The sequence below is a fragment of the Vulpes lagopus genome, chromosome 6, assembly GCF_018345385.1.
Source record: "Vulpes lagopus strain Blue_001 chromosome 6, ASM1834538v1, whole genome shotgun sequence".
Classification (NCBI taxonomy): Eukaryota; Metazoa; Chordata; class Mammalia; order Carnivora; family Canidae; genus Vulpes; species Vulpes lagopus.
In genome coordinates, this window is record NC_054829.1 from 14913372 (window position 1) to 14985460 (window position 72089).

The window sequence follows — 72089 nt, forward strand, 5'->3', positions numbered from 1 at the left end:
AGTTATGTCACTGATAATTTGGGACCGTACTGTAACCTACAACCACATTTTGGTATAATTAGAAGGATTTGTGAAGAAATTTTCTCTGATTGCCATTTGTCTCTGTCACAGTTGAGGCTGGTTAGTGAGATGACAGAAAAGAAAATGGAGGGAAGGCAGGAAGGCAGGCAGGAAAGAAAGAAAGAAAGAAAGAAAGAAAGAAAGAAAGAAAGAAAAAGAAAGAAAGAAAGAAAGAAAGAAAGAAAGAAAGAAAGAAAGAAAGAAAGAAAGAAAGAAAGAAAGAAAGAAAGAAAGAAAGAAAGAAAGAAAGAAAGAAAGAAAGAAAGAAAGAGAAAGAAAGAAAGAAAGAAAGAAAGAAAGAAAGAAAGAAAGAAAGAAAGAAAGAAAGAAAGAAAGAAAGAAAGAAAGAAGAAAGAAGAAGAAAGAGGAAGGAAGGAAGAAAGAAAGAAGAAAAGGAACAATTTAGTTTATGAACTGCTTTAAAAATAAAATTGTAGCTCGTGTTGCTTAAGTGTAAGCAAAATTGTTATTTTTAGGTACATATGACCTAATACATGGGGTATATGGTCGTTCTTGCTGTAAGTTATAGTTTCTGGCAACTAACCAAGCTTTGTGTGAACACCTCTTGGCCATTAACTAATTTATAATTCTGGTAAAGCTAGTTAACCTCTTGAATTTTCAGTTTCTTTTTCTGTAAAATGTGAGATTTAATAATACACAACTCCAGAAGTTGTTATATGAAATAATTTGGAAAATATATGTGTGTAACTTAGCTAGTTTTTCCTGCAAACAGTACCCTCAATAAATGAAAACTATTACCATTGTTTTTTCAAAGGGTATGGACTCATTCTGGCTTTATCAATCCTTTCTTTGTTGTCATTGTTAATTGTTTTGTTTTGTTTTGTTTTAAACAAGGAATTACTTCCCTGCTTTTGGGAATAGACCTGTGTTTATGTATACAAATTGCCAAAAACCACTGTCTGACTCTTTCCACTTGATTTCTTCTTAACTAGACACTCCATCTCCTCTTTAGCTTGTCTATTGCTTTTAAGCTAGGTTTACTTGATCAAATGCTTCTAACTTAATGTGAGTTTAAAAATGAAACTCAAGCCAGCTGTACTGATTTGGAGTCTATGAAGCACAATTATTTTTAGGAGACTGTAGAGGTTAACATCATTATTTTGATTATGAATCACATAGAGAACACTTTATTTTTGCAAAAAGCTTTGGCATCATTTCATAATTTAAAGTCAAAAGTGACTCAGTGGGGGATGTGTCGCCCATTACAGATGAGAAAGAAAAGCCAAAGGGAGTTAAACAATTGCAGAGCAAGTTCATCATTAACCAAAGTATTTGGGCATGAGTTTCCTAAGGACTGTGTTCATGCAAGACTGAGTCAACCAAGGAAGTGAAAATTCATACAACTGTATATCATTAGTTTGGCTGTCTCTCTTTTTTACCCCTAATAAACATTTTAGGAAGCGATTTAATTATCAGAAATAATCCATTTTCATGATGGGTACAATAGTAACTTCCTTAACAGTTCATAGATACAGCAAATTAAAGAAACTAGGTCATATTGATTTAAATAATATTTCAAATTACTTAAGCCTTGTTTCAACGTAATGCTCTTCAGCCATTATTCAACCATTGCTACCCTGAATTCACTTTGGAACTATAGCTTTCTCTCTTCCTTCCTTGTCTGCCTATTACTACTGTCAATTGACCATAGTAAGATCAGTCCTATATAATAAATTGTGAAATCTCAGGTTATTATCTTGTTTTATGATGCCCTATTGGCTTAAGTCATACTTTCAGAAGAGAATGGGCCTCATAAAATTTAAAGGCTGAATTTTTTAAGGGCCTATTCAATGGTTGCACATATGCAAATTTGAGATGAATGAGAAAAATTTCCAAATAGATCAAGTATCTTCTTTATGGAAATATATATATGTATATTCTCTGAGAAAGCTTTACTTATGAAATATATATATATATACATGAGAATATATATATTCTCAGAGAATGAGAATTAGTTATTTCCTATTAATCTAGCCTGAGCAAAGGTATACATTTTATTCATGAAATGGTATCAGCTGATTCAAAGTCAGATGAGAGATAATAAGCTTCCTCAGAGATACTTACTTCATTATTTACAAACAAGAGAAAACCAAATTATGGCAGAAAGAGTAATAGTCTTAAAGACTTAGATGTTGGTTTCAGAATAGGTTTGATCCAGGAGTCCAAATGGTATATCATTAGGTTTTGTATTCTATCTTTTTTCTCTTCACATGGTGACTCTAGAAGATTCAGGCTCAAATGATCTTGGGTCAAGCCCATAAAAGGAGAGAGAGGGAAATTCTCCTACTTCAGTCATTTAAACATAAAGCCTTAGGCCTCATTTCTGTATTCTTTGTTAACTTTTGGACTGAACTGAATCACATATCCATCCCTGATCTCGGTAAATGGACTGGCAAATTGGCTTTGAGTTCAATCACATGTATCCAGTGGAGCTGGGGTAAGTTAGCCCCACAAAAACCAAAAACCATATAGAAAGGAAGATAAGAGGTGTTCTCCCAAAGGAAATTCAACTAATGCTAAGCCATAGAAACCACAAATGCCTATTCAAATGAGTAACAAGACAGCTATTCGTATTAACATTCATGACTTTGCCTACTTTATATAACATTTTATAAAGAAATTATGCAATCATGATTCTGTTTTGTTTACTGACTTAATTTATTTCAATACATTGAATTCCAGAAAAAAAAATATCTGAGACTGAAACATAGATCCTTCTCTGAGTAAAATTTCTATTTAAACTTCCATTTACTTCTCAGAGAAAATGGCTCCAACTAATTTTTCCTGGAACACACAGCCCGTAAAATAGTTCAACTGAAAGAATCTATTCCAGAAGACAGCTGATTCCACCATCTAATTGCCTCCTTAAATGTTTTATTTTTTTCTCTGGATTTTTACTGTTCCTATAATGCTTCTCAGGATTATACATTATACAATATCTAAGAGACCATTTCTAATCCACTGAAACTTAATTCAAGGCAGCCAAATTAAATCATCCAGTGATTTAGTAATTTCCCAAGAAGACCTTCAGACCCCAAATTAAAAGGAGTCAACTTCAGTGCTTAATTGTTTTTACAGATTTTTTTTCTTCATTGATTTTAATTAAGGTTTCCCTTGTCTTGTGAGCTTAGAAGACTTTCATTATCTATTGAAATAACTTTATTTGAGGCCTGATGGGCCAACAAGTCACACAGACCTAATAGTTTTGCAGGGGCAAGTTACTCTGAAATATTGGGAAATAAGACTCCACCTTCCCCTGTCAGTGACAGTTGAAAGTGCGTATTGATTGCTATTAAATGTGTGTTGAGTACCGAAGAAAAAGTGGCAATTCTAGGGAATATGGAATGTAAGAGCCAAAAACTGTGGGTACAACCTTGGGAAGCAAATCAGCTTGAGGCAGCTGACCTTAAGTCTCCCTGTAAGAACTCTTAATTCTTTAAATGAGATAACTCATTTTCCATTGACTGATGGAGGAGCTACAACCTTCATAATTATCCTTCCCAACTGCAACAGAAACAGTATAGATCATCTTCTTCCTTCAGGGGCTGACACAGGCTAAAGATATTTTCAATACAGTCTTCTGTTTGAAAGTGAAGGATTTGGGGATGCCTAGGTGGTTCAGTTGGTTAAAACTTTGGTTCTTGCCATGATCCTGGGGTCCTGGGATTGAGCCCCACATTGGGCTCCCTGCTCAGCGGGGAGTCTGCTTCTCCCTCTCTCTCTGCCATTCCCCTTGCTCATGCTCTCTCACTCACATAAACAAATAAACAAATAAGTAAATAAATAAATAATAAAATATTTGATAAAAAATTAAAAAATAAATAGAGGTGAAGGATTTGCAGTTAGACTGGAATTCACATCCCTGGTCTGCCACTTACTAGCATAGAGTTCTGGATAATTCTGTATCATCTCTAAATATCAGTGTTCACATCTGTGGAATGGGGATACCTAACTTAAAATTTTTGAGGATTAAATATGTATAGGCAATGCTTAAAGATGTATAAGCCTTATTGTATAATATGTGTAATGATATAATTTTGTACAAAATAATAGAGAGAAGGTAACTAGTTCTTTTTGCAGAGTGAGCAATCAGAAAAGCAGTGCCAAGATGAGGGTAAGGTAAATAGGGCCTCCTTTAGGACACACAATTTAAAAGAGGATCTAAAAAATGAATAACTAAGATAAATAATATTTTAATGCAATATTTAAAAGAATCTTAAAAATGAATGCAAATATCCATGATGAATAAAATATAAAAAGTGTTTAATAAAGATATGGTCTGGAGCGATATCCACATCATAGCCTATAAGACATATCTTATTTTTTCCTCCCTTCCACATTTAAAATTTAGCATCTGTCCACAAATAAACATATAACCTGAAGGTAACTAGTAAAGATTGGGGGAGGTGACCTCTACTTCAGATGCAAACAGCAATGCAAAAACTCCAAGGAACGTGAAGAATCAGGGAAACACGACATCACCGGAAGAATATGATAATCTTCCAATAACCAAACCCAAAGACACAGAGATCTGTGATTACCTGATGAAGAATTCAAAATAGCTATTTTGAAGAAAGTCAAGGAACTACAAGGTAACACAGATAGACAATGCAACATAGTCGGGAAAACAATACATCAAGGTCACGGTGATGTAACACAGAAATAGAAATCACAAAAAGAACTAAATGGAAATTCTGAAGCTGAAGATTTCAGTGAACGATATAAAAAAACACAGTAGCATTATCAATGGCAGGAGAGCCAGACAGAAGTCGGATTCAGTGAATTAGACAATAGGAACTTGGAAACAACCTAGTCAGAGGACAGCAAGGACCCAAAGAAGGAAAAAGAGAGAAAGGCAACACAGTTAATGGACTATCATCAGCCAAAGGACCAGTATAGGAATCACTGGATTTCCAGAGGAGGAGAGAGACACAAAGCTTATTTAAAAGGACTCATGATGGAGAAGTTCCCAAACCTGGGAAGAGTTGGGCCTCTAAGTTCATGAAGTTAATAGATCATCCTGTTCTTTCCATTCAAAACAATCTTCTTCAAGACATATTATAATGTCAACTGTCTCGTTCAGTCACATCAGACACATCCAAAAGCCATACTAAAATACTAATTCTCAGAATGCCTGCTTTTGATTTCACTGATATCCTGCCAATGGTCCTGGACAGACCACTGAACCTGCACTTGCAACCACTGTTGTATCTCTACAGATGTTTACTCTTCAATCCTGAGAAGTTCACTTCATGTCTGGAAAAAAATTATATTTTAGACTAAAAAAATGCATGCACAATTGACATTTCATGACAGTTGTAAATGCATAAGTATCTGTTTAAAGTGGCACTGCAGTTAAATAGGAAGAAGACTCCTTGAGCCACCATGTGAGGAGGGAAATTTTTAGGATACTCCAGTTATGAAAATGTAAGACACTCTTCAGTTGTCCAGCTGGTTCCGCTGGTGGAATTGAGATACATAGAAATATCATATAATGTGAGTTTAAGTGGTAGTTTAGTTTTATTCCTTTGTTCTGGAAGGTGTTATAAATTAAATCCTTAACTGCAGGGACTTGTCAGGTGACTTAGCTGAGCTGTACTTACCACTTCACATAGAATACTGACCAAATCCAATAGCATTTAACAGCTCATACTGAGATCATTTTCAAAAGCATAAATATGCACAGATAACCGCCCCCCCCCCCAGCATGTTGCAGCAGCTATGAAATACACAGAAGCCAGGGATTGTCTGAGACGTACAGAATCTATCCACCTCTGACAGTCAGGAGATCAATTTATTCAATCCATGACAATAAGCAAGTCCAAGATGAAAACTAGCCAAATGGTAGAGGCAAATGTCTGGGTCATTACACACACACCTGCTTTTTTTTTTTTTCTTTTTTTGAAGGTTTTGCTTTTTTATTTTTTAAGATTTTATTTTTATTTATTAACGAGAGACATACAAAGAGAGAGACAGAGGCAGAGACAGAGGCAGAGGGAGAAGCAGGCTCCATGCAGGGAGCCTGACGTGGGACTCGATCCCGGGATCCAGGATCACGTCCTGGGCCGAAGGAGCGCTAAACCGCTGAGCTTTTGCTTTTTCATCTATTTATTTCCATAGTGCCATCCTACTATTTTTCAGTAGGAATGCTGAAGTTTGGGACAGATTTTGTTTTTTTATTATTTTAAAGTCGGAATAAGAAAGAGGGAGCTTATACAAGTTTTCTATGATCCCAAAGAGAGTTGCTGGGTTACAATCAAAGTTTCCCCAGGCTGTGAATTCCACCTGCAAGAGATAGTTTGCAGTGAGCTTGAGAAACAAGTGAAAGCAGAGGGGACACATGAGGGACTTTTGCTCAAGCGTTTAGTTCACTGTAAGAGGCAATAGTCCAAGCACTGAGTGAAACTACTTGTGGTGAATATCATCTCGGGCTTCACAGTATTGGAGATTTTCTTGTCAAGGGTACTAGAAATGAACAAAACCAAGAAAACCAGCCTTAATTCTCTGTTTCAGGGTATCTATTATAGACACCCCTCATCTTATTGAGCTTCACTTCATCGTACTTTGTAGATATTGCATTATTTTACACATTGAAGATTTGGGGCAACCCTGCATTGAGCAAGTCTATTGGTGCCATGTTTCCAACACCATTTGCTCACTCCATGTCTCTATCCCATTTTGGTAATTCTTGTGATATTCCAAACTCTTTTTTCATCACCATTATTTTATCTGTCATGATTATCTGCAATCCATGATGATGACTTGCTGAAAGCTCAGGTGATTGTTAGCATTTTTTTTTTTAGCAATAAACTACTTTAAATAAAGTCATGTACACTTTTTTTTAAAAAATGTAATGTTATTGCATACATAATAGGCTACAGCACAGTATCAGTATAACTGTAGATGCACTGGGAAACCAAATACCCATTGACATGCTTTATTGCAATATTCGCTTTATTGTAGTAGCCTGGAACCAAACTCACAATATTTCTGAGGTGTGCCTGTATTAAATTTGCAATAGGATGATAATAATATAGTAAAAATAGTGTTAACTAGCAGGTGTTAGTACTTATTTTCTGAATACTGTGCTAAGAACATTACATGGATTAGGCCATGCGATCCTTGTGACAACTGTAGGATGTGAACAGGATAATTATCACCATTTGACAGATGAAGAAACTGAGTCTTTGAGAGATGAAACGATGTCAGCATAATTGCAAACAAATGGAACATGTGCTTTGAACTTCGATGGTTTGATGTGAAAATCCACACACTTAGCCACAGCTCTCCAAAGATTTCCAAGGCTATAAAATATGGCTTGAATTATGGTTTTGTACTCAATTTATCTCTGTTAAAAAAAAAAAAAAGTGTGCCTTAATGATTTGATGGCTTCTTCTCAAATTCTAACCTTTACTTTTACTTTACTTTTAATTTAATTCACCTTAAATTCACCTTATTAAACCAGGATAAAGCTGTAACTGTTAGAAGTATTGGAAATTCAGGGGTGGGACTGGGGAATTTAGATTGTGCCAGCATGTCCTGAATTCTAACACAGTATCCAGGAGACTGCCTGCAAAAATGTATTCCGCCCAGAATGGACTTTGAGGTAGAAACATACAAAACAAGGCAAAGGAAGGCAAACAAAACATTAAATTGGACTTGAGCCCTCAAACCTTACAAGGAATTCTTGTTGGCTTGCTTACAAGGTAGAAGGCATAAATAACCTCAAACTAATGTAAATGCAGATCTCAAGATTTAGCTAATTTCAGGTATTTTTGAATTAGCCAGTGGTTTCAGATGTGAATTGTAGGATGATTGCATAAGAATCACCAAGGGCTTTTTAAAACACAACTTTTAGGACTCAATCCTGGTGCGAAGTATAATTCAGAATTTAAGGTAAGGTGTTTTATTTATTATTTTCTTTTTTTAAGTTCCAGGTAATTTTGATCTCTAGCTAGTTTTGGCAACCTCTTCTTAGATCTTTTAATCAGCTACAAGGAGTCCAGCGCTGGCATAAATGGCCTAATCAACGTAGCAAGACTCCTAGTGGCTGAGGTGCCTTGTTCTTCCTTCCCGATATGGGCTAAGAGATGTGTAGTAGGAGCTAAGATATGTGTGAGTGTGCGCTTGTGTAAGAGAGAAATCCGCCAACCCCCTGACCCCTCTCAGAGGGTGACATCTATTTTAAGTCACACCTTATGCTAGAATCTATTAAGGACAACACTAATTAAAATGCAAGGGAAATAAAAATACCATAAGTGAGGAATCCATTAAGACCTCTGGGGCTTCAGAGGGGAGGATATGGAATTTTCATCTGAGAGAGAAAATAAATGTTTGAATGCAAAAGAGATATTTTGCACTGCAATTAGGAAAGGAATGAAAGCCAAATAAGAAACACATACTCATGAGCTTAGTTCACTGTAGGTGGCGATGCTCCTTTAAAGAAGCAGACTGTGCTTTAAGAGCGCCTGAGTTTCACCTTCAGACTTTTCCAGTACCAAGAATTAACTTGCTTCAAGAAGGAGGTATCCTGTAAATTGGGCTTCGGAAGATGGTATGAGTGAGAAAAAAAGGGAGTTTGTTTGAATTCTGTATTACAAATAAAGACTGTGGATAGTTAAATGTTTTATCCGGAAAATAGAATATAAGAATTTAAGCTTCCTAAGCATTTTACATTAATTCTGTGAATGTTGATATAAATCATGTTTAATGAGTTTTTTTTTTTAATTAGAAACATTGAAGGTGAAATCTGCTCTTTCATCCCTACTAAATATATGGAAGGCTTTGGAAAACACACAAGATGCCCCAGGATTAATCTACCTTCATTGTCTAAAAATTAACGATAGCTGTATTACTCACTATTATTATGCAAACTGACAAGGAAAACGATGGTTTCAGGCTTTTTTATTACTACATTCTAACGAAACACGATGCTTTTTTAAAATATGAAGTCATGCAAAGAAGAAACATTCATACCCGCATTTATACTTGAAGCAAAGGTGAACTTTAGAATTCCCTCTGCAAAGACCCCTCCCAGGAATCTCAGATCTTTTGTCTAGTTGGGTTCCAAATTCATGCTCTTCCATGGGCTTTGAATGAAAGGAGCACTGCTCTTCTAGGGGTCACTGCATTCCACTGCCTGGAGTCTGTAACAAGTTACCCTCACCTTACGTCCTAACGCTGACAGAAACCTCTAGATAGCCCAGATATTTCAGTCATTAACATGATTGTTTTTGCTTCCTGCTTCCCAAGGTAATTTGACTCTTTCAACATTTTCATTTCTATTTTATGAAGTCTCCCTTTCCAGCTTAATGTGCTCAGAAACTTTATCTCTATCATCTTCCCTTGCTTCATTTTATTCCATACTTGATTTTCTATTCTCTCCCTCGCTGATTTTTTAAAACCCACATTCGGCTAGCTAGAGATTAAATTTCACTTAGTCCATCCTCCCTCCCATCCTTCAAACACTTCACTTATAAATTAAACTGCTACCAGCCATGGGGAAATCATGTATCTTAACATTTTTTCCCCCTCAGATGGATGTGTTCTATGTGTAGGTTACTTAAATACTTTGTAAAATGCCCACCCAACTCACGTTCACCTATGAACACATTACTCAGGCCTTCTTTACAATACCACCCATAAGTACTCTAGCCTTAACAACTTCTCTTGCAGTGTTTAGATCTCAGGATTTAATGCATTTAGACTTTATGATGCCAACATTTATACCCTGCATATATATAACATTTTTAAAATTCAAACATATTACCATAATAAATTATGAGGCATGTAGTATTTTCCTCAATTTTCAGACACAACATCGAAGGCTTAGTTAACTGCCCCAGGTTATCAGGTTCCCAAGTGGAATATGCAACATGTAGACTTAGGTGTTCTAACTGTAAGTCCTGTATATTTGCTTTGATGACAGAAATGCTGTATCATGCATTCAGTGTCCTATTTTTGTTTTCTTTGATTTGAAATTCGCACCTAAATTCTCTGACAAGAATTAGCATGTTTTGTAATTATTCTAGAAAAGAAACCCCCACACATGTAGCACATTTTTTCATAACTACTTGCCAATGAATTAATTGGTTAATTAATATCATTATCATTTTATTTTACTTATATAATATAGACTCCGTTTTGTACCATTCTTCCAGCAGAATTGTACTTCTGTTTTCTTCTTTCATCTCAGAAGAAGAAAGCATTTACTTCTTTTCTCCCACATATAATGGGAAAGGTACATACCTTTTGTTCAGCTTAAAGTTCCGGCCTATGATTCACTTCTTCATGATAGGCCCCTAGCTGTTTTGAAAACCACTTAGGAAGCTTAGGCCAGTAGATGGCTCTCTAATTCTTGAATTATATATATATATATATATATATATATATATATATATATATATATATATATAAAAGAATGGAGCTAATACATTTGACTTCTGGGGAACAGATTTGATTTGATTGCACCAATGACAGGAATAAACTTCATGCAGTCTTGCTGAAATGGGACACTTTATGCTGTTTTGTCATGTAGCTTAAAATGGGAGAGCTATTCTTGACCTTCCTCATCCTTGACAAGCTCCAGAGGGCGTTGAAGGAATCAGCACTCACAAGAAAGACAATTTGTTCGACTCTGGAGAGAGCACTGACTTCATCAGTACAGAGCATCTTCTTCTTTAAGAATTTCAGTTACCAGGAGAACTGGAACTAATAAAAAATGGATATAGTTCTCTGTCAGGTGAGGCAAGTTGCTCATCACTGTGTGGCATCTGCTATAAATGCAGAAACCTAGTACCTATTTATTTTTACTAAGAGGGAAACAGAATATGGGGAATTTAGTAACACATGAAATATAGAAAAAAATACTATTCCAATTTATCCTTACCAGTGAGCATTATGCTGCCTGTGTTTTGAAAAAAATAAAAAATAAAATAAAAAAACAACTTTGGAAGCAGAGAACATGATACTTTTAAAGTATTGGCCAAATTCTATTCCTGCACTAAAAAGAAAGGAAGAAAAAATCGTGTTTATCAGCCTATGCGTGGATGTGTCTGTATAAACACGTTTGCATATGTGGACAGAGTTCTCTGCCTTTAAAGACATTTTTTCCTCCTCATTCAGAAATCACTACAGCCCTATTACATGCTGTAATTCAGCTGCTCTTCTTCAGAAGCCAAGTTTTAAAAAATCCCCTAAATAATCCTACCCCGTCAGAACTTCCTTCTGAGTTTTGAGACCTGGTTCATCTCAGTGTTGCTTCTTAAAAACAAGACAGGGAAAGCCCAAGATAGTATCCTCAGAAGAACCTGCGTCTACAGGTGAGGAATGCTGAGGCGCTGTTGGGTGGAGTGTGGAGTTCATGCATAGCTGTTGCTGTCACAGTAACTTCATGCCCTGTGGAAGGGCTCTAAACTCATCTGACTTGACTGAAAGTAGCATTATACATATTTGAGGTTTGGAGTGACACAGTCAACTAACCATTCCTACAGATCATTTCCGTGGCTAGGACATAGCGGCATTAGCCCACATAGCTCAGCGACCTCATAAGGGTCGCATATGATGTGAATGATCACAGTAAGCCATCCTCAATTACTTCCTGCAATTTGAGGTTCTCGAATGTGCCAGAGCCCCCTCGGATAAAGGGGCTTGATCTTACGCAGGGATAGATCCAGAACGTTAGTTAGGAAGATACCTCTTTGAAGCAAAGTGCATGCAGCCGGGCCTCTCCAGCCTGGAATTTAAAAAGCCCACATTTTGTATTTGGCTCCCTCAGCCACTCCCATTATGAGCACTGGGATAAGCCACTGGGTGCCTCAATTTGTCAGATTTCAAATCCATGAAATAGGAAGATGACTTCCTATTTCCTTATCTCAAATAAAATATTCCATGATGAACACCATAACATTTACAAAGACTTTAACTCTTTGGGGGGGAAAGATAAGTCTGTTTTTGTTCACATGTATAATTATTATTATTTTTTTATGATTGTCATCTAGATCACATGGAGCAAGGGATCAAGAGCTGATAAGCTTGACTTTTTCAGTCTTCTGATTATTTCTTCAGCAGGATATTTGATGAACACTGGGGGCCACATGGGTGCAGTAGGATTTCTTTATGTTTGACTGTCCTGGGCTCTCAAGGTGGATGAGGAATACTTCAAACAGGTAATAAAATGAATTATTCTTCTCTTGAACTTGGAGCGTATCTAGGGTAGGAAGGGACCCAAAAGGGGTGACAGGAACGACAGAGCGGGAAAAAATCTGGCATTTGGTCACAACTCAAAATGCGAAATGTAACAGCACTTTTATTTGGTTCCATAACTGAAAATTACCCCTCTTGTAGAGTAACGATCGCCTGTAGTGCTAAGAGAGCGTCACATAAGTTTTAGAGACACCTTTGTGCCTGTCCTGGAATTGAGGCACTAAAACTCAAAGCCCAGGAGAAGTGGACACAAAGTAGCCAATATTCCAAAGAGGAACATGCCCAGAGTGAAGGCCAGATGCCCCCCTCGGGGTTTGATAATAATAAACTCTGTGCCTTAACCCCTGCTTCAGCTCTGCCCTCGCTCCCCCAGCTTTATAAAGTTAAGAACACAAAGGATCTTCAGATCTGGGAGGCATTGAACTGCAGAGTGCTAGAGCTTTCCCTCTGATCCCTACAGAGAAAGGGATGCCAACCGCCCCGTATCTAGTGAGGGTGGCACCAAGAAAATTACTTATAAACCTGCAGGACTTCTGCAAGAGGAATGTTACCTCCTTCCCACAGTGGGTACCAGTTTAGGTAGTAACCGTGTTTATTCTTTCTGCACTTCCCTGATATGAGGGAAACAGATCTAGAAAGAGATACTCGAGCACAGAGATGGGCCACCAATAGAGCTGACTACACTTGGCACCTTTTGTTTTGGCACAAATGGCTGGGTACTCTGTGGAGTGCCACAGACACCATAGCAGAGAGCTCAGCATCCACCCTCTGGCTACCAACTCACCCACAGGGTTGGATGGCTGGTGAGCAGACCACATTACCAAGAGGCTGAGTGATCACACTGAAGGACACGGACTGAAGACTGGGTGGGGTTCGGGAAGCTCTGCCATAAGGAGTCTCACCCCAAATCTGGCTAAAGAGAACTCCTTCTTGGGCTTCCAGATAGAGCTGACATTATACAAGGACAGCTAGGCTGGAGGACTAAGTATTGAAGTCAACTAGAGGAGACTTTTTCATAGCTCAACAATGTAAGAAAACTGTTGAGACTGGCCCAAGAAATAGGAGATAGATAGAGAGAGAGAGGGAGAGAGAGAGAGAGAGGGAGAGAGAGAGAGAGAGAGAGAGAGAGAAGGGAAAAGAAGAAGGGAAAGTCTTTGTAACTCATTAGAGACAGTGGTAAAGAAAAATAAAAGCGTCCCATACCCTGTTCCCCAACCCCATTTTCAAGGCACATGGTAAATTGCTCTAGCGCTATGTGAGGAGCTAGCTATAGACATGACCCTTCAAAACACATGAGTCATGGGGACATTAACTCTTCCTTATTTGTTTTGATGTCCCAATGTCCTGTTCCTTGCTCTAAAGCCCAGTGTCTCATTAATGTACATGAGTGTTTTGTAGATATTTAACGTGATAAAATGACTGGCTTACATGATACCAACTAACATACTGATTTTATAACCTATTTTGCTTAAATATTATGTTTGCTTCTAGGCAACTCAAAAATTGAGACCAGATTTTTGCCAAACGAGTGACTGAACCATAGTGATGTCACTTGCTCATCTGATTCCTATTACAACATTCAGAGGTTTCACAGCTGAGCACTTCCCACCATCTTCCTCAGTTGTCATTTGAGTCCCAAATTTCTTTCTCTCTCTCTTTCTGTGGCAAACCAGTTGGAAAAGAATCAGGCCTCTGTGAAGGGGCGAGGTGGAGGGAGAGAAGGAAAGAGAAAGTGAGAATGCCAATTGCTATTAAATACATCAGAAACTGTCGAGAAAGGGAATTTTTACCGCAATGTGATTACATTTACCGCTGGAATGTCTTTAAAGGGTATATTTAAGAACATATTTTTGCTTCACATTCACATAAAAAAAAAAAAAATCTGGCCTGTCCTCTATCCCTATCAAGTGAGGAGAGGAAAGTGGGAGAAGATAATAAGAGAAGCTCTGAAATTAGTAGGTGACCAGTACTTTAAAAATGTCTGAGTGTCTTCCTCAGTTGGCCAACAGTGGACAATAAAATGACCACAAGGAGTATGTGCATTCGCAGAGGCTTTATAATGATGGCATATTTCTACTCAGCTTGTCGCTCCCACAAAGAAAATATACCAGCCCTCACACATGAATAATTTGATTAAACATGATCAGCCAAATGTTTTCTGCAAATAAGAGACATTTAATTCTCTCGGATGGAAACAGGGTTTATTTTACTTGTTCCCTCTTCAAAAAGAAAGAAAACAATAAAAAAAACCCACCTAGCGTATTATTCACGTACTTCAAATATGTTTTTGTTTATAGTATGCACATGTGCTATATATTATTTAAAACCCTCATCCTGGAAACCTAGCCCTCTGCATATAATTTTTGACAGTAATATTGGGTGAGAAACTAGTCATTTCCCATTTCAAATGTTATGGAAATTCTTGTAAGGAACACGCCTATTTGTGTAAATAAAACAAGATGCCATTCTCAGAAACTGACTCCTCTTTCTGGCTGAGGAAATTAACCACAGATTGGGGAGTTCCAAAGAGAAGAGTGGGCTAATGATAACTGATCCGACTTGTGTGCGCACTATGTGATCTGTGCAGACAGATTCAACTGGAAGACTGTGAAAATCAAGAATTTTGGATAATTTGCTAACACAAATAAATATGGATTTTTCAGATCCACGAGTCTCAAAATAAACACAGGGTTTTATTCAAGCATGACCAAACCTTCCACAGGGCACATCTGACTTATAGCATAGCTGTCATGCCCTTCTAGTATAAAATGGAAATAAGGATCCGTTCCCCTGCACCATGCATTCCTCCCCTGATTTGTCAAGCAATTTTCACTAACTACACCTCTGCATTCAGTATGAGGGTGGGCAGGAAATGGCACACAGTGTCAGCCAGAATGTCTTCTGCAAGTCTTTGTTTTAGCCCACGTTGTGACCAGAAGAACGGAGAACAGAGACAATTCTACAGATAGTTCAGCCAACCAAGACTCCCATCTGCTGACATTTGCGGTGATAAATACCACACAGAAGTGGGTGGCACGTAGAGAAGGAGCTTCGCAAATGCACACGTCTTAATTTCAAAATAAAAAATAAAATTCAATATAGCCTTGAATTTAATGTTTCCCCCCAAACATTCCTGTGGCTAAGAAGCAGTGTGGATTTGCTCACATTCATTTATCTGACCAATTAGGTCTGATCCTTAGGGTATTGAATTTTTAAGAACATGTATATTTCATATCTGACCCAATAAATTATTTTTCTTATGAATTTTCTTAAATGTTGCTAGGAAATATTTTCTTTTTCTTTTATTGTACCATGACCAAAATGTGTCTTCTCATCACATTATTTCTTCAAGGCTAAATCATCCAGAACAAAAAAAAAAAAATCCAGACAATTTCTGTAGAAAGGGAGAGGCACATATTATAACAGTTAATAGCTTGAATCCCAGAGCCAGGTATCTGCTGCATGAATTGACCATGGCTAAGTTTTTTAGCTTTGTTCTGCCTCAGTTTCCTCAACTGTAAAGTTGGATAATAGTTTATCTACTGTTAAGAAGGCTAAGGAAGTAGCTGCACCTGGGTGGCTCAGTGGATTAAGCATCTGCCTTTGGCTCAGGTCATGATCTTTGGGGTCCTGGGATTGAGCCCCAACCAAGCCAAGATCGAGCCCTAATTGAGCCATGATCGAGCCCAATATTTGGCTCCTTGCTCAGCAGGGAATCTGCTTCTCCCTTTCCATCTATACCTCCCCCCACCCTTGTGCTCCCTCTCTCTCTCTTGATCTGTCTCTCAAATAAATAAATAAAACCTTTTTTTAAAAAAAGGAGACTAAGAAAGTTAAGAAGAATAAATAATTCCTATCTGTGAAGATCGTGGAACAATATTTGGCACATAGTAAGTGCTATGAAAATATGTTGAATCATTAAATAATGTTCAGTAAATGCTTATTGAATAGCTAAGTTGTTTGCTTTTTCAATAAATACTATTTAAAATGTGAAAAAATAGTTGTAACATATTAATAATCATCAAAATAATAAATTAAATAATACATGAGTAAAAAATAATAATAATAAAATGTCAATACATTTTATCAGTACTTCACTGAATGAAGCATGATTAATTGACCACACATGTCAGTACAGGCCTCTCTGAGATGTCTGGCTGGCGGGGCGGTTATCCAAGAATCCAAATGATCACTACCACACGGGATGCTTACTTAGCATCTTTATTTCTATGGCACATTCCTATGCAGCTTGTTGCCTTTCATATATTCAGTAATTTGATTAAGCCTAATCTACCAAAACGTAATACTGCTATTTCCATAAATACTTTATTTTTAATTCTCTGAGACCAAAATGTCATTTTACTATGTTATGTCATTGGAAACACTGTTTGTAGGGAAAAGAGGCCCTAAAGGAATTGTTACTACTGTTGCTAATGGTAAGGGCGTTTATTCAGCCCAGAGTGAATTTTCATTGTAAAAAATTAAGATTCTCAACATACTGACCAAGCAAAAATTTCTCTCATCTACATATAGAGCATTTTTCAATATTGGATGATTCTCCTCATTTTTTTCCCCTGGTTTCCTCTGAAGTTATTCTGGCCTACAAATATACTAAGATGACTGTCACCAGTGTAAAGGATGTCCAATGCGAATAAAGCTATTTTATGTCATAAACAGAGCAAAGGTGAGAAGGAAGCCTTTCTGAGAAGCTTAAGGGAAGCCAACATAGGAAAATAGGTAAAATTAATCACATCGGCTTTTGGAGCATGGCATTTCGGGTTTGAATTCTAACATTACTAAATGAGAGCTTGGGCTCTGAGCTTTTATTCCCCCATCTGTAAAATAGCAATAAAAACACCCATCACACAGGAATTTTGAGGAGATTAAGAGCTGCTCCATGTAGGGACTGGCACACAAATAGACTTCTACTTTAGATAGCTGTTAAATTAATCAAGACATCCAATCACCAGTTATAAGCCCCTTGAGGACAAGTACCACATACTCCACCGAACATACTGAGCACTTGATAAAATCGTCATTGATTGGCAGGCAAGGCAAACATCTGCTTCCAAAAAGATTATAGAATAAATCAACGGGATATATAGGTGGTTCCTGAAACAGCTTGCCTGAGCAACACCAGCCATGCAGAGTAGAGCTGTTCAACTCTAGTCTTATTCACAGAGTGGGATCGTTTCCTTCATCAGGCTTTAATGTATGTGCTCTGGAAAGAACGTGATGCCTGCCAATTTGCAACAACACACACATTGTAATAGAATGATCAATATCTTTTATTTTTTTAAAGATTTGATTCATTTATTTGAGAGAGAGCGAGAGAGAAAGAACATGGGAGGGAGAAGGGGAAGCAGACTCCCTGCTGAGCAAGGAGCTCCATACGGGATTAGATCTTGGCACCCTGGGATCAGAACCGAGCAGAAGGCAGATGCTTAACTGACTGAGCACCCAGGCACCTCAATCAATATCTTTTAAACTCTTCCTTGAATGTATTATTATTCCCAGCATCAGCTCATAAAGCTTGCTTTAATATTCAAAGAATTTCCCAAGCTTCAGGTAGTCCAATAAATTCTTTTGTAAAAAAGATTTTACTTATTTATTTGAGAGAGAGAGAAAAAGAGAAAGAGAGATAGAGAGAGCATGGGGAGGAGCAGCAGAGAGAGAGGGAGAAGCAGGCTCCACACTGAGCAGGGAGCCCGATGCAGGGCTCAATCCCAGGACCTCAGGGATCATAACCTGAGCCAAAGGCAGACACTTAACTGACTGAGCCACCCAGGCACCCCAGTACAAGCAATTCTTATTAACAATAGAATTTGATTTTTTTCCATTCTCTAAAAAAATTTAATTCCGTATTGTGAAAGCCAGGACCGGGGACCAGAAACCTCAGATTCTTGGCTGATTTGGATTTGCACGAAGCTCAAATTTGTTGGGCAGAGTCCTGCTTTAATAGGTGCCTCCTATAGAGGAAAGTGTGTTTGTTTTATGTAAATGGAATACATTTGCTATTTTCTGTCCCTTCCATTTGCAGAGCTGGACATAACTTGAACATTATGTATATATTTCTAATTGGGAATTCCATTTTCGTTCTCTAACAAGCTGTTGTACAGAAAGTGAGTCATGGCAAGAAGGCTTTGCTCACCCTGCAGGAACAGTATTTAGAAATCTAAAAGGCTAAAGATGTGAAGTGGCCAATTAGGAGGGAAGTTCTTTCTCTCTCCCCCTTCATTAAAATTACCTGAAATAATGTTTATAAATCTTAGAGTACAACTAAATATGGGTATCAAATGTTGTCAGAGTTTTCTGTTTCTGGATATTTCTTGGGAAATTATACTGTTGAGTATAAAGCTGGAAATATGGACTCTGTGGCATTCAACTTTATTATACATTTTTTGGGTCTGGCTCTTAGAATTAAATCCATATTACTATTTATTTAATATTTTTAGATAAGTACATCTTAAAGTACTCTATTATATATATGTGTGTATATATATATATATATATATATATTTTTTTTTTTTTTTTTTTTACTGCTCTATGTATTCACTTTCCGAAAACCTTGCTTTGTTCAATGTATCAAAGCACAGGATGCTCATTGTTAGAATCTCTGTTCACTTTGCTATTTAAAAATGTTTCACAATAAAAACTGAGTTTAGATAAAATCATAAGTATTAATCCTAAACATTTAAACTGGAGATTAAGCATGAAGCCGTATCTCTGAGAACTATTTGAACAGTTTATTGATTAATAATTTGGTAAAAAATTTTGAAAAAAATTCAGATAAATCTTCCAAATTAAAAATAATTAACAATAAAAAATGGAGAATTTGATAAAGAATATAGGCAACAGGCCTGGACATCTCACCAGAGAAGCTGGATGGGTAACAAATGAGCCTATGGAAGGAGGCTCAACATCATATGTCAGTAGGGAAATGCAAATTGAAATAAGGAGATACCACTACATCATCCTCAGAATGTCCAAAATCCCAGAGCCTGACAACACAAAATGCTGATCAAGATGAAGAGAAAGAGGAACTCTCATTCACCGCTAGTGGGAATGCAAAATGATACAATCGCTTGGGAAGACAGTTTTCCTCCAGACAATGCAATATTATTATTATTATTATTATTATTATTATTATTATTATTAATCAGCCCTGAAAAAATGAGCTAGCAAACCACGAAAAGACATGGAGGAAACCATAAATGTATATTACTAAGTGAAAGACGTCAATCTGCAAAGGCTATATATTGTATAATTACAAGCATATGACATTCTGGAAAAAGCAAAAATATGGAGAGAGTAAGGAGATAAATGGTTGCCAAGAATTATGGGGAAGGAAAGGATGAATAGAGGGAGAATGGAGAGTTTTTAGGGCAATGAAACTATTCTGTATGATACTATAATGATGGGCCATGTCATTGTATGATTGTCAAAGCCTGTAAAGTGTACAACACCAAGAATGAATCTTAATGCAAACTACACACTTTGAGTGATTAAGAAGTGTCATTATGGCTTCTTCATTGTCTAAAAATAATCTACTTTTTAAAAATTACTGAAGCCCAATCAAATAATTTGTATAAGACAATGGACAGAATGAGAATCCTAAACATGATGCTGGATATTTGTGGATCTCAAAGCTCTTGCAAATAGGTATAATCAATTATATGTTTGCCTAATTTAAGTGATTTAAATATTCATTCAAATCCTGATTTATCCTTAAAATATTTATTTTTGCCTACCTGCAGAGAATCGAATAAGATACAGTGTCTACCCTCTAGGACCCTACAATACTGAAGAGAAACTGACCATTAAGTAACCAGAAAGTGTCACAAGTTTTATTTTAATTAGCAATAAGCTTGCCTCAGATAAACCTCATTGGCAACGATACTGCCACTGCGCAAAGCTACAAGTTTTATTTTAAATGCAAATATCCTTATGAACATGTAATAGACAATATGCATAAAGAATCTACCAGAATGAGGATTCAGGGAACTTTACCTGGAGGCTGTGACACAACTGACTTGTGACCAGTAAGAGGAAACAGCCACAGAAGGGAAATTTCAATGATCACCTCACTTCTGAATGGTATATACTCACAAATATACTCATGAATATGTATATTATATATATATAATATACATATTCATGCTCATCTTGATGGACAGACCTCCAGCTAGCAGATGCTCCTTCCTTATTTGGTTCCATCTACTCCTTTCCTGAAGCTGTGTGTGTGTGTGTGTGTGTGTGTGTGTGTGTGTATGTGGTTGTGTGTTTACATTTCCAGGACAATCCTTCACAGAGGCAATGAAGCACCCATTTTCCTTCATGCGTCCTTGAGGTGAGGAACTTTTGTAAATTCTACACTTTACAACCAGGCAAGAATTAGAGATCAAGTTTTGTCTCTTTCAGAAGTTTGAATTGGACTTACACAAAGGTATCTGGAGGCAACCAATCATATAGGTGCAGAGCATGCAAAGGATTCGAGTCGCTGGATCTAAATCACCTACAGATACTATATTTCTGGGACCAGGGGCTGGTCTAAACTTCATCGAGGCAGTCAGTGAATGATCTTCCAAAGTGGGGCAAAGGCCAGATGGTTGCTTAGTGCCTTCTTTGAACTCTGGAATGAGCACCTTTGAAACATCTAAGTCATCTTTCCAAATATCTGGCCTGAATTATTTCCACGGATATAATGGGGGTGGGAGTGGAGCCGTAATACGTGTCCTACTTGCCCAGGACACCATGTGGACCCAAACACTCTCTTTTCATTCCATAACGTCTAGTGCCCAGACATCTTTTAAAACATTCACATTTAGCTTATTGACATTTCCACTTCTCTCCTATCTCCTATTTTCCCCGAGACAAACTTCATTCGCTGATGCCAGAGTAACTAGGCTACGCACTGTTTCCTCATAGCAAACTTGATCCTTTATGAGTAATGTATAAAAGGAGAGCATTCTGGCTGATTTGATTTGATTTGATTCTTAGTTCTTTTGAAATATAGAAACATTCTTTCCTCTACTCCATTATTTTCAGCTTTTATGTGTGTAGCCACAAGTGTTTAGATTATAATATAAAATGGCAGATAAATATGCTATTATCCAAAGTTTTGCATAATGAGTTTAAGTATAATACATTCACTTTTGAAAATGTCCATACTTGGTATAAGTGTGTGAGGCTGCCAGCATATCTCCCCTCCCCTCTGGGGGAGAAGCTCTGCTTTGCCTCTCATCTCAGACACATAATTAGTTGGAGCAGGTATATTATAGCAGTCTCACAGCCTACATCACCAAAATCTTCTTTAAACATCATTTTAGCAAAGTAAACCCAGGAAATTCTGTTCACCTTACTTAAATGCTTGTAACTTTAGTATTTTTACAATTCTTTCAGGCTTAACACAGATGGGATTTTTCAAATGAAAACCAGATGAAAGTAAACAGCAATCTCACCATCAAAACCTTAAGGTAGGAAGATGCAGGCCTCGCTCTGTGCTGTAATAAGATCCGCTTTTGCCTTGGAAGTATGTTTCCAATAACCGTACAGTTACCTTTCATTAGAGACTAGAATCAGCATTTTATTTTCCCTTTTATAATTTGACATGGTAAAAGGAGAAGTGGGCTTTCAAATCTCTAATCCACGTCAACCTGAGATGAAAGTTTTTAGCACTCTGCCTCTGTGGGGGTATTTGGATTTGTAGTTCATTTTACAAATCCTGTTTAACATACAATTAAATAATAATGTAAATATGTGACATAATCTCCCCGGCTACAAACTTTCACTGACCCTGGTGATTTCCTCCCCCTGGGGCTTTCAATTTGATTTCTATTGCCCTACCTTACTGAAACATACACTCATGTCTTCTTCAGTTGCAATTTACTAAATAGCCCTTCAATGTGGGTATCCGCTTTAAAATTTATTTGCAACAATTCCTTCCACCATACAAAGAGCCCTTGATTAGAAAGGAGTCATCCTAATTCTGTTGCAAATTTATTTTGAATTTATTTTTATTTTTTAACTATAGTTATTTTTATTTTTAACCAGATCATCTAGTTGTAGCCTCCAAAACTGGTGCACGTTGAAATCATTTGAGAAGCTTTAAAAGCTTGAGAGCTCCTTCTGTAGATGATCCTGTTGATCCAGGACTGGGACGTGAATGTTGGAAGTCTTTAAAAATTTCATCTACTTTAAATGCAGCCTGGGTTAGGGGTCAGGGTCCTAAGTAGCACCCAGATTCTCTCTTCTTAAGGGGATTTGTCCTTGCAGGGGAAGTGTCGGGGTCCTTCTTCCATCTCCAGGAAAGTAAAGGAATTAGATAAGACTAGAAGGCATGTAAATTCTCTTGCAGATGCAAACCCAGATCCTGGGAGAAATCCTTAGTAGTACTAAGTGACCTTAGGACCATATCCTCATTCTAAGAGTGGGCAATTAAGCCAAAGATATACCTTCTCTGAAATTGCTCTGAGCATCTGTGCATTGCAGTTGTCTGACCTTTCATCAGCATTTAGTACAAACTCTTCTGGAATCAGAGGCCTGCATGTCTTGATCCTACCAGCCTTGCATATTGTGGGACAGAGCTGGCCGCCAACATAGCAACTCTTTACAGGCCACAATGTGGGCGTTTAACTGACTAGATGTCTACAGAATGGATCATCTCTCTGGGTGTTTAGATCTTTCTCCTTCACGGGATTCTTCCTTCCTTCTATATATGGAAAAATCAAGGACATAGGTCTGCATCGGCTAGCCAGGTATAACCAGAATGGGTGGTGCAGATTTTGTTTCATATCATTTCAGAAAATGTGCTCCCGAATTAGAAGTGCTGTTATACACCCCTGCATTTTCTTGAATGATTATTATTCCAGCCAGTGATCGTTTGCTCATATAATAGAAAAATAAAATACTATTCATAATAAGAATCATGTTTTATTCTTAATAAACTGACTATTTTTTATTACAAATAATAGGACAGTCTTTTTAACTAATAAAGGTGCTATTAATTTTTAAGAATGTTACATAGAAAAATCAGCTGTAGTGTATCTTTTATATTTTTCCATGATCCCAATAAAATAACATGCATCTAAATATTGCAAGTTATAATTCCCCTAAAACATCCTTAAAAAAGTAACCTAAAAAAATTTCATCTGGAACCCTTTGATAATCTATTTTCATAAAAGTCCTTGAAAAGAGCAATGAAATGATTTGCTGTATAGATTCAGAGGCAGGAAACTTGGGACTGTGTTTATTTGTGTTCCTTTTAATTACTCTGATACAAAAATGGAGCTATGAAGTTCAGGCAAGTTCTAGGCAAATAGCAAATATGATTAAAAGGCAAATTAGTCGACAGGAATAAAATATGGGAATATAATGTGTTTAATGTACCATGGCAAAGGACGGACTATAGAAGAGATTTGAAACCAGTGGAAAATATGTAAATAACCTAGAGGAAGAAATACAACTTTACCTTGAAAGGGTTTGTGGTGGAGATTGATAGTAAAAGTTACAATGGGGTAATATTCACACATAGAAAACATGTCAAGAAAAATCTATGACAGACAGAGAATGAAAAAATAAGTGAAATAAGAGGACATTTGGAAAAGTTACAGCCCCCTTTTACATTTCAGAAAGAAACATTCACAGAACATGTGTTTCTACCAAGGAGAAATGAGACTGAGGGAAAGGACATAAGATTTAGAATCACAGACCCAGTTTGAGTTCTTGATCTATTACCCAGTGTATGATGCAAAGCATATCACATTGCCATTAATAAAACTGCAATTATAATTTGCTCTTTCCATTGGTCATGGTAACAAATGCTATTACCCTATAAAGTGCTTTGCAAATTACAGAAATGCTTTCAAATACAGGTAGGACCTTACGACTCAAAGTGAGATTCCGGATTTTGACAAGATTGCCAAGTTGATCAGTACATGCAATCTGGAGATACACTGTTCAGAAAGGGGTGGAGATCATGGAATGGAAGACATCCCTAATCTTACGGTCAACTTTAATTTAGATCATTAATACTTGAGCAAAATGCCCTAAATCTCTGTATTCTCTTTCACCTAATATATAAAGCTATGAAAGGGAACAATTCTGGAGGTTCTCTGAAATGCTTTCAGGACATCTGTGTGTGATTTGTGTGTGAAGTAATCAATTGTGTGAGGGAAATTTCAAATGAACTATTACTGACAGGAGTTAACTTTTGCTAATGATCCATATTTCACTATATGTTTGTTTGGAGTATTTCTGCTATACTATTCTCATCATCCTGCCACCTGGCATGCTTCCTTGAAAGGAAAAGGTGGGATTGCGTATACCCTACAGCGTACTTACACCTGTCCCATAAAATGTGGGTTGTGGTAAGCATGGTGATCCCAAGTGTACTAAGAGAAAAAAATGGCTGAGCACTTCTGGAGTGGATTGTGTTTGAATCTCCCTTAAGCTCTGAAAACAAACAAACAAACAAAAACAAAATGCTCTAGTGAGTAGAAGAACTTTCAAACCATGTAGGAAAATTAAATATTTTGATTTCAACTCTTTTCTTCTTGAGTATCACTTTTTAAGATTCTCATCCTTTTTCCAGCTAGGTTCCTTTCAGTATGCAAAGAATATATGCTTTGTAGATCAACAGCAGTACTTTGTCTTTCACGGTGAGAGGTACTATCCATGTACCCTTGAGACATGAAGTGAGAAGGCCCTTACTAGTTAGCCTCATATATCCATTGACTTAGCTAAACACCAGAAATTTCATAGAGCCAACTAGATATGTGGCCTGTAGAGCCACACTCTCTAGGAGAGTGTACAAGCAGATGGCAATAGCCTGAGAGTAATTACAAAGACTGAGATAAGGAAATAAGAAAACCATGAAGGGTGCCCCAAAGAATACTGGGTAGTCTCACTGCAGGGTGCTATTTGACTCAACAACAGGCAGGTAGAAAACAGGGATTGACTATCTCTCATCAGGAAATGCCCCCTGGACCATGATGCCTCATCAATAAGGGTGACATGTTGAATTGAACTTTCTCTTGCTCAGTCCAATGTCCATCTCCTTCCTCACACGGCTCCATTTCTCATTTACAATATAGGCCCTGGTTTCCATGGGCTGCCCAGTACTGACCCAAGGGATCTGAATGTGGATTTTGATTTGGGTGTATTTTATTGATTTTTAGGTTTTCCACCTTATTCTGGACATCCCTAATCCAAGTCTGCTTTCATTCAGATTAGCTAGAACCTTCCAATAACTTAACAGCTAGGAATCCAACTATTTTAAACAATTTATTGAGGTGCAATTTGCATACTATAGAGTTTATCTGCTTAAAGTGCAGAATTCACAGATTGTTAGTAAATTTACCATTTTGCAGTTATCATCATAATCTAATTTTAGAACATTTTCATCATCCCCCAAAGCAGCCTTATACCCATTAGCAATCACTTCCCACCCCACCATCTCCCAGCCCTAGGCAACCACTAATGCACTTTCTGTCTCTATAGATTTGCTTATAATTTTTGATAAATGATTTAACTAGTCCAGAAAAAAAAAGTCTTTTTTTTCCCTCCAAATTGCTCACCACATGATCTCTAACATCTCAGTATGAAGCTATTTATTTTGTATTAGGGTCTGAAATGATAGCAATTAGAAATTTATTTTGTTGTATATGAATATTTTTCAAAGTCCAATTAACCATTCTCAAATCATTCAGACATATTACATTTTGTTTTCTGCTGTATTTCCTTCTATATTTTAGCAGTGAGAGGAGAGGCATAGTTATACCACCAGGAACTTGTGAGTTATCAATGACTTTATTTTCCCATCTCTGAATTTTTATTTAGTTCTGTGTACCTCTGAGACTTTCAGGAAACGAAGCATCAACCCTGAGCCTTCCACTGGCCAGGCTAATAGTCTCTTAGATTCCACAGCTAGAATTGGTCACTGAGGAGAAATCCCTCCCCGGTCATACACACTGCCAACCCTTGCCAGACTATAGTTATATAGCTTTTCTGCTTGGCACAGATGGCAATCATAATGGTATGGTACTAAATAACTTCATCAGAGTTTAAGTGAGCACAAATAGGTACTCATCTGGGAGAGGGAGGGTCACATTGATACAACCAATTTTTTTGTGTGTGCAACTAATAAATGAATTGCAACGTAGAAAACAATTCTGAATGATCACTCTGATTCCAGTAATGAATAAAATTTGAGTACTCATTTTGGACATTTGGGGATATTTAATGATAAGTCATAGGTGCAGATTTTTGTTTAAAAAGATAGAGGCTTATTTATTTAGTTATTTATTCATTGGAATATTTTTATTTTTTTTAGGAGCTTGTTTTTTTGAAAAAAGTTGCTTCGCAGAATTGATGGATCAGATCCCCAAGTGGGCAGACACTGGGACAACCTTGGAAGTCTTGGAGTGAGGAGTTCATGGAGGTGATTCTTAAGGTGCAGGAGACAAGATAAATACCTTACAATACAGTCTGTGTGGTTTCCGCTTATTAGACCAATTTCAGGGAGAGAGTGTCTGATTAGCTTAACTCAGGTCATCACCACCTCCCGGGCCCCCTGCTAGGTTTAGTTGTAGCACCTGGATCGACTGCATCACTAAGGCCATTCGAAGACAGGTGGTGGTGGGGATATTCCCCAAAGCCAAATTGGGATGCTGGTTCTGGAATTAGAAAAAGTAAATGTCGGCCATTAACAACTATTTATTTTTCAAATTTTACATAGAACTTACTCTGATCTGGCCACTGTTCCAATCACTTTATAATTAGATACTTATTAAATCCTCCTTATAATCTGATGTCGTTAGGCACTCTTCTCGTCAGCAACATTTTATAAGTCCAGGGTGGTAGGGTAACTTTCCTGAACTTGCACAGCTAATAACTGAGAGCAAGATCAAGATGAGATTTGAAAAAAGTCCAGCTCCCAAGTCCTTATGCTCAATCTACCCTATGCTAACTCTCCCCGAGCATGATGATTTGGAGCTATGTCGTTGCTTTTCATAAGAACTACATGAGATGAATCTCTATTTCAGAAATAAGAAAAGTCAGATTCCAAAGCCCATATGTCTACTACATTATACTGCTTTTCTTTACTTTTTATATAGTGATGGGCATTTACATTTTTATATTAATGACTTAAATGCCACCTGAGTGCTTAAAACCAAGTTTAAATCTCTAGGCTTATCCCTCTCGAATAACACCTAGAACCTTTCCATTTACAATTGTGTACATTCCTTTCAATAAGAAGGCAAATATCAACTCTCTGAGGAATGCTGTGTGAATAATATAGACTCTGAAAAAGCTGAAATCAAGACACCTTCTGTGTCTTTTCTCTCATTTTCCCTATTCTTGATTAGCCTGCAGTTCTACAAAGCAGCATTTCTCTCATTCTGAACATGCTAGGGCTTAATTCCCAAATAGATGGGTTGAATCGCTAGTGGACCTAACCCTTTCTAGTGGCCAATCTATCCAAGATCTAAGAGAAAAAGAATTCCTTATTTCCTGTGCACATGCAAACATAACAGGCTTACACTGTATTTTGACTATATCATGTAAGTTTAAAGTCCAAATACAGACATTAAGTCCTTCTCTGAATATTTTCCACTTGGAGGCCTCATTCTAGGACTCTTTTCATGGACATAAATTATATTTTAAAATAACAGAAAAGTGTGGGATTTAGGGAAAGGATTTCGTGTTCTATGTGATCTACTGCTTCTGGTCAGATTTAATTCATTGAGCAGAAACATGAGTGATGGTTGCTCTGCTCTCAAAGTCCTTTTCTACCAGATGTGATCTTCTATCCAACTAGAATATAAAAGATCTGCACTCACCATTCATTCTTCAGAGGCCGACAAGGCATGTGAGAGGTGGTATGCCATCCCAGGGAGGCACAGCCAAGGTTATTGACAATCCTATGGATACTGGCGGATTCCACCTCAAGGCAATGTTGTACTAACAGACTGCTTGATTCCGAATTCTGGCTCCCCCACTGTCTAGCTGGGTCACCTTGGGCAGGTCACCTATATTTCTGTGCTTCGTTGACCATATAGGGTTTTGTGAAGATGAGACCAGATCGTCATGCCTTAGACACTAGAAAGCAGTTGCTATATCAGGCATCACAAGTGTCTCAGTAGGAAAGGTGAAAGGATCAACAGTACACAGTGTATAGCAATTTTTGGGAATATAAAATAGTTTTATGTTTATACACTGAGCTTAGTTTCTTAACAAATAAAGCATTATATTTAGAATTGCTCAAAAGCATCCTTAGAACAATTGATGCCATTTTTTCTTATGTTGCCAATAGAGAATCATTGATCTAGAGGTCTGGTAAAAGCAGCAGGTAATAGGATAAAATGAAAAGCAAGAGAGGGCCAGATAAGTAGAAAGAATATTGGTATTAAATTTTAATCTTTCTTTTAAAATATTTTCTCCCTTCTGGAACCTGACACCAGGATCTGTTTGAGGAGGCTACTAGACAGGTAGGAAAAAATACAAATACCGCATAAATGAAATCAAGGATTTCCTCCATTTACTTATCAATATCTATGTATCTCATACCTATATCTACATATTTCATCTATATTGGGGTTTTTAGGGTGTATATAAAAACCAGTAAACAGGTAAACATTCCTAGGGGACTTGGGTAGGCATTCAGAGGTCTGATTCTGGTTGTTATTGGCCTGGAGACACTGGCTAAAGAGGCAAACCCAGCAGGAGGGTAGAGGCTGGCTTGTGGACAAAATGCAGGTCCAGGAATGGTGTGGATCCTGAGCCAGGTAGTTTAACATAGAGGAAAGCTTAGATTTACTGTGCAACTATTGTATGGTTAAAATGTACTATCTCATTTGTTCTGGACAGCGGCCATTTGAAGATTATCCTGATGTTCAACATGAGGGCATTGAGGCTTAAAAGTTAAGTAATTTCCTATGTGTAATGGATTGAATTTTGTGCCCATAAAATACATATGTTGAAGTCCTGACCTTCCATGTAACTTTATTTAGAGATGGGGCTTCCAGGAGGTAATTACGGCTAAGAGAGGTAGGTTAGAAGGATATGGCATTAATGCAGTAAGATTGGTGGGTTGTGAGAAAAAGAAGATGGGTTCTCTCTATCTCTCTCTCCCTGCCATATGAGGACAGTGAGATGGTGGCCATCTGCAAAACAGGAAGAAGGTTCTTATCAGGAACCAAAATGACTGGCTGGCATGTTGATATTGGACTTTCCAGCCTCCAGAACTGTGAGAAAACAAATTTCTGCTGTTAAAGTCATGCGACCTTTGACATTTTATTATGGCAGCCTGAGCAGACTCCTACAGTCTGATTATAAACCACCAATTGGCCACGATTTGTGATTCAACTCAGATGTGAGGAGAGAAAAAAGCCCATTGTGTAGAACCAGAAGCTGTAGAGACTCTTGAATTAGTATGTAGGCTTACTGAAACATGCGAAAAAGGAAATTAGCCATGGGTTGTAAGATAAGGTAAGGCCTTTGTCCTGCCTTGGAACAGGTTTCCTTCTGGAGGGGGATAGCAGGTACTATTTCCCAAAATGGAATAACGGCTTGGAAGTGCCAAAGTTAGCAACATGAACTACAATGCGCGGGACTTCTAGGTAGATAGATTACCCTAACAGGAGCCCTTCTTTTATTTTATTAATTACCAGTGGATTCTCATTTTAATCGCACCTATTGACTTTTTAGCTGTAGCTCTGTCACTTAACCTTGAAGTTGTCTCAATAAAATCAAGCCAGGTATGCGTGCAGTAGAGGGATAGCATGATGTTTATACCAGGTTAGAAGATAGACTGGTAGTTTTGCTCAACCATTGTCAAGTTGTTCTGCCCAAGAGCAGAAGATCTCAGTAATATTTGATATACATAACATATTTTTGTTTGTTTACTTCTTAATCTACTTTTAGCAGTTGGGCATTTTGAAGTCATTTAAGATTTTGGGGTTACTCACTTGTGTTGCTTTTGAATTCTCAGATTCTGTTTTCTGAAATGCAGTCATTTAGGGTGATATTCTCTTGGTTTATTGCGATTTGGAGGTTTCTGTTAAAAGAGTCTGACACCATATATAACTTAGAGCATGCATGGGTTTGCTCAAAAAGGAACTAGAGTGTATTTCCAGGCTTACTAGTTTGAATAGTCTCCCTCTCAATCAGTTGCTCAAAGGACGTGCCTGAGACCTCACAACTTTTTGGTGATAGTGTAATGGCATCATTTATTTGATACCCTCTAACTCATAATTGAACTGTTTGTCAATCTGGTGCCTCATTTTGCATAGGAATGTGATGCTCTCCGTAATACCCCTTCTTTCAAGTATGAAGCTCGAAGGCCTTTTCTACAGCATAATGGATGAAATATTATTTTTATGGTTTTCAACCCAGATTGAAAGCAGCAGTGCTAAAATGCCACAGAATAGTGCTTGCAAGATTTCCAGAACTGTCTTGGCAACCAAACCATCTGGGGAGTTTGGATATGAACTTGATTACCAGATTGAATGTGTTTGCCTTAAAAGAAAACTTGGAATTCTATCCATTAACCACAGTGATAAATAAATCTAGAGCTTCAAATTCTGTGACATATTTAAATGAGGCAAAGACAATGGCTCAGTGGCAACAACAATAACCAGATTGTGTTTTTATGCAGACTGGTGGTTGAATAAACATTGCTGTGTCACAACAGATAGTCCCCAAGTTTGTCTCTGCTCCCACCTAATGCACTGTTACACAACTTCTAGATTGGTTTTCCTATACCACAGCTCTAGGCATTTCCCTCACCTCTTTTAAATGCTTCAATTGTTTCCTGATGTCTCCTAACTAACACCAGCATTCCAGACCCTTTGCCATCTGGCCCCAAACTACTTTCCAACTACCATATTTCACCAAACTCTCCTTCACACGTTAAGCATTGCCAAGCCTAAGACTGTTCATGAGTTTAAAGATATTTGTTGCAATAACACTTCCTGAAATACCTATCGCTTCCCATGTCAACAACAAACTCTTCTGATGCTCAGCCCAAAGCCTCCTTTAGAATATTTGGTCCCAAATGCAAAAACCCTTCAGATTTCATGGGGAAAAGAAAAAGAAAGAAGAAAGAAAGAAGAAAGAAAGAAAGAAAGAAAGAAAGAAAGAAAGAAAGAAAGAAAGAAAGAAAGAAAGAGAAAAAGAAAGAAAGAGAAAAAGAGAAAAGAAAAAGAAAGGGAGAAAAGAAAAGAACAGCATGATGGTTATCTTAATTAGCTTTAGTTGTTATAACAAATACCATAGACTGGGTGGTTTAACCAACAGAACTTTATTCTTTACAGTTCTGGGGGTTGGAAGTCCAAGATCAGAGTGTTAGCATGATCAGGTTCTGGGGAGAGCTTTCTTCCTCCCTCCAGAGAATTGTCTCCCTGCGGTGTCTTCACACGGCAGAGAGAGACCTCTGGTCTCTGCCTTCTTGTATAAGGGCACCGGTTCCATCATGAGGCCTTACCTTCATGATCTCATTTAAACCTTGTTCCCTCCCTAAGACCTCACCTCCAAATACTATCGTATTGGGGATTAGGGCTTCAACATATGGACTGGGGTGGAGGGCACAAACGTCCAGTCCCTAGCAATGGTAAAGGATAACCAACATGATTCTGGCGATTTTGGAGATGGAGGCTGATAGGAAATAATGAAGACAGTGACAAATAGGAAAACATAAGAGGCTGCTCCTCCCATGCTCTAGTCACCTACTGTCATGTGTGAATGCCAGCCTAGCTGTTTTTTTTTTTTAATAGAATTTAATTTTTAGAGCAGTTTTGAGTTCACAGCAAAATTGAGAGGAAAGTACAGAGGTTTCCCATATACCCCTCCTCAAAGGTGCATAGACTTCCCCACTATCAACAACCTTTACCAGTTATATATTTGATGCAATTGATGAGCCTCCACTGACACATCATTTTCACCCAAAGTCCATAGTTTTTAATTCTGACTCACTCTTGGGGCTGGGCATTCTGTAAGTTTGGACAAATTGTATAAAGATATGTATCCATCATTATGGTGTTATACAGAGTGTTTTCACTGCCCTAAAAATCTGTATTGACCCCTCCCCCCCCACAACCCTTGGCTACCCCTGATCTTCAAACCATCTCCATATAGTCCATCTCCATTTTCTAGAATACCTTATATTTAGAATTATACACTATATAGCTTTTGCTGATTTGTTTCTTTCACTAATTACTATGGATTGAAGATCCCTCTATGCCTTTTTATAGGTTGATAGCTTATTTCTTTTTAGCACTGAATAATATTCCACTGTCTGGATCTTTCACAGTTCATTTACCCATTCACATACTGAAGGATATCTTGGTTGCTTCCGAGTTTTGGCAATTATGAATAAAGATGCTATAAACATCTGCTTATAGCAGGTTTTTGTGCAGACATAAGTTTTCAACTCATTTAGGTAAATACTAAGGAGTGTGATTGCTGGATTATGTGTTGAAAGTATGCTTAGTTCTGTAAGAAATAGCCAAGCTGTCTGCCATTGTGGTTATACAATTTTACGTTTCTACCAGCAGTGAATTCTGTTCCACATCATTATCAGCAGTTGGTATTATCAGTATTCTGAATTTTCACCATTCTGATTGCATGTAGTGCTATCTCATTTCTGTTTTAATGTGTGCTTCCTTGCTGACATTTTTTCATATGCTTATTTGTCATCTGTATACCTTCTTTGTCTGTTAAGGTCTTTGCCCTATTTCTTACATGGATTGTTTGTTTTCATGTTGTTGAGTTTTAAGAATTCTTTTTACATTTTGCGTAACAGTCCTTTATCATATGTGCCCTTTGTGAATATTTTCTATCGGTCTGTGGCATTGTCTTCCACAGACCCGGCATTTTTTATTTTAATGAAGTCTAGTTTATTAATTGTTTCTTTTGTGGGTCTTGCTTTTGGCACCGTATTTATAAAGTCATTGATATACACGAGGTCATTTACATTTTCTCTATGAATCTTCTAGAAGTTTTATAGTTCTGTGTTTTACATTTAGGTCTGTGATCCATCTTGACTTAACCTCAAGAGTGTGAGGTCTGTGTCTAGATTTTTTTTTTTTTTTTGCATGTGAATATCTAGTTGTTCCACTAGTTGTTCCAGCATCATTTGTTGAAATGACTATCTTATTTCACTGTCTTTTCTCCTTTATCAAAGGTCAGTTAACTATATTTACATGGGTCTATTTCTGGGTTCTCTCTTCTGCTTCATTGGTCTACTTGTCTATTCTTTCTCCAATACCACACTGGCTTGATTACTGTGGTGTTATAGTAAATCTTAAAAGTCAGGTAGTGTCAGTCTTCTAACTTCCTTCTCCTCCTTCAATGTGGTATTGACTTTTCTGAGTCTTTCACCACTCCATGTAAATTTCAAATCTATTTGTCAATAACTACATGTCATTTTTTTAAGGGGAGCTCGAATATTTGGTCACTTATGTGAAAGCTCCTAATATTTAAATGCTGTCTAATCATTCTAATAAAAAAGAGAGTAGATTGGCTTTGGTAGCTTTGCTACTTATTGTCAGAATGTGTGGCTTGGGGTGAGGGTTGGCCACAAGAGAACTTTAGAAATTCGAGATTTAGTGAAGTAGTAGCCATTTTTTTCTCTCTGAAATTTACCTCCTTGCAGTGTGGCATGGTACCTCTGACCTGTGAGCTCATGCTGTTGGAGTGGGGCAGTGTCCAGAACTTCATGCCTCCAATTAACAATGGAGCTTTTAAAGTTTTAAGTCTAGGCCCAGCCCTATATGCTGGTCTGTTGTCAAAGGTGCTGCTACAGTGGAAGACTATTTGTATCAACAAGAGTTGGGAAAAGAAAAAAAAAAGAGTTGAGAAAAGAGGGACAGACATAGGTTTGAATTTGTCCTTGTGTGTTTCTGTTCATCAACAAGGATGCCAGGTTTTCCTTATTTTAGCACACTTCATGTGCAACTTTCCTTTCCAAATAGACTCCTGGCTGATGTATAGCAGCTTCAGATCCAAGACCAGATGCAGAGCCAACAGTCCTGCATAGATCTCCCCATCATAGATCTTTCCCATGACTGTGTAAGGTCTAATCTCCATAACAAATTCCTTCCTCTATGTAATTCATAGGGTTCTGCTTCTCTGATTGAACTCTGATTAATACAGGGCCAAACACGTCTGTGAGTAGAAACTTGCCTGGGAGAAGCCAGAGAGCAACTGCTCTCTGAATTAATGTCTTGCATTTGTCCTCAGCTGGAAACAATCTCTCCCTCTGAAAACTCATAGTTTTATGGAGCATTTAACACATGATAATATTTATTATATACTTCTGCATACATATTTAATTTTCCTTGATATATTTCAATTTATTTACATCCTTTTAATTTCTTCTCTCCCTCCTTTCTATCTAAAACCTCATGGAAAAAATGCTGCTATTTATCCAGTGCTCATCAGCTATGTTCAAAGATATCTTACTAATGGTATTTCATAAGTTTTTACTAATTTTCATGACCGATACTGTAGATTAGATATTGTAGTGGTTATGAAGCTTTTGGTTACAAGAAACGATACACTTCACCAAAATTGGCTCAGGTAGTAATAACACTTTATCATAACATACCAGAAGATCAGAGGCTATGCAGGCATTGGAAGTGTCACTCTACACTTCTGCTGATTCTGTTTATAGTTTTGTTCTCAAACCAGGAGGAAGATGGCCACAGCTATTCTATGAGCTTTCCTTTACTCACAAGGTGACTTTCTTGAACAGAATCCAAGATATACCCAGGCTGGTTTTTACACACATGACCCCCATCTGGTCCACAGGGAGTACTCATGCGCCCTCTGACCTGACAAACTTGAGATGTGTATGTCGTCAGGCAAACCTCTGACCTTATTTTCCTTGTGTCTATCAAACACCAGTCATCTGTGCCCACAACTGTAGAGAACATACGCAAACTTCTTTGCATGGTTGCATTGAAGCTTTTCTCGTTAGACACGAAGTGGGAGTAACATTGCCTACCACTCTGTGACAAAAAAGGTGTGGCACCCACAATCCATCTCTTGCCAAAGAATTATCTTTTTAATTTTCTGCTACTTTTTCAAACTCTCTGATAACCTAGGCTAGAAGTGATGGTCATTAAAGTGTTACAGAACTGATTTTTTCCTAGCTCCTTACCAAGTCCAGCATAGGTGGTCTGGCAATACACATGGCACCTCCTATTCCCTTGATCCTTCACATGAAACTGACACCACGTAGGTCGAGTTTTAACATATAATTGCACATGCAATATAAATTTGATTCAAGATGGCATGTTACAAGTATGCCATAGCCAGAATGGCTCTTTCTAATATGGTTGATCCAGTTTTATATGATATTAAGAAGGGGAAAGAATTATGTTTATTTACTCTCTAAGTAAAAGTTTAGATTTATTTTTCCCTCAGTCAGCAGATGGTTTTACATAAAAAAGAAATATGCAAATAGTGAATGCATACAAGATTTCAGGTACAGATTTGCTGCTCCGATACTTTTTTCTAATTCATAAAATAATAATAGATATGATTTTTTTTATCCAAGTTCTATGCAAAATCCAATGATACTCACTATCCCCATTCTACAAAGTAGGAAAATTCGTCTCATCAAGTTTAAGAATCCTAGAAAATCCTTGTGATTTTCTAGCTATTAAAGGATAAATTTAGGATGTGATTATGTGTGTTTAATTTTAAAGATAATATTTTTCTTTATACATACTACTTAATCTTTTAAACTGCATGCATCATAAATAATCATTTGTAAAATTTTCTATAGTTTACATTTGCATAATACACCAATTTTCAAAGCTCATTCATATACTGTTACACGGCTTCTCTGTGAATTAGGCAAGCAAGAGACATAGCTTTTCCATTTATCGGATGTGAGTGACTGAGGCACACACCAAAAAATTAACTTGCCCATGTGCCCAGCCAAGCCAACTGGCAACTGGGTCTGGTAATTTTCCAGGGGAAAGAATTAGGTACAACAATATGGTAGAAGGCTCTGGGATCAGATATGTATGGTTAAATCTGGGCTTTGTAACTTACCTCTTAATCACTATCTTTGCATCTCAAGTTCTTATCTGTATACTGAGATGTTGCTAGTCATGCCTACTGATTGGGAACTGCAAAGAATCTGATGTTTATAACTCACTGAGCACAGGGCTTGGCAAATCACAGGTGCTCAGGAAAGTTTAGCTCTTTTATTACTAACTTTGGTGCTGCTGCTGATACTCCTCTTTAGAGGAATGCATTGTTTCTTTATCTAGTCATTAAAAAATTGTCAAGAAGCAAGATATGTGGAGAATGTATATAGTAAGTATGTGTATATATTTACTGAAGTCCTTATATTCAACTATTTGTGCAATTGATTGTGAGCATAGATCTAATTTTTATGTTGCTGTACTCATATTTCAGGTAGCTACAGGTTTAAGTGCTTAATTTTAGACTTTTCTGACATCACTTTTGACTAGCTGATAGTATTTGGATAATCTATCAGAGGAGAGGAAACATTTTACCTTCTATGGAATCTTTGAGAGAGTTGGAGTGAGGTTTTGGGCAGTTATCAACGATGGCCTAAACATTTCGAACTGGAAGGATTTTTCAACCTGGTGTGTTTTTCTTCTATAAAAGACTTACCTAATATAGTTCACTCCTTTTTCATCTGTAAACCCATTATTCTGCAAAATTTATAGCACTTTTATGCATCTTTTTCTCGTTGTTACACATGGAGGACATTTTTTTTTGGCAGTAATTATACAATTTGCATATTTAAAGAGTAAATTGCAATCAAGAAAAAAAATTATCATACAAATTGCTGTGTGTGTAATATGGTATCTGCAGAATATAGTGTTTATTTCTCTGATGTGCACACTAGATCTATCTTAGAAAAACAGCGAGGAAAGGAAAAAAGAAAAACATTTGCCAAAGAGATTAAGCAGACATCGCTTCCCTCTTAGAAAGACTTTTTGTCTAAAATTTAAAGAGATAAAGTATTTTTCCACATTATGACAGGGGAAAATCCTTGGTTGCCTTCAGCTTTACAATAGTTCCTTCTCTCTTTCCCCCTCCCTCTGTTTTAGGTTTTTTGTTTGAAAGTATTTGTGTGAGGCACAGTTTCTGAGAAATGTTAATATCATAGATTTAATCCTGCATATCTTTAAAGGACAACTGGAGGGGAAAAAAAAAAGAGGACAAATAATATTAGATTTTGGACTAAAATGTAAGTTATCAATGTGGTTAATTGTCCCTACTGACAGCTAGATAAAAATAAAATTGCCAGAACAAAAGCAAAATAAAATAATGACACCAAAACCTCTATAAATGAGCAAACAATAGGAACAACAAATAAGTCTTGAAGAAGTCACCTCTTCTGCTTGCATGAATGTGCAAATTGCACATGTTCTCCCTGGAGAAATTGTCCTATATTCTATTTAGTCAGTGTAGACAGAGGCTGTTTATCTCCATAAATAGTGCATTTTGTGACTTTTTTTGACCATCTGAATGACAACTTTTTACATAGCCAACTGAATTAATCATGCAGCTGTTCTTAACTGGTCATTTAAAAGTGTCAAAAGCATCAAAGTGACTTCTTGATCTATTGTTTTTGCTTGAAGAAACCAAGTTCTTTTTTTAAAATTTGAAATGTATTGGTTTTGAGTTATTTGCATGCTGACCTAATAATTTTGTACATAGTTTTAGAATATATTCTTTGAGGGCATGCAGGTGTCTTAGTAGGTTAAGCATCTGTCTTCGGCTCAGGTCATGATCCCAGGAACCTGAGATTGAAACTAGCATCAGGCTCCCCATTTCACGGGGAGTCTGCTTCACCCTCTGCCCTTCTCCCAGTTTCTACTCTCTGTCAAATACATGAAATCTTTAAAAATTTATATATATTCTTTCTTTGTGGTCTGGATTTCATGATACGATCATGAGTATCATTTTATTGAGTATGATTTTGAACTCCAAATTTGACTTTAAAAGGTATACAGGGCTCACTAGAAAAATTTTCCAAATGGTCATTTATGTTTTCAAGAGTCAGTTTAGTAAGCACCAGATTATGAATAGGGCTTCCTATATATAAGCATGTAGTGATGTTATTTGTACTGTGTGTTGGAAATAATGTGTTGAGTAAAGTTTTCACTAATTTTACTCATGAAAATGAACAATTTGGTGTTTCTTCCTAGAGTGGAAGTGGAGGAATAAATCTGTATGGGATTGCATTTGATTAAAACAAAGTCCCATGAAGTTTGAAAACTGTTTTCTTTATGTTTGTGGAGGACAGTACGGTCAGAATTTTTCTGCCATGGTTTTTCTCAGTATGCATTTTCCATTCTCACTAGGAGTTAAAAGTGAAAAGACATGAAGGAAGAAGAACAAGTATTGGAAAAGTTTCAAGTGGATTCCAATATGCAGCTTAATGCGTATTTAATTCTGAAAAAAAGAAAAGTGCCTGTAGGGGTATAAGTGTGGAACACTCACCATTTCATTGTGGCAATGATTTTTTCATGCATGTGTATGAGTTTCTCTGCATCGACTGGAATGTAATACCCACAAGGTTAATTAGATGTGCTGAAAATGTAAACGTTCAGCACTCTCAAAATGTCTAGTTAATTCAGGTCTCACCCAGGCATCTATGCTATCTTTTTAACCACATTGTTTTCCAAGGTGTGGAGTTCATTTATGAGTAACATCCTTTGAACCTTTTCAATATAATAAAAGGGTATTTGAGATGCATGATCAGTCAACATCTAACATAAAATCTTAAGCCTCTGGTTTTGAAGAGAACAATGTGGATTAATGAGAGTTATTTTTTACAGAGCTGATACAATTACTTGTCAAAAGAGACAAAGAAGAGAATTACTGTTAGTATTCTGGTCAAAAACTGTGTTGATCTATCATGAAAATTGAAACTACTCTAGAGAATGGATGGATTTTGACTTATTTGTGGTCCTAGTAAGGGGAATGAAGTCACGAAGAAGATGCATGGATCATAAAGCAAAATCAATATGGATACTCAGTTAAAGAAAAGCATTTTATATTTGTGTCAATTGAAATGGAAAATGAATCGTTTCTACAAAGAAGGATGAAGCACTGCTGCTTACGAATTTTTACTTTGCTTGTTCTTTATTAATATGTCCTTAACTTGTTCATTTTGAGTACTCTATGATATTATACTGAAAATATATGTCTTTTAGTTTCTCTATTTTATCAATATTTACCTAGATACTCTTGTCTGATCTCTGAATTTACACAATATCTGCTCCAAAAATTGAAGATAAGGACAGGGCTTCTTTTGTTTCATGAATTTTCATACCAAAAGAAAAAAGTGGGAAGAGATCAGTATAGTTTTTTGTATCCACAAATATGAACTAACAAGGGTGCCTAATAACCATACAAAGTTTTTTTTTAGGAAAATACCACAGTCAATCCTTGAAGCAATTCTAAGTGACAACTCCAAGTAAAGTTTCCCCAAAACATTTGCTGCTAGGTGTGTTTTTAAATAACATCTGAAACAGGATGACATAAAGTATTTTGAATTAGGGAAAGATAAAAAAAAATTGTAGTGCCATTATGAAGGAGTAAAGTTAAAACAACATCTTCCCTTGTGCCCAAAATGGTCATCCAGGAGGAGAGAGGAGATATAAAACAAGTGACTAAAAATTACATTTAGTCACTACTGTTTCATAAGTCATGAATATCTTAATGCTACACTTCAAGGACGCCTTTGGAAAACTTCCATGAAACACAGCTATCAAAGTTACATGATATAAAGTTTATTTATAAAGGTCAATTGTATTATTTTTTAATATGCCTATAAACTCCATCAATGTCACATGTGAAAAAACTGATCTGGGTTCTGAACCACATATTCTAGTTCAAGTTTCTCCATTGAAAAGCTTTGTGATTGTGATTGCAAAAGTCTTGGCCTTGTTTCATCATCAGTGGATCAAATAAGTCCATATGCTTGTATGCCTACTTCTCGGAAGAGCCAAAAAAAGTAATCCATACATCAGAACCTTGTAGGCTATTAACATACCAGTATTAGAGGCTTCTCCTACTACAGTTATCTATGACCAGTTACTCCAATTGGTTAGAGTCTAATACTCCAGAAGTCAACAAATTGGGTTAATTTCTCTAGATAGATGGTTTGTTTCTGAGCAATCCTATAAATTCCTCTGAGTCTCTACTCAAAACCTATGTTCATGCTGTTGGCTACAATGGAATTAAGTATGAAAATGCCAAGTATTCAATTTTGACCCACTTGAAACCACAATCGGGGTACATGTCCCACTTTGAGCAATTCAAAAGCATAATGCTTTTCTATAAAACTCTGCATTTTGGAATGTAGGCTTTTATAAAATCATAACATTGGAGAGGGATCTAGATTGAGTAGATTATCTAATTACACATTGTGATTTCAGTTTCAGGATGATTTAAATCAAACAGTCCAACACACACACACACACACACACACACACACACACATACACATGGAGAAAGATATGCATCATTCTCAGAGTTGTTCATAATCCATACTTAGAAATTACCACCTACCTCCTCAACTAAGCAGTTCATATTTATTGTCATTTGCTTTCAATCAGGACCTCAGCCTATTCCTGTTCTTCATAGACTGAGGTGATCCAAATTTTTGTTTTAGATTTCTTCTTGGGTCCATTTGTATAGGGTTGTTATAGAATTTCATCAGCTTTTTGCACTGAACAAGATCATTCTTGAATGTTATACAGGAAACCCTGGTTGCATCTATATTCCTTCCTGCCCCTATAGCATAGCAGCAATCCTAGTTCACTTTGATAGTCAGAATCAATCATATCAGACAGCAATGTTCTGTTTGCTCAACTGTTGACAAGAAGAACCTCAAATGACGAAGAGTAATTTAGCTTCCAATTTAATAGAATTGGGTCCCGCTGAATCCATTGAAGGATGATTTTCTCATTTGTATAATAAAACCTCTAAACTACAAAAGTTTAGAATCATGAAGGAAAGATTTATGGGTAGGTCAAAACATGTAATAGGAAAAGTTGACACTCCCACTTTCCCCATTAGTTCCTGTATCCATGAATATTGGCTACAGGAAAAACAGCACCATAAATCAGTTGTGGTTCTGAGCACATGACCTTTATCATGAGGTGGTTTTTGAGAATTGCACAGTAACAAAGACATTAAAAGACATCCTATCATTCTGTATGGTCAACTGCCTCTAAGTTATGAGTACACAAAAAGATCTAGGAATTGTTGTGTGGTGCCGTGGACTGAATTTTGTCCCCTTCCAAATTTAAATGTTGAAGTATGAACCCCAATATGACTGTATTTAAAGAAAGGTTCTTTTTTTTAATTTTTATTTATGATAGTAACACAGAGAGAGAGAGAGAGAGGCAGAGACATAGGCAGAGGGAGAAGCAGGCTCCATGCACCGGAAACCCGACATGAGACTCGATCCCAGGTCTCCAGGATCGCGCCCTGGGCCAAAGGCAGGCGCTAAACCACTGCACCACCCAGGGATCCCCTAAAGAAAGGTTCTTTAAAGCAATAAGAGATGTTAAGGTTGTGGAATCTGAGAGCTCTCAGAATTGACTCAGGGGGTAGGCAAGACCATTCTCCCCAGAAACTGAACCCTGTTGACCTTTGTTCTCAGACTTCCCAGCCTTAAGAACTATGAGAAAATAAATTTTTGTTGTTTAAGCCACTCAGTCCATGGTATATTGTTATGACAGCAAACATACAAATATATGTGGAATGTCACTATTTCTTTAAAGTATCTTTATCTCTAAGCTGGAAAAAGCAAAACCAAATCCAGAATATGGCTTCCCAGGTAAGGGTAAATTGTTACCTGCACCATAGTAAAAGGAGGCCAAATGCCAGCAGGTGATTATCTGGTCTCTCCAACGTACATGGCCATATTGCGTGTCAGTTCAGGCACTGCTCCTAGGAAGTGCATCAGTCAGCAATAGCACTAGATAAGTGAAACTTTGAAATGGGAGATACAAGTAGCTAGGACTAAATATAATTTTACATCTTTTATAATTTAATTTGTAATCAGATATATATTTTATATATTAAATATATATTATAATATAATTTAGATGCTGTATTATACGTTATAATATGTTATAATGTTTTAATAAATTATAACATAATTTATACATCATCTTTACTACTATTGTTAATTTTTTCATAATCCAATTTAGGAATTTCCAAGATGACTGAAAAAAGTACTGGATGATATTGCTATAAAAGTCATCTTGTCCTCCTTGGTTAATTAAAAACCTTTATTAAACTGGGGACATCTTTGTAAAGACAGAAACCTGTTGGACACAAATTTTCTTACCCCTTGAGTCAATTCTGAGAGCTGCACATATATAATTCTTTTCTAAATCTCATACCATCAACCACACTGCTTCCTTATAAGTCTCTGAACATTCTTTCTAAACCAGTAATCACTAAATATCTGCATCTCAAAACTTTCAACATCTTTCAGCAAGGCAGGAGAGAGCTTCAGTGACTTGGGAAGAGTCATCGCTTCTTTTGTCAAAGCAGTCTAAGAGTGGATTGAATTTTGGTACTCACCATAATCTGATCCCTCACATATGCTCTTTTTCTAAAGATTATAGGCCCGTTCTTTCCTTATCAATGCCCTAAACTTCCCGAAAGACTGTAAATCCAATTAATAAAATTTGGCAACCCACAGAAGCAAATTTTGTGTCTGGGCTTTAACTCTTGGTCTAGAGTCTCTAAGACATAAAGAACTCTTTCAGAGAAGTCCTGGAGATTTTCCAGTTTTCTATCTGTGTTTGAAAAACAATAACAACAAAGTAATTTGAATTTATCAATCTATTTGTTTTCCAGTCACATTGGAGTAAATCACTCCACTCTGCAGTCTTGAATTTTATTTCTTAACACCCAATGGCTTTCTAAACATTGTCTTCAATTGGCACTCCTTCCAAGTGATCATTGATAACATACCTGGTTTTTCATTTTCTATTGCCTATCATGGCAGCCACTCATGGCAGACACTCATCCCTTAATGCTTATTCGATATTTTTTAATTGCCTTTAGTCTCAACCAATTCCAAGTAACAAATCCCAGATTCTCCTTATTTCTTTGAATATCTTTGGCTTATAACAACTACTTGTGCCAACTGCTACATTAGCTTCTTGGACACATGACACAAGGGATTTAACAAAAAAAGTATTGGTAATTCAAAGAATATCCGAGAAGTCTACAGAATCAGACAGGGGAATGGATAGGGATAAGGTAAGCTGGGTATTAGCCAGGGCCACAGCAACGCCATGCCCCAAGCCAGTCTAGTACTGATGCTGACTGTTGGCTGCCAAAGTTTTGCACTGATTTCATCACCCTCCTGTCTCTAGAAATTGCTACTGCGTTATTGACATTGCTGGTCCTAGAATTTCAGTGTTCCTGCTTGACTATCTCTGCTCCTTAGCAAATGTTCAATCAGAAGCTTACATTGGGAGCACCTGCTTAGTAAAAATGATTGGGTAAGTCAGTATCGTTTTAATTCTACTACAGTAGGAAATAGTCTCTGCTTCCCTATCATAACCCACATGGTTTATGGGCATATACAAATGGTTGGCTAAGTGAGCACTCATTCCTGTTTCTTTTCCCTGACTATCTCCTGTAACTATTTCAGTCCAGGCTTCTTCTTGAGTTAGAAGTGACCATCTGAAATCTTTCTCACCTATGAAACATATTTTGAATTACATAGATTGATTTTTGGGGATGGTTTTGCTGCTTTTCCTGATAAGAAGGATAGTTTTAACTTATATCATCCCTCTCCCTGCCCTCTTGCCCTGCTTTGATAGTAGGCATGGGTCCTGGAGTCATAGCAATCAGCTTTGATTGTACAAAGGATAGGGGGATGCCTAGGTGGCTCAGTGGTTGGACGTCTGCCTTTGGCTCAGGTCATGATCCCAGGGTCCTGGGATCGAGTCCCACATCAGGCTCCCTACAGAAAGCCTGTTTTTCTCCCTGCCTGTGTCTCTGCCTCTCTGTGTGCCTCTCATGAATTAATAAATGAAATTTTTTTAAAAAAGAAAGGATAGGGAAATTACAGATGCAAACACTGATACTACAGAGCCACCGAATCAGTGCTGAATCAGTGCCAGCAAAAAGATGATATAGACTTCTTGTAATATAAGAAAAATAAACTCCTATTTGTTTAGGCCTTTGAACTCAAGTTTTCTATTACTTGAAACTAAACACATTCTAACTAGCAAAATGAATAATTCCACAGATCCTGGACAGCCAAACAGAAAAATTAAAATAAATAAAATTCATTTCTATTTTAAACACTAAGCAAAATGAAACAAACACTGATTTCCGAAGTTCACATCTGAAATTGTTATTAAGGATATTTGGAAATTTGAGCACATGTGTGAGTTGATGACAACTTCTTCTAAATACCTTTGGAAGTCTGATGTATAATATACATATTCTTCTTATGAGGCTTGTATAAGTTTCACATATGGATAATAGCTTATATTTTTTAAATTTACTCTCCATTTCAAGATGAAACACACCACTGCTTCATGCTTACCCCGAGCAAATAAGTAGATGAGACAAAATGTAGCTAACAGACTTCTTAAAAATGTGAACTAATATGTAGGGGTAAGATAATAATAGCAATCTACCTTTCTGACACACAGCTAAGATAATCACAGATGCAAGCTCTATGTGAGGATAATAAATCTGTGTAACAATTATAAAATTCAAATGCCAGAAACCAAACTTAATATATTTAGTTTTACGGCTAAATATGCCCGTTTTTTTGGCATTATTGCAAAAATGTTTGTGATCCAAATTCCTATTGGGACCAGGGAGGTAACAAAAATGAGGCCAGGTAGAAGGATGCATGCATACATTGGGAGAATAGCTGCACCTAAAGAAGAATGAAAACGGATACCTTATCAAAGCCGGAGAAGCCAGTTGGCTCCAGCTCGTTGTGGTCATGCTGGAAGGCAGCACACTTGTCAGATCTTATTGTCAACAGAAGCTGAAAATTTCAGATTTCAATCTGAAGTTTTTTAATGTTTTTCAATTTTAGTCAATTAAACAATAATTAAAGTCTATATCTGGATTTTGGGTCAAAAACATGTGACTTTCATCTTAAGGATAGACTTAATCACTGAGTAATGTCCTTGTCTTTTTAGGTTAGGAAAAAATACGTTAGAAGAACAGCACACACCCAGACACACACACACATAGTAGAATAAACAGACCTACATATTTTAAAATACTTAACCAAAATGCTTTGCTTTCAGGATTTCTGAGTAGAATAAGGCAGATGGGCTTCTCTGTCCAGAGATTATGCTATATGCTGACCTATTTTCAAACTAATTTCATATTTATTTCCATTAATAACATACTGATGGCATTATATTCATTATACATATTATTAGGGTAATACTAGTGACAAACTTTTAACTTTTAATGTTACACAATGATATAACATCGTATTTCTATTATGTTTAATTGATACAGAGGTCAGAGATGAGAGAACTCTTTTTGTGATGTCATCAGAGATCAAGTCTGACATAGGCTCCACAGTTTTTAACATGTGTTTTATCTAGACATTGATATCCATTCAAAAGAAAAGGTGGATTTTTTTATGCACCAAGACTTGTATCATATATTGATCTACTCTATATTCCATCATTTAGAAATGAGTCTCGGTGTCTCAACTGGGATACAAAAAGGACATTGAATCCATTTGATAACTGGGCTGTGACTTTCAAGCAATGAACTTAGCACAAAGAAAGCAACAAGAATAGTCAGTGAATATGTAGCCATCACAGCCCCAGGGTTCTAGATTTTGTTGACTAAGTGTCTATTTCCAGGAGCTTTCTTACTCCATATATTGTGGCTTACTAGCAGTTAATTTATACAAGTCAAGCATAAAAACAAAAATAAAAATATTTTTTTCACAAGTCTTTCTGTAGTAATTTTACTGAAGTATAATGTTTAGTCATGTTGTTTACAAATCATTTCCCAAACTACGTCCCATTCAGTTCCATTTGATTTAATTAGTTTTGCCAATTAATTTATTAACTACCCACTATGTACCAAGCATTGTGATGGTTTCAGGAGACAGAGAAGTGTGTAAAAGAATACCTGGGATATTTGTAGTTGATTTTGGTGGATGGATTATGTGCAATGACCCCTAAGATCTCTTCAAACACTACTAAAATGAGAATGAAGGAGAGCCAAATAGATAAGCCCACCAGTGGGTAAAGAATGGAAGGGGAAGCAGAATGAATGAAAAACGTGAATTTATTTTTGGAAGTGTGGTAACTGACAACATGCCTGAAAAGGCTGAAACATAAGATACTGAATGGAGTGGGCTCCGTGTCATCAGGAAGGCTTAGAATTAGAAAATACAAGTACCATAGAAGAGGAGGAAAACACATCACAACAGAGGAGGTTGTAAAATCTATTAGAAATAGACGTTCTGCTTGGTAATTCTCACTTTGTCTTTCTTCCCTCCCAGAAAGCCATCCTCCCCTGGGAATATATTTAACCACTAAAAACAAACAAACAAAAACTTCAGAGCTTTTAATTCAAGACACAAGCGAACAGGAAGTGAAGGTGAGGTTTCACACAGAAAATGAGGATTCAGTGAAAATTTATCAACCAGGACACAATGGCAGCTCATATCTCTTCTAGTCTGTTCCAACAATTCCTGTATTCGGCTCACATACCCTTCAACAGATGGGTAACAGGTCTATGCTTGGAAAGGCAGAAGAGACCACAAAGAAAAATGATAGGTATCTTTGTATGGGGTAAGGAGGCTTCCCTCTGAAAAGCAAGAGTCTTCCAACACTGAGGTCGACCATTTAAAAAGTGCTACACATGGACAAAGAGTTCCAATCAACAACCAAGCTTCCTAAGACATAACTAACATAAACTAAGAAGTGACCCCGTTGGAAACAAAGAGAAAGCAGGGAACAGAAGAAAAATTCAGTGAAACTAGAAGTGATCTGAAAGATGAAACAGAATACACTGGGGTTTTGTTTGTTGTTATTTTATAAGAAAGGATCGCTTAACCTCTTTGTCTCATTGGTAAGATGGTACCTCATGGTGTGGCATAAAGATTACATTAATGAATGTGTGTAACATATTTAAAATAATTCCACCTATCTAATAAATACTACGTGTTAGCTATTACATTTAAATCAAGGAAGATCGTGAATTACATGTTTATAATTACTTCATCAATTTTTAGGACTGAGGACAGCGCTCAGATAATTAATTTTACAGTCAGAAAATGAAACCAAGAAAACAACTCCATTTTTAATAACAGCGAAATATTAAGACATTTAGGAATAAATTTAACAACAGAAGTATAGGACTTGTACACTAAAAAGCATAAAACATTGCTGAAAGAAATTAAAGAAATAAAGATAACTGACCCCAATGTTCATAGATTGGACTATTTAATATCTTAGGATGGCAAGACTCTCAAAATTGATCAACAGATACAATACAATCCTTACCAAAATCCCAGTTGCTTTTTTTAAATAGAAATTTGCTAACTGATCTTAAAATTCAAACATAAATGCAGGGGGGCGGGGGGAGTCCAGAGTAACCAAAACAATCTTGGGGAAAAAAGAACAAAGTTATATGATTCAAACTTCCTGATTTCAAAATTTATTACAGTTCTACAGTAATCGGTACAGTGTTGTACTGACATAGAAATAAGCAAAAAGGTCATTGGCTTATAATTGACAATGCATATATAAACCTTGCATTTGTGGTTAATTGATTTTTGACAAAGGTGCTGAGACAATTCAAGGAGGGGAAAAAATAGTCTTTTTTGGCAAATGTTGCCAGAGCAATTGTATATGTACCTGTAACAGAATTATGTTGTACTCTCTACTTAAAACCATGTACAAAAATTAATGCAAAATAGATCATAAGTAAAAGTCTTAGAAGAAAGCGTAAGAGTAAATCTTTGTGACATTGCTTCAGGCCATGGTTTCTATGACACCAAAATTGCAAACAACAAAAGATGAGATGAATTAGAATCCATAAAAAATTAAAAATTTTGTGCTTCTAAAGATGCCATCAAGAAAATTAAATGACAACCCATAAAAAATAGAGAATTTTTGCAAATCATATATATTATCAGGAAACTAATGGAGAATGACTGATAATACAAGGTTTCCTTGTAAAGTAGTGAAAGTCTTTCCAAATTAGGTGGTGGTAATTATTGTACAAATCTAGGAATATAAAAAAATCACTGACATGGACACTTTAAGGGGTAAATTCTATGGAGTATGAATTACATTGCAATAAAGTTGATATAAAATAGATTAAAAGATCATCTTGTTAGAATGAAAAACTGATACCATGATTTACTGTAAAACAGAAAAAAAAAGAGATTTTAAGGAGAAAGAATCCAAAGCACAAGTATGAAGTTATAGATGACTGGTGAGTTGAGTTAAAAGTATCTTAATGCTTCTAGTAGTTTCAAACCTCACATCAGGTAAGACTGGTTATCTTATATGCATTCACCATAGACTGTTTAGCTCAATTAGGTGACTAAAATCTCTTTGATTTAATCACATTCACTCATTTTGTGAATGATATAACCAAGAAGGAACCCAAGTGGTTCATGTTCTGGTACCATGCTGACATGTGAATGCATTGGAGTGTGCCTATTTTCATCAACATACTTTTTCTTTTATTGCACTCCTATATGTGCCACACAAACTAGTCAGCAATAAGATAGAAACCAGTAACTTTTTCCAGGTAATATGTTAAATTAGACTATACTTGAACAACTTCAAACATTTTCTTATGAAAAAAAGTGCTTTCTTAAACGCAAAAGCTGTAGGCAATATTAACACTCTTCTTTTTGTATTTATTATCTTATTAATTTTGGTAGTATTCTGAAGTTGATATAACATGATTTATTAGCTCTAGTCTCATGCTGCCTGTTTTCTGTGATTCTATTATCTTCTTTCTGAATTATGACTTTCTTTATTATTTTTCTATCATTTCAATACATAATTAGATTTATTTCACCACAAGTTGTGGGGTCATTTATTCCAAGTGAACTTTTCACAAGATTATATATGGATTCATTATCCTACAATTATACCATTAACCTACCTTCTTCTTACATAAACAAATATTTCAAAAAATATTACACAATGCTTATGGTATCTATTATTTGGTGTCTTCAGATTAAAAAAAAAAGGCATTTGTGCTTATTTAGTTATTTCTATTTCTTTAAACATTTCCTCTTTATTTTTTAAATTTCTTTTTTTTTTTTAAGATTTATTGATTTTAAAAAGACAGAGAAAGAGCCCTTGAGGGGGTAAGGACAGTGGGAGAGGAAGAGAAGTAAACAGCCCCCCACACACACAGTGCAGAGCCTGAGATGGGACTTATGCCAGGTCCCCAAGCTCATGACCTGAACCTAAACAGGAGTCAGATGCTTAACCAACTGAGCCAACCAGGGGCCCCTAAATATTTCCTCTTTAGCTCTAAACAACTAATCTGGGAAAATAAAGACTTCAAGTAACTGACCAGGTAAATGAGGAAAGATACAGGTTTTATTTATTTATTTATTTATTTTTTAAATTTTTTTTATTATTATTTATTTATGATAGTCACACAGAGAGAGAGAGAGAGGCAGAGACACAGGCAGAGGGAGAAGCAGGCTCCATGCACCGGAAGCCTGATGTGGGATTCGATCCCGGGTCTCCAGGATCGCGCCCTGGGCCAAAGGCAGGCGCCAAACCGCTGCGCCACCCAGGGATCCCAAGATACAGGTTTTAAATAAAATAATGTTAATATTAGATAAGCATCATTTCCTCCTCCTCCAACTATATATTCAAAGCAGGTAGACAGGGGCCAGGTTTCTTTCTTTCTTTCTTTCTTTCTTTCTTTCTTTCTTTCTTTCTTTTTTTTTTTAATTTATGATAGTCACAGAGAGAGACAGAGGCAGAGACACAGGCGGAGGAAGAAGCAGGCTCCATGCACCGGGAGCCCGACGTGGGATTCGATCCCGGGTATCCAGGATCACGCCCTGGGCCAAAGGCAGGCGCCAAACCGCTGCGCCACCCAGGGATCCCAGGGGCCAGGTTTCATGTATGAAGACCACTTCTAAGTATTCTCTTTATGTTACAGTATCTTAATATGAATTTTAGAGTTTTCTCTAAGAAATATATTGAAATAGTTTTAATGAAATGCAATCAGTTCTCCTGGGATGTAGATATTGTTGTGAGTGTTTGTTGATGGTATGTCAAAACTCTCTGGAGTGCCTTCCTAGATGTGACACAGCCAGAGCTATCAGAGAAGTTTTCTTCTAAAATGGTTCAGTTGGTATTTACTCTTTGGATTCATTAATTGATTGTATCAGTTTTATTTTTTTTTAATTTTTGTTTATTTATTCATGAGAGAATGAGAGAATGAGAGAGAGAGAGAGAGAGAGAGGCAGAGACACAGGCAGAGAGAGAAGCAGTCTCCATGCAGGGAGCCCGACATGAGACTCGATCCCGTGTCTCCAGGATCATGGCCTGGGCTGCAGGCAGTGCTAAACCGCTGAGCTACCCAGGCTGCCCAATTGTATCAGTTTTAAAAAATATAGTCCAATAGAGAAGAATAAAGTTCTTTTGAAATATATTTAGATGAATATTCTCTTAGCTGGTGGACACCTTTTTTTTTTTTTTTTTTTTTTAATTAACTTTTATTGGTGTTTAATTTACCAACATACAGAAAAACACCCAGTGCTCATCCCGTCAAGTGTCTGGTGGACACCTTTTAACACACATCATCCTCAAAATAAATCTGCAAAGCTGCTATTAATATTGCTATAACAAATTGCACATGGGGAAACTGAGCCTCATAGGAAAAAAATAGCTGTGAGGTTGCAATTCATGAGGATATGTTGCCTCTCAGATTACCAAGTGCCTGTGCTGGTGGGTGCCAGAGCTGTCTCTCCAGAAGGACTGACCAATTGTAAGTCTTCCTATGTTGGATATAGATTAATGTTCAGAAGCAAAGAGCAAGGACTAAGAACATCTATGGCCTTTAACTAGGCAAAAACTCAACTTTTAGTAGGAGGCTTCTCAGATGAGCATATTGTTATGCTCAGATCAGGCTAATCTAATTAAGTTTTTCCAATCCTTCCCCAAACTCAGTGTTGACTGTATTTACAAGTAGCAAAATCATACAAGAAACTTTGATGTCTTCAGTCATAAAGCCAATAATGCTGCAGAATAAAGAAACCATGATTTCACAATATCTAGCTCCTACACTCTGAAGATACTCAAGTATAAGGATTCTTGATTTATTAATATTTGTGTCCTAACGACCTAACAAAATGACAAATGCATAATAGATTAGATAAATATTTGATGCTGGATTGCCTGAAGCAAGGAAGGAAAAAAAAGGAGAGTTACCAATGTCTTTGGTAAAGAGGTTTGTTTCTCATCATATCCCAAATTGAACAGGGCAGTTATTGTCCCATTTTCTTTTAGGAAGTTTCAGAATTCCCTTGTGGACTCTAAGCATTTTCCTATGCACAACTCACCATAGGGATGTTAACACTCCTTTATTTTTAGATCTCATATTCTTGTCTAGATTCCATATTACCAATGTACTTCACTTCTACAGCATGCATTTTAGCTACATAGCACTTCCTGTTTTAATGTTTACTAAGTTGGAATGTCTCTCTACTAGCCATGGTGGGTACTGCTTAGTAGTAACAGAAGATCAGCTCTCTCCACCATCTCACTTTAAGGGAGAGAGAGGAGAATTCTTGGAGCTCTCTTTATTTCCCTCTCGGGAAAATGAAAGAGTAAGTATCAGCAGAGAACACCCTGAGAAAAATAGCAAGCAGCCAGCAGGTGCAGATATTTACTCTTTTCGGTTTTCTCAATGTGTAGACAAGGCATTTACTTTGTGGTCTCAATGTTTTGTTGTGATTCCCTGTGTTCACAAGTCTGGCCAACCTAGGGTATCATTGCCCACTGAATAACAGCATAACCACACTGCCACAGGTGGCTTGCAGACTCAGCAAAATGTGAAAGCCATGTACTGGACCCTGCCACAGAGGCTGGCGGCCTATGCAATGCTCTTAAGAAGATAATTATTCCATCATTTAATGCATCATATTTCTTGCTATTGTATAATATCTTCACATTAAGAGATGCTCATTCACAGCTTAGAGTGATTCCTGTTCTCTATAAATTGCCCATACCAAAACCCAGGAAATTTTAAGGCTTACCAGTTGGGTTATACAGCTTCTATCACATGTGCGCACGCACACACACACGTACACACACACTCCACATCATCACGTACGCATGGTCAAAAGGAACATACTGATATCTGAGAGATAAGAATCCAAGCTGCCATTGCTCCTTTTTTTAGTGACAAAAAATGCTTATGGTTTTATTAAACATTACTTACTGACAGTTGATAAAGTGCCTTACAATCAAATTTCTTTTTATTACTTTTCATCTTCCTTTTGTGCTCAACCTAGTTTCTTGTACCTCTTCCAGGTCAATATTTGTTTGCTGACTACAAAGTTACTTGGAGGAGTGTAAAATACAGCAGCGTTTATGCTATAGTTGATTTTCCACAAGTAGATATTCTGCAACAAATAAAAAAGTTCCTAGTGGTCTTTAACTGTGCTTTATATATCAAATATGGCCCACCACATTTTGACCTGGATTATGTATAAAATGATGAATTATATCTAAACACACTGCTGTGTCATAATTTGTAAAGTAAATTTGGAACCATTTTATGGTCACCTTTTATACAATTTTTTTTTACATATTCATTAGGGCACATTTGTTATGCCACATAGAAAATGTATTCAAATCTATTCCAAAGTTTAGACAACATCCAACTGTTTCATATGACTGACAGTTGAGTTTCTTTAGACAGTGGAAATCTCATAAAACTCTCTTCCATTCTTCCCGCCTTCCTTTCATCCCTTCCTTCCTAAATTATCCGATGCCAGGAACTAAATCGATCCATGAGGACGTAATAAATAAAGACGTATATAGATAGGGCTTGGCTTCCATTAACTCACTGTCTAACGACAGTGACAGACAAGTAAATATGTAATGGCAAAAAAAAAAAAAAAACTTCCAATCAAGCTACTTCTCATGTGAGCAAAGCCAGACTAAAAAGAACAAGCCTGATAAGGCTGGGATGAAGTTCTTCAGACATATTTCACACTGCTCTGGTGGCCTGAACACAGTAGCACCTGAGTAGTGAGAGAGTAACTCCATAGACATCGTTGAGTGCAGACCCTGGAAATTATAATCTAACTTCAACATCCATCATCACAGGACAAGTTCATTTTGTTGCTGTCATGTATGTCACTATGGGAATAACTGTTTTGCTAAGTAGCCAGCATCTGGTCAGAGATGAGAAGAAAAGAAATGCAGTCAGAGAAAGTAGTTTTTCACTTCCTGCCTTGGCTCTTCCTTGACCTAGAGAATTCCATGAAGTACCAGCATAATAGCACTCTGTGACCTGGGAGGGGAAGGAATTCTTAAAGCATCTTTAGGGAGTGTTCTCTATAATTAAGAGTCTACTTCTTGTTTTGCGTGTGTGTCTCTCTTATTTTTCCCCCTTTGCTTTCTGAAAACAATGAAAATAATAAAATACTAAAAAAAAAAGGCGGGGGGGAATCTTTAAGGATTGTGGCAAAGAGTATGGAAAGAAAGTAAGAGGCCAGGCAAATGAGCATGCAGAGACTGCTGGCTGACCATTCATTGAATCATTGTCAATCCTTCCTGCACATGAATGCTCCGTCTTTCCTGCCATTTGACATAAAATGGGACATACAACTACATTAGAACTTGACAGTAAGCTAAACCCAAATGGTTTTTCAAGCCATCACAATGAGTTCAGTAGTGAAGTCCCTTTGATCAGGTCCCATACAACATTTGCACAGGAATGGTGCCTAAGCCACTTACACAAATAAAATAACTGAAACAATAATATGAAGGTTTATGTTGTTAGTTAATTCAAATAAAACCAATTTATATAGTGTGACTAAGTTTTAATAAGAGATCTGACATTTATGAAACACTCACCTGATGACATAAAGTACCTAGTATGCATTACCTTATTGAAGCCCTAAATAGCTCTGTAAAATAGACATTTCATTCCTGTTTTATGGATGTGAAGCCCAGGACCTCAGACAGTTTAGGTTCCAAATAATAAAGCTAGCAGATGATAGACCTAGGATGTAAAGTCTATTGGTCAGCTCCAGGATCCATTTTTATGTTATTATACAAAGCTACCTCCCTGAAATAGTATTTAAGACATGGATTCTTCCTCAAGGAATTTGTGATTTTGTCACAGAAATAGAGCCTATAAGTGAATATAAATCAGCATGTATTTGCTGAATACCTTTGTGGACAACATACTATGAGATTTATAAAAATAATTACAGTATAGCCCTTGCTCTTAAAGAAAACTTCTTTGAGAAAACAAAACACACACAAAAAAAGAACTTTCTTTCTTCTTTCTTCCTTCCTTCCTTCCTTCCTTCCTTCCTTCCTTCCTTCCTTCCTTTCTTTCTTTCTTTCTTTCTTTCTTTCTTTCTTTCTTCTTTCTTTCTTTCTTTCTTTCTTTCTTTCTTTCTTTCTTTCTTTCTTTCTTTCTTCTTTTTTCTTTATTGATAGAACAGGAGAGAAAGCAAGCAGTGGGGGAAGCACAGGGAGAGGGAGAGAGAGGGAATCTTAAGCCGGCTCCATGCTTCACATGGAGCTGGACATAGGGCTCAATCTCAAGACTCTGAGATCATGACCTGAGCTGAAGTCAAGAGTCAGACACTTAACTGACTGAGCCACTCAGTTGCCACAAGAAGGCTTCTTGAAATCAAACCACCACCTCCGTATCACCTCACTTCTGTTAGGAGGTTTATTATCAAAAAGACAAGAGGTAACAAATACTGGCGAGGACGTGGAATAATTGGAACTCTTGTATGCTGTTGGCAGGAATGAAAATTGGTGCAGTCACTATGGGAAACACTATGGAGATTACTTAAGAAAGTAAAAATAGAACTACCATATGACCTAGAAATCCCATTTCTGGGGACATATCTGAAGGAAATAAAACTTCTATCCTGAAGAGACATGTGTACTCTCATGTTCATTGCAGCATCATTCAGTGACTCTGACATGCAAACAGCTTAAGTGTTCATCAACAGAAAGATAGATAATTAAAACATGGTATGTTATACAATGGAATATTATCCAACCATAAAAAAAGAAGGAATACCTGAGATTTGCATCTTTGAGGGCATTCTGCTAAGTGAAATAAGTCAGACACAGAAAGATGGTAAGAGCTCACTTATATGTGGAATATATTAAAGTTGAACTCATAGAAACCTAGAGAACACTGGTGGTCACCAGGGGGTTGGGCAAGTGGGAGAAATAGAGAGATAGCAATCAGAAAATGCAAACTTTCAAGTATGAGATGAATAAATTCTGGGGATCTAATGTGCAGTACATGGAAACTCATAACAATACTAGAGTATTACTTGAAATTTGCTAAGAGAGTAGATCTCAATTGTTCTCACCACACACATGAAAATGGTAAGTCTGTGAATTAATGGATGTGTTAATGAGCCTTATTGTGGTGATCATTCTGCAATAAATATGTATATCAAATCATCACATTGTACACCTTAAATTTACATATTGAATGCCAATTATAGGGACACCTGAATGGCTCAGTGGTTGAGTGTCTGCCTTCGGCTCAGATCCTGATCCTGGGATCTGGGATCAAGTCCCACATTGGGCTCCTTGCAGGAAGCCTGCTTCTCCCTCTGCCCATGTCTCTGCCTCTCTCTCTTTCCCTGTGTCTCTCATGAATAAATAAATAAAATCTTTAAAAGAAAGAATGCCAATTATATCACAGTAAAGTTGGGAAAAATAAAATATAAAAGAAAAAAAAAGCTTGTAAAAAATGAGAACTTAGACACTATCTAACCCTTCATTTTAATGGGGTCTCCAATACCTGAACAGGCAATTGCAATACCCAAACTCATCCAGTCCTTTATTGGCAAAGTAGGCTCAGAAGCTGGTAATAGAGGTGGTGGTGAAAGGGATTGTCTACCAGTGCACGAAGCCTGGATCTCAAGACTCCATACTTGGGATTTAATGTTCTGTGACTGATGTCTTAAAATCTTTAACAATTTTATCTTTGACTCATGCTTTATAAAGTGAAGTCCTAGGGGACAAGGAGGCATGCACTAGGGCTTGGAGCCTCTACTCATCCTGGTGACTCCACCTCTCCAGGACCAGATACCCACGATCTGCCCCAGGGGTTCCTGAGAACCTGGATAGCCTCCTCCTTTCTGGTCCTTCTCTTCACTCCTGGAAGGGAGCTGAGTGGGATCCCAAGAAGAGTTGAGGAAAGGTGTGCACTCCATACCATGTTTTAGGCCAGGGTGTGGGGATGGCCTTCTCCATCCCAAACTGGCAGAGCCATGTTGTATCCAAATGGGTGACTAAGCACAGATTAGCTTCTTGCCCACTTCTCCACCTTGCCGCCATGCTCATCGCAAAGCAGAAATTGCATCTCTTGAGGTTCGCAGGCTCACCGTAGTTTGGGGCAACAGACTTCTGCGAAGAGAAGATTCAGTGTGTTAGCTGGCAGGAGGTGGTGAACTTTGCTTTTCTCCTGGGTCATGGGGAGGACCCTCAGGCACCTGTAAGGTTTTGCTGGGTGAATATCCTTGAACCTAAGCGACTATGAGGTTAAACAGCAAATTACAAATATCATGACATATTTGAGCAAGGGGCTCCATGTTTTATTTTGCACTGGGCCTGGCAAATTAAGTGGCCAGTAACTTTGGTTACTATTCACCACTTGCTTAGTGTGTACTAAGTACTGGTGCTAAATACTCTACAGGAAATCACAGCATCCACCCATTATACTGACTTATTACTGAGACATTGTTAGCAGCCAAATTTTATGAATAAAGAAACCCAGGGGGATCCCTGGGTGGTGCAGCGGTTTGGCGCCTGCCTTTGGCCCAGGGCGCGATCCTGGAGACCTGGGATCGAATCCCACGTCGGGCTCCTGGTGCATGGAGCCTGCTTCTCCCTCTGCCTGTGTCTCTGCCTCTCTCTCTCTCTATCATGAATAAATAAATAAAATCTTTAAAAATAAATAAAGAAAGAAACCCAGGTTCCAAGAGGTTAAGGCAACATGCCTGTGATCACACAGCTAGTGACTAAAGCTTCAGCTTTGGTCTGTGGGATCCCATAGTCCATATTTTTAACAACCAGGCATTGCTGCTTCCATCCTGGATGGTGTCGGGTGCGCACAGAGCCTCCTTAGCCCCACCATGCCAGGCTCCGTGATGTTGCCATGCCAGGCAGAACTAAAGCAGGCTCTGTAGCGAGCAAACACATGGAGCAGACGAAATGTTCCTGGAGCAGATAAAATGCTCCTGATGACTATGGTGGGGGAAAGCAGAGTTCTCATCCATAGGATCCTCTCTTTGCAGAGTTTCTGCATTTTTCTCATGCAAGATTTATATATATATAGTTTTAAGATTTATGTCTTCTATGCATCCAACAAGGCAGCAACCTTGTGTTAGCTGACTCTCTCCCTCCCACCCTCCTTTTTTTTTTCTGTTAAAAGACTTATATTTTAGGGTCACTAATCCTAATATGGAATCTGAACTCCTGAGCTCATAAGACATAATTTTGAACGATGACATAGCGAACAATGGCAGCAGTTGTGCCTTTAACCAAAATCCTATAAACCACATATCAATAAATGTGTAAGCATTCTTCTTTGATTGAAGGGTAAATGGGTTTTCCATATCCTTGCTAGAAGCAAGTGTGATCCCATTCTCAGAAGGCATCTGCAAAGAGATTCTCCAACCATGTCTGAACACAGTGGAAATGAAAGGCAGCTCTCGACAACACAAATGTGATTAGGCATCCTTTGCCCTTCAATATATCATTGTGTCTACTTCCCCAGCCAAACCTAAGTCAACCTGCCTCCACGCCACACTGTTTCTGTTCCCCCAAACATGACCAGGATCCTAGCAAACATCTGGCTCCTCATCTCTGTTATTGAGATTTCATTTGTTGGGAGAAAATGACTCCAATACATGAGCTCTCCCTCCCTACTTCTCTCCCCTCCACCAAATGCTCATTTATGGAGGAGCAGGTTTCATTCTCTAAATGATTACGCTTGGCAGGTGGAGATTGCAGCGCCAGTTACGTTAATGATTTCTGAGGTGACGCTGAGGCCTCAGAGGCTGCTTGCAGAACAGCTAGCAGGAAACTAATGAGTATCCCAGCACGACCCTGGGCCATTAAAAGGAGGTTTTTTTTTTTTTTTTTTTGGAGAGAGGGAGGGAAATAAATTAGAGACCTCAGCCTCTGGTAAGAATATCAGTGAAGGCCCTTAATGGAGTCGAGAAAAGAAAATTAATCACCCATAATGACTGGGGTGTGTGCGAATATTTGATTTAATTCCTTTTATAAATATTTTTCCACAGAATGATGCATGGCATCTGAGAGGGTTGAGAAGCAAATTCTGAACTTGATTTAATCATGAGATGAGCTGAGTGGGTGGAAGTGACAACAATTACAGGAATATGTACTTGGGAAAGGCATTCTTTTTCTAATGCTCTTGTGCTAATCTTGGCTGGAAGTGCACAGAATTCTGTGGTGAAGAATGTGCCTCAGAATTCACGATCTTAAGTACTGGAGATAGTCAATTAACAATTGGCAAATTAAAATATACTTACATAAGCACTAACCTAATATTGGATTTTTAGTAAAGAAGAACAGTTGAAACATATAATTTCCTAGTCACTGGGCTCTGATACGTAATGTTCTTCATTCAAGTAAAATAGTAACAGGATAATCCTTTAAATGTTGAATAATTAACCTGATAGAAAAAAAAAGTGTTTTCTGAAGAAAGTATTTTCTTGCACTGAAGTGTAACAAGAGAAAGGCATCTTAGTTAAAAAAAAAAATTCATATGAGTCATAGGAAATCTATAAGGCCCCTAACCCGAGTGTGAAACAAACAAACAAACAAAAAGACATGGGGCTGGTTACTACATGTCAGGCCGTAAAGAATTAATTCTTTAGTTAAACATCTTCCTGAACTTTGATCAAATCAGTTGATGTTCTTATATTTCAATGGAGTTTTATTTAATCCAATTCTCTATTTTCCAGTCCACGATTAATGCTCAAAAATCTATGAGTTTCAATTTCCTACAGTCTTGGTAACAGATGAAGAAATATACAGGGAAGTTACTCTGAGCATAACTCAACCAAGCAAAGATTCTGGTCCCTCTCCAATTGTCCAGACCATTCCAGCAAAGGGCCAGAAGCTGTTTGAGGAGAGGAAAATATCCTGACCCTCCATCCTATTGACACTTCAGAGGCTTATGGTTTTAGAAAGCCACTTAACTTCTCTATGCTTTATTTTTATTATCTTTTTTTTTCTTCTTCTTCTTTTTTTTTTTTTTTACAAAAAGGTGATGATGAATTATATTGGCTTGAGATATAGTAATGCATAGGGGAATTTATAAACTAGTTTTCAGTGGAACCCTTTCACTGAAGAAATGCACCAAAATAAAGTATGCCAAGCCAATGAAATGTAATAGTTTGATGATTTAAAATTTAAAAAAAAAAAATGGGATACGTAGGATTGGAACTGCTCCTTTCAAGGAGCAGAGTGGGGAATTCTCATTCTTTGGAGGCACTTAGTCAGATGTAGACTCACTATCACTAACATGTATAGTATCTTTTCTCCTAATTAGCTGCTGAATGGTACCAAACTACATCAGAGTGCAGCACTGTTCCCATCCCAAATGCTATTCCAGAAGCTGAGGGCCAGAGAGTGGTGCCAGCCTCTCTACGCATGCCATTTGGCAAAGATTGGTGAACAGGAGAGGTATATAATCCAGGCATAACAAGCCCACCAAAAGTTGCCCAAGCATATCATCACTCTGCTTCCTGAGACAATGGACACTACCTCAGGTAGACTTAACATCAGGGCAGCACTCTTCCACCAGAATGACTTCTCCCAAGGGTAAGAAGCTAAAATATAATTCACGTAAGAGCCAATCCATTTTGATGCCATGTCAGATGATGCTGAGGTACGTAAGGATCCGTTGTCCTGAACTTGACATACCTGTCCCTAATTACATTGCATAATATCTCACTAAATATGTATACTTGTTATATCCTAAGATATTATTCGCAAGTAATCTCAGCATAAGAATTTTCTAGGATGCTTACTAAAGCATCCTAGCACAGTTTCCTGAACCCCTTGGCAGAGATTCAGATACAGTCAGAATCAGCTTTAAATATACATTTTTAACAAGCAATTCAGAGGATTCCTTTGACTAGTCAAGTTGTGGTAATTTCTGCTAGGTATTGGAAAACAGATAAATATGATTTGATTCAACCCTTGGAAGACTCCACCAAATTTAGAGAGACATATAAATATCTGTTTAATAAATAATTTCTGGAGCTAGGATAAAGGTTCAGGATACAGAGAGCACAGTGGAGATGCTACCCAGTTTCATCAGAGAAGAGGGGACAGAGGCAGAATTTACACAGAAAACATGAACAGTTTGTGGGACTCCTAGGTGGCTCAGTGGTTGAGCATCTGCCTTTGGCTCAGCGTGTGATCCCAGTTCAGGGATCAAGTCCCACATCTCCCTCTGCCTATGTCTCTGCCTCTCTCTGTGTGTCTCTCATGAGTAAATAAATAAAATCTTAAAAAAAAAAAAAAGAAAACATGAACAGTTATTTGTAACAATAATAATTTTAATTTAATATTAATAACAATTTTAAACTTTTTTTTTGGATTGTTTTTGATTTCTCTTTTTATAGTGATGATTTGATTCCTCCTACTTTTGAACATTTTTGAGAGCATTTTTGCTTTATTTTATATCTTGTTTAATCAAGTACATATCATTAAGAAATCATCAATTATGCAATTTTTCATGTACTCTTTATGGTAAACATTTCAATGCTACATATGGTTATGATTTTACAAACTCACTTAAAAAAATGGACATTTGTCCAAATCCATGACCGCTTAGCAGGATAATGCTTTGAGGGCAAGAGAGACGTGCCCTTATCACTATATTCTCAACATTGAATATCTTAATGCCTTATTATTTTTTTAAAGATTTTATTTATTCATGAGAGACACAGAGAGAAACAGAGGCAGAGATACAGGCAGAGGGAGAAGCAGGCTTCATGCAGGGAGCCCAATGTGGGACTCGATCCAGGACTCCAGGATCAGGCCCTGGGCTGAAGACAGGAACTAAACTGCTGAGCCACCCACCCACGGATCCCCTTAATGCCTTATTTTTTAACCAAATCTCGAAAGTGGTATTTTCTATTTTATTTTAATTTATAGGTCTTTAAGCATCAGAGTGGATAAATTGCATATGTTTATTTGACCATCTGTATTTTTTTACTTTATATAGTTTATATTCATGACTTAAATTTTTGAAATAGGGAAATCAGCTAGATTTCGTTAGTGTATTTGGGAACTCATAGAATTCTCTAAAACTCCTCCTGGGGAACATGACCTTGCACCCTCAAATGTATATTTGGGTGTACAGAAGGAGATGTTGCATCCTAGTTACAGTTTACGAAAATATTAAGACAGCCTAATAAAATGCAAACACTTTTCCCCATTGTTCCTTAGGTATCCATGTGTTGGAAGATTGTATACAGTCCACAGTAATGTACAATTAGCTGTACACATTGGTCTGTGAACCTTCCCTTTGATTTTTCTTACTGTGAGCTAATGCTTTGACTGCCGATAACACGACCTTGCAATACTTACACAGTCTTGTCACAGGTGAATGCAGACATCTATAAGATTAGGTTCAGGAAATGGAGTCTTAGATGAGTAAAGGAGAGAGCGAGCTTAAAGTCTGAGAGGGAACAAAAAAAAGCAAAAGCTGTTATGGCTTAGAATGTATAAGGAGAGCTTACATTCTGCTCCTGTGAGTTTACCACCTCTTTCTGCAGTGATAAATTATGTGCCGGGTCAACTGCAGTGGTTGTGATCCATATAAGACAGGACAAGCATTCAGCTTTTGAACCAGAAAAATTTTGTGACTAACTGGTCTGGTCTGTAGGTTATAAGAAACAGTGCATGTAAAAAGTTCCAAAATAAAGAACAAATTATGATGTGATGATGCTCGGTATTTATAATTACCCTTTTATTCCTTACATTTTCAGCATATGGAAACCTCTGTCTTTAAGAAGTTGCTATTAGCTGATGATCTGGAAAAATAATGGAATTATTGAAAGAGAGGAAATGGAGTGTTTACCTTGTTCTAGTCTTATTTTAAAATATGAGATAGGGGCACCTGGGTGGCTCAGTGGGTTAAGAGGCTGACTCTTGATTATGGCCCAGATCATGATACTAGCCCCACATTGGGCTCCCTGCTCAGTGAGAAGTCGGCGGGGAATTCTCTCTCTCCCTCTGCCCATTCCTTACTCGTGCACACTCTTACTCTCTAAATAAATAAATAAAATCTTAAAACAAGAGAATAAAATAAAATAAAATATGAATCTAAAAGGTAGCATTATTGTCCAGGCTGACACAGAAAGGGAGATACAGACCCAATATTGGCACAAAGATTTCTGATTGCCAACACAGTGTCGTTTCTACCCTACCACAGTTTACACTGTCCTGACAAGCATATACTAAAATATCAAATATTATTAAGCAACGGTTATAAGGTAAAAAAATTAAATAAGGCCTCATCCTATTTTGATTGTGGTGGGCTCTTCAAAAATGTGTAACCTCTACGACCCAATATTATAAGGTGGTGGGGAATGGCATGCTTTTCTGATATCTAACTAAGTCACAAAATAGCCAGTGAGTGGAAGAAATTGAACTTTTCACTGAAATGCTTTGGTGGTCCAAAATGCAGGTCAAAACAAACTTCTGTAGGTTACTTTTCCACAGAATGCTAATGTAATACACACTGGAAACCATTAGTTTCTAGAAGTGTCAACCTATTCTCCTTTTCACAGAAACTATAAGCCGGCTTCCATAATTCAGATACCCCATAAGTAAGCAACTACTTTCCCTCAAGGAGATTTAGTTACCTTTCTGTTTTTGTCATCTAGAGGGAACCCCAGTTAGCATTGCCTACCTGGAAGGACCATTTTACACCTCCACTTCCAAGTCTACGTGCGGAAAGGCCATGACTTATTTCCTTTTAACGAAAGTGACCAAACTGAACACAGAGAATTCCCCAAACTCCAGGAGACTTTACGGGAAAGAACTGCCCACTCGTAACTCAGGCTGGCTTACGAGGCTGACCTCACCTTCCATCACCACGGGCTTCCAGTCATCTATGCAATGAAGTGTGACAACAGCTTTAATAGCATGTGAAAACATATTTTATTATGGGGTCATTAATTTGTCCTGCTGGCTATGTGATATTCTCCATATGCTACATGAGAAAGTGCCCTTCTGCTCTGAGGTCTTTCCTGATGAGCGTGCCTGCTCTACCGGGTGGAGCTCCAAAGGGCACCCTTTTCCCTGCTCTGTCCTTGGCAGCGACCGGCGTCATTCCATCATTTCATTTATGCATGGAAGAGTGGAATGTCATGGAATTACGTCCTGCAGTTGTGCATTTTCTTTTACTACCCAGATATCTGCCAAGCTGTGGCTTTTGAGGGCCTAGTCAATGAATTTAAAAGCATTATTATCAGGAGATTCATTTTTAGCATACAGAAATATAAAAGAAAAAAGGCTCCATTAATTTTAGAAAAGGGTCTGTGAGAATATGCATGGGCTAAAAAGGCACATGACTACACAGATTGCTATTTATTACCCATATCAGACAAATAAAATTTGCACACTAATGTAGTAACCTGAAAGAAAAATAAATAACCCTCAAGCCTCAGTTTGTAAAAATACATACTGTGTATGTTAATGTATAATGATGTCATTTCAGTATATTTTGAGATCCAAAAAACTTGTAATCACAGTTTTTGTGGATAATCATATACCTCATTTATTCAACCAAACATTAATAAATAACACATTAAGTTCTAGGGATTATGCTCAATAGAGAGCCTGGTGGGCAGACGGGAGATACCTATGGTCTTTTCTTTTTTTTTTTTTTTAAAGATTTGATTTATCCATTCATGATAGACATAGAGAGAGAGAGGCAGAGACACAGGCAGGGAGAAGCAGGCTCCACACAGGGAGCCTGACGTGGGCTTCGATCCCAGGACTCCAGGATCGCGTCCTGGGCCAAAGGCAGGAGCTAAACCGCTGAACCACCCAGGGATCCCCGATACCTATGGTCTTGATGTTCAGCAGCTCCCTGTGATTGCAATATTGAACTATGGAATTTCTTAATAAATAGATGATGTTACATATACATTATAGATAGAAGATATACTTTTTTTTTAATTATTTCTGTAAGTGCGTAAATAATACAAACATTTGCAAAATGTTGTAGAGTATCGGAGGATGGAGAATGGGCCCCCAAGAATGCAAATTTTGTTGTACTACTTGAAGGAGACCAATAATTTTAAAAGTAAGGAAGAGTGGTACATGGAGGTTATTATGCCAGTTTTTTGTGGGATAAAGAGATGACTAAGGCATTAACCAAGTTTAATTTCCTGGTTTTAATGATTCTACTACACTTATGTAAGATGGTAACATTAAAGGATGTCATAGATGACATCATTAGATGAGTGTCATATGGAATATGAGATCTTTTTGGAACTTTTTAATACGTTTAAAAGCAACCTCAAATATATGTTTAATAGAAGATTAAAAAAAAGACAGGCTTTTGTGCTGTTAGTTGCAGTAGGGAGAATCCTAAAATGACCCCCCAAATTTTCTACCTCCTGATGTACAAACCTACAAAATCCATAGATTTTACTCCTAGAATTAGGCTATGTTATTTGGCAGAGTTGGCCTTAAGATAAGGAGATTATCTAGGTGGGCCTAACCTGATCACATGAGCCTATTAAAAGCAGAGAGCTTTTGTGATTCATTACAAGGAAGAAAGTCAGAAATTCAAATTGAGAAAGAAATTGCACTGTTGTTGGCTTGGAGATGAAGCAGACCATGTGTTAAGGAATATACACAACCTTGAAACACCTGGGTGGCTCAGCGGTTGAGCGTCTTCCTTTGGCTCAGGGTGTAATCTCAGGGTCCCGGGATCGAGTCCCACATCAGGCTTCCTGGATGGAGCCTGCTTCTCTGTGTGTGTCTCTGCCTCTCTGACTCTCTGTATCTCTCATGAATAAATAAATAAAATCTTGAGAAGAAAAAAAAAAGGAATATACACAACCTCTAGATGCCTGAAGCAGCCCCTGGTTTACAGCCAGTTAGGAAGCAGAGATCTTAGTCTTACAACCACAGGAACTGAATTTTACCAACAACAAGAATAAGCTTGGAAGTAGGTTGTCCCCAGAGACTCTAGATAATAACTCCGGCAGGGGAACACCTTAATTTTCACTTTGTGAGACCTTAAGCATAGAATACTCATCTAAGTTTGTGGTAATTTGCTACACAACAATAGAAGACCTAGTCTTGCTGAAGTAAGATACAAAAATCCTTTTGGAGAAAATTTTCCCATAAATACCTATTACACCTGTCTAAAATCCACAACAACGTTCCTTGATTGTTCTTGCTCAACAAGTAGCTCCAAACATTTGATCCATATTTATTCAGTCTGTTACAAAGCCTGCTTTCTCTGACTTCTGACTTCAGGCAAAGCTTGTTTGGCAACCACATCATATTCTTCTATTAAAATAAAGTGTGTTACTTCTAGTTTCAAGAAGGAAAGGATTAAAAATGTCTCCTAAGACAGAACATAAAGACTCCTAACTCTGGGAAACAAACTAGGGGTAGTGGAAAGGGAGGAGGGCGGGGGGTGGGGGTGAATGGGTGACGGGCACTGAGGGGGGCACTTGACGGGATGAGCACTGGGTGTTATTCTGTATGTTGTCAAATTGAACACCAATAAAAATAAATTTATTATTAAAAAAAAGTCTCCTAAGATCTCAAAGCATTTTTTCTTTTCCTTAAAAGTTACCTTTGAAAAAAATTTAAAAATCAAAAGATAGGCACAGAAGTGTTATTATTGAAATTAAAAAATATCTACTACCCACACCATAATAGAAGAAGATGGATAGTGGGTGGAGGAGTGGGAAATCCATTTGCAGAACTGGTCAGGAACTGTGTGCCCATGGAAGGAGATGATGATTACAGATAGCAATCCTCAGAAATGGAGGCACTAGATACCAAGAAAGGCAGGGTGATCCAGACCACTGAAAGAGGATACTATTTTGAAAGGGAATTAAAAATATAATTAAGTTTTCCTGTCCCAACCCCAATCTATTTTGTTAGGCAATTAGTCTCCTTACCTCAGATGCCTTTACTAGAGAAATGAATGTAGATACTCTGAATTGAGGACCACCAGACGTGAAAAAATTGAAAACAGAGAGTTATAAACCCTGGGAGAGAGGGTGAAAGATCCTTTTCAATGGAAGACTGAACAGTTCCAGACAAAGTAACAATATAACATTTTGCATTTTGAACAAAAATCCAGCAGACTGCCTGACTACCCTACTAGTCAAAAGTTTCAACCCAATCGGAATTCATATTTTGAACTTGCAAAAGTCAATGCACAATAAAAAAAGCAGTATTTTTGAAGAAATGCTCTAGCAAGAGATCAGATATCAATAAAAAGAAACAGAATAGTACTTCAGAGATCATACAGAGAATAGAAAAAAATTTCAGTTTACCGTCATTAATATTCTTAGAGACAAGAAAACATATTTAATTTACGATGCAAAAATGGAATACTATCAAAACCAGAAAATACTATTAAACCCAGAAAATAAAATGAAAACATGATAGACTTTTAAAAAGTTAAATATTTGAAAGATAATACTTAGGCTTTTCTGAAGCAACAAATAGATGAACGATGTGAATGGAAAAGATAAGACAAAGGATAGATAAGCAAAGTATATCATCCAACCACTAGGAGTTCCAGATTTAAAAAAAAAAAAAAAAAAGTGACAACAGAGTCCGGGAAACACTATAATACAGTTGAAAAAACAAAACTCCCCAAGCAGGACATTTGCTTCTACGTTAAAAAGGTCTATTAAGGGGCACCTTGATGGCTCAGTCGGTTAAGCAGCCAGTTCTTGATTTCAACTTTGGTCATGATATCAAGGTCCTAGGATTGAGCTCTGCCACAAGCTCCATGCTTAGCATGCAGTTGGCGAGGATTCTCTCTCTCTCTTTCTCTTTCTCTCTCCTTTTGCCCCTCCCCCAGCTCATACTCTCTCTCTCTCTAAAATAAATAAATCTTTTTTTCTTAAGTACTTATCACAGTGCATTAAAAAATAACTCTTAAGGACATAATCATAAAACTTTTAAAGACCAGAGGCCAAAATCTTAAATTATTCTGGGATGTAGGAGAAATATCAAATTTTGTATAAGAAATTGGAATCAAATGGCAACAAACTTCTCAAACAAGAGACTGAAAGAAAGAATGCCGTGGAATATTGCTTCCAAAATTCTGAAAGGAAATGTTTTTTCAGTTTGGAAATCCATAACCTGATAAATTACCAGTTAAGTGTGAGGCACAGCAGAGATGTTTTCCAGACTTGCATGGCCTCAAACCATGTATCTCTTATACTCATGCTCTTCCCCTCTCCCCCAAGGAGCTACTGGCACATGTGTTTCAGCAAAATGAAGAATATTTGGGATCCAGTAAAGATGGCATCTGACCCAGGGGAAAGGTAAAGATGTTCCAGGACAGCACTTAGAGAACATCTAATCCTGACTGCAGGAAGTAGAGGCCTCCAGCAGGGTGCCTCCAGCAAAATGTGGAAAAGCTAATACCTGGCTAACTTCTACAGAGTTGAAGAAAACAACACAAAAGTTAAAATGAAGCAAAGCAAAACAAAACAAGAACTGTACAAGAAAATGTGATAATTGCATACCACCTGGCTCAAGAATAAAATATAATTACATAGTCTCATACGGAATGGAGATTTGTTAATTATACATGGAGCAAGTGGGAATGGTGAGAGGTTTATAGAGAGCTGAAACCTCATGAACCATCACAGGGAGTCAACAGATAATGTTGAAATAATTGAATTGAGAAATAATAGCCTAAATATATTTTCTTCAGAGATTTGTGAAAGACCAGTAGAACATTGTAAAAGTGAAAAGAATCACTGCCTTTGGGGAATGGGACTGAGTGAGGACTGGCAAGAAATGAAGCAGACAATCGGTATTTTATTATTATTATTTCTGTAGAATAAGGATTTTTAGATGTTTTGCTTTTTCAAACTAAGAGCATGATAAAATTTCAAAAAATTGTTGAACAATGAAATAAAAAAAAAAAAAAAAACCCCTGCACTTCAATGTGTATTATGAAAACAAAAGCAAGATAATGGCACCGAGCATGGGATCCTAGATTTCTTTCATCTTGGATCTGCCATGGCTTTTCTTCCTCATAGTTAATCACACACATCAACAGATGCAGTTGTAGCTAATGCTTGCTGCTCTCTTGCACAGGGCATGTTGAAGTAAAAAGAGCAGGTCTTATATTCAGTTTCATGCATTCTGGCTCAGATCTGACTTCTGTGGCTGAGCTGAGCCAGGAGAGCAAAAATCTTTTGCCCAGTTTCCTAGTCTATAAAGTAGCGTCAATAATACCTACCACTGAGATTTGCAGGGAAAAATCAAAAGATTCTACTCAAAAAGGGCCTAGAGAGTGATTTGTCTTTGTTGGCATTCTGCTACAAATGCACCTCATCAAGCAGCACCTTCTATCTATCACCAACTTGACCTTGGAAGCTTTACCTTTTTAGTGCTTAGAATTACAAAGGCTTAAATCAATTAATTGATTCAACCATTTGTCAACCCAATCTGTTGTTGGATCGATGAACATGTTTTTTTTTTTTTTTTTGCTTATGTATATTAAATTTTTAGAATGTCAAATTCCTGATTTGGTTAATTTTTCTATTTTTCATTGTATTCATTGTCTGGTAGAGCAGAATTACCTGGTGAAGTTAACACATACAGCCAGGCTCTGGCATGATCTTATAGATTACTTTGTACTCATTTTGTCTCTGTATCTATAGCTCAATCCATAAACATGTGATAAACATGCTTTCCAATTTAGCTTGCAAAATAAACAGTTTTTCTATAAAACATCTTCTGGAACAGCAGAATTACTTTCACTAAAAATTATCTTTGCAGCACATATTTTTACATTAGGCACTTACTTATGAGAAGCTGCCTTTCAGTATATTTGTCTTCAAGAATTGCTTTTCATTGAATGAATAGATATTTTTAGAAAATGCTTGATAATTCATTATTTAACCATGCATTTCCCTGACTCATGTGGTGTTGTGTCTTGCTTTTATGGATTAAATTGTGTTCCTCCCAAATTCATGTGTTGAAGCTCTAACCTCCAGTGTAACTATATTTGGAGACAGAGCACTTTGGAAGGTAATTAAGGTTAAATGAGGTCATAATGGTGATGTCTAAATCCAGCAAGGCTGGTGTCCTTTTAAGAAGAAGAGATATCAGAACTTTCTCATATTCTCTCTCAGTCTCTCTCTCTCTCTCTCTCTCTCTCTCTCCGCCATGTGAGGGCACAGTGAGAAGGAAGCTGTCTGTAAGACAGTTTCACCAGAAACTGAATATTCTGACACTTTGATCTTATACTTCTAGCCTCCAGGACTGTGAGAAAATAAATTTATATTGTTAAGCTACCTGGTCTACTCACTCATCATAGCCTGAGCTAATATACTTACCTCCCCATTAGATGGTAACCTCCTCTACTGGAGGGACAGCTCTTTGGCATCTGAAATGCCTACCTTGTACCTGGTCGCAGTCACAGTCACTGTCACTCTGTAAATACCTCTTAAATGTGTTGACTGACATGATACTTAGCTCCTCTGTTAGAGATTTTTATTTTGCGGTTCCACTTTGGATCACGGACAGACTGTTCCAGACAGTTTAGCTCCTTTTCCTTTGTTCCTCAGAGCATCTTCACTTACAGGGGACCTGACAACTAATACCCATTGACTGGGGTTAAAGAGAAGTTATAAACCTTGTGAATCAAGACAGAGCCGGACTAAGGCTCACTGGGCCTCTCTCCTTCCATCTCTAAACCATTTATACTCTTGCTTTCTGTTGGATTTATTCTCTAACTAATATTTGTGGTAAAACATCCTTCTAATATTTATGTTCTACTGTTTAACAAAATGCCAGTAAGAAAATAATAATAATCACCTATTTCAAGCACTTTGGATATATCTATGAGGTAAGCACTATCACTACCAACATTTTGCAGGCACTGAGACACAGATAAATGAAATTGTTCCATTACATCTTCTGTTCTGCCCTGTCTTCTTCCTCATAGAAGGGAGACACAATCAGAAATAAACAAGTAAATCATTTTAATTGTATTCTGCTTATGTGGCATCCTTTAGTACTAGGGTAAAAAGAGCATTCTTATTAAACATAGGAAATTTACAGATTGTACTTGGGACAAAATTGCACCTTACATACCATTGCTTATCAGAATCGAGGCAATGTGCAAAATATTTTCCTTTTTTCCTTGCTTTCTTTGGCTATTTTTAATTCTTCAAAACAACTAAAAAATACAGATTTATTTAATGTAAACTCACCATTTATAAAATTATAATATATAATGCCATGCTACATGGAAAATATGCATTTATATATAAATGTGCACATATGTAATAAATGAGAACTGTATTAATAAAGGAGACTCCTGCAGGGACATGCACTTCACAAACCATCTCAACCTGAAAGGGCTGAATATATACCACTTCTGCCAGAAGTGCCAGTCATTTTTGAGTTCTGAGTCACATAAACTTATTTGGGTCAGGAATTACTTTAAAATAAACTTCTAAGATAATAATTCCCCACATCTCAATAAAGATGTTTTTAACTTTTCTAAGTACATTCACACAGACCTCATAAAACAACTAGTTTAAAGAGGGATTAGCAGAATATAAGATTTCCAGGGCTGTGATTTAATAATCAAAACAAAACCATTTAAATGCTTGGCTGAGGATAGACAAATTGTGGGAGAAAATGTCTGGAAAGTACATAACAAAGACTAGGTTAGGGAGATGTCAGTGTTTATTAAAAGCTGAATAAACTCAATGAGTGAACCAATTTGGCCAAGAGTTAGTCAAAACTCAAAGACTCAGAAATCGAAAAGAAAGAGCTATGTCCCTGAGGTCAGGAAGCACAAGAACTAGTTGAGTCTCAGAAATCTAGTTCAGAGTTTGAAAACCGAGCATAACTCTTTTGTCTTCTGTCCTAAGAAGCATCATCCTTTGAAGTAGTTTGTATCTATAAGTTTTTTTTTTTTAAATCCACAGCAGTTATTATGAGATTTACAGTGAACAAAAGCTAAAGACTAAGGCTCTGGCATACAACATTAGAGATTGTTCTGTCAGGCAAGGTTTGGCTCGATTAAATACGATATAAAAACAGGAATAGAAGACAAGATGCTGCAAAAAAGCACCAGGCAAACAAACAAAAACAAACAAATAATCAAATAGTAAAGGGGAGGAGCCCAGTTTTAAAAATGTGATTGCTATGCTAGGCAAAATAACAGCAGATTTTAAGTATACTTAGAATGTAGATGAAGATGCCAGTCACTTTAAAATGGGAGAACTGATATGAAAAATGTAA

General features: G+C 37.1%; 1 long non-coding RNA gene and 1 other non-coding gene across 4 annotated transcripts; one reads left to right on the plus strand and one right to left on the minus strand.

Annotated features, from left to right (window-relative positions):
- Positions 1–7799: 7799 nt before the first annotated feature.
- Positions 7800–31412, plus strand: LOC121493942. Of its 3 annotated transcripts, none has more exons than XR_005988594.1 (7): positions 7800–7977; positions 8506–8635; positions 10619–10822; positions 12081–12248; positions 21688–21761; positions 26618–26737; positions 29155–31412. It is a non-coding gene; the product is annotated as an uncharacterized LOC121493942 (long non-coding RNA). The 3 variants fall into 3 exon arrangements; XR_005988596.1 differs by having other exon boundaries at positions 12148–12248; XR_005988595.1 differs by lacking the exon at positions 8506–8635.
- LOC121494131 lies at positions 20067–20202 on the minus strand. The gene has a single exon (XR_005988755.1). It is a non-coding gene; the product is annotated as a U4 spliceosomal RNA (small nuclear RNA).
- Positions 31413–72089: the final 40677 nt, after the last annotated feature.